The sequence below is a fragment of the Pleurodeles waltl genome, chromosome 11, assembly GCF_031143425.1.
Source record: "Pleurodeles waltl isolate 20211129_DDA chromosome 11, aPleWal1.hap1.20221129, whole genome shotgun sequence".
NCBI classification, from domain to species: Eukaryota; Metazoa; Chordata; class Amphibia; order Caudata; family Salamandridae; genus Pleurodeles; species Pleurodeles waltl.
In genome coordinates this window covers 768,221,377-768,293,465 of record NC_090450.1, presented here as the reverse complement: position 1 = coordinate 768,293,465, position 72,089 = coordinate 768,221,377, and positions in this window count along the sequence as shown.

The window sequence follows — 72,089 nt, the reverse complement described above, 5'->3', positions numbered from 1 at the left end:
CAAAATGCAATCACCTGAGGGGTCTCAAGAGGGACATATTACACAAGCACAGCAGTGATGGTATGTGGTGGTGAACTTACAGAAAAGCCAGTAAATGTCACTCATTTGGGTAGTATGCTTCAGGTGAACCTGTAGAAATCAGGGAGGTGAATTGTGAACAAGAGAAAGCCAACAGAGAAGTACTGATACAGTTGGGAGAAATCAACAACAAATGACTCCAATTTAATCGCAGACTAGCACAAGCTGATCAACATGTTTCGGATCTAGAGGGCTTTCAGAATAGCTCTGAATCCCATATTTCCGAGTGTGAGTGTGAGACGCTGGAAGTTCAGATAAAGCTTCAAGAGATGCAGAATAGGTCCAGATGTTCAAGTGTATGATTCACAGGGATTGCGGATGAGAACTTCTCTATTATGTGGGCCCAACATGTTCCTTTCTCCCAGTCTGCCAATTCCAGATACTCTTGCACATTTCTCATCAATTTTGGAGACTTCTGCCTCAACGAAAGAATGTGATGAGAAGTTATGAAGCAGAAAGGGTTTCGGACTTCAGACAACTTATGATTTAATGTCTTCTCTGATATATCTGTTTCAGCAGCACGTTATCGCTGAGAGTTCAAATCTATGATTGAATTTTTTAAGAAGCAAGCTACCCAATCTGCTTTAGTGCAACAATCCAAGTTAAAGGTTCTCTTCAAAGGACAGTTTCATATACTGGGATCAGTGGATCAAGCCACCACACTCTTACAGTAAACACACAGATACATGCAATCAAAGTGATTGAAGTGTCTTAGCATTTAAGGCTTCAGTTTAGCAGCTTGTCATTCAAGCATTAGTTGTGTTCTAGTACAAAACAGTAGCATGATGATGACATATAAACAGCATTGATAAATTAACCCTCTGCCAACATTCAGTAAATTACAGATTCATTAGACAGTGGCAGCCTTCAGTCAAGGTCAGGTTGTGGGTGCCATTCCAACTCACACTGGAAAAGGTGGGAAGGGAGGGTTGGGTGGTAGGGCAGTCCTTGTGGGAGGATTTAAGGCAGATAAAGTTCTCCAAAGCAACTGCTTGGTGGGAGAGGGGGAGGAAAATGGAGAGGAATGAGGGGGTAGGTCAGAGTGCAAGCACATTATGGGTGAGTGGGGTTCAGGGAGCAAAAAAAAAAAAAAAAATGCAGCAGGTCCTGTAGAATTGTTTAACTTCATTGTCAGGTGGTTAAGATATGCCACCTAGAAAGATGAAAATCATATTCTGTAATGTCAATGGTCTTAATAATATAACTGTCAGAGGATACTGGCATGGTTTAGATCATTAAAAGCAAATGTAATATTTTTTCAGGAAATGCATTTGAAAGACAAGACTTCCCTACCCAGAATGCCTCCCTATATCCAGCATTCTATTTTTACCTCATCACAGGCCTCAATTTGAGTTGTAGTAATTTTGAATACTACAGATCTCCTGTGGGAAATACTCATTATCTTTTGAGACCTTCACGCTAGATGGCTTTGGGTAAAGACTAAAATGCAAAATCAACTGTTAACTTCTTCATGTATTATGGTCCCATAGAAAAGTCCCCCTCAGCCTTAGAAGCTATCCACAATGTTTTTTGGCCACAGAGCACTTAATAATTGTGGGCAATTTCAATCTTCTTCAGAAGATCTCTGATGATTCAACTTGTACCAATCAGGACCAAAACAAACCCAAACTATTAAGATACTACACACTTTAAAGCAAGATTTGGCACTGGTAGACCCATGGCAAACAAAACATCCTTAAGAACATCAATATACTTGTCAATCAGCTTCATGCATAGCTTTTAAGAAATTTCACATACTCTCAGTTGGGTGAATACAGCAATAGCAATTAATGTATTTTCAGACCATTCTGCAATCACATTAGATATTGACTTCCCAGCCCCACAAACTCAGAATTATAGATGGGTTTTTAACAAAACATTATCACAAATGAATCCTGGGTTGAGCTGATGCACCAAACTCTGAAGAAGTTCTTAAATCGGCCTGGGTTTAAACACACTTTATTCAAATGCATAGGCCAATATAATTATTAATAATAGATCAGCAGGGGAGATTATTATTAGACAGGGACCTCGACAAGGGTGTCCCATGTCTCCTATTTTATTCTCCACAACGTTTGTGGCAGAGTACCTCATCCGTAAAACTCTAAATAAAGCCCCTAGGCCCGTATTTATACTTTTTTTGCGCCGCATTTGCGTCGTTTTTTGACGCAAAAACGGCGCAAACTTGCAAAATGCCATTGTATTTTGTAGGTTTGCGTCGTTTTGCGTCAAGAAGCGGTGCAAATGCGGCGCTAAAAAAAGTATAAATACGGGCCCTAATTTCTTATCATGTGAGCTACATTGGCCTTTGCTTTTACATTGGTGGAAGAGCATTATAGTTCTCCCACCATGCCTGGAGCTCGTCTGGGCTAGATTGCTCACTAGAAATTATTGCTCTTCATCAGAAAGTTCTTTTTGACTGGAGATTTTTTCCAAAATTGGTCAAAGAATGAAGTGAAAAATCACTCCTCATGCCTTTGGGGTATTATATGGTATCTTGACCTCTTCTGATAATGTCTCCATTGAACAGAACCAATTTTTTTTGTTGATCCTGGTAAATAAGAAGTGCCTCAAGGCCCAAGTACTGTTTTTATCTACTTTTGAAGCAGGATTTTTTTTTTTTACGTTTTGCCTGCACAGCGTTCACATGCATATCCCACAGCTCACAACGTGGCCACCCTCTCTTGCAGAACTGCATGTGCCTTGCCAGTTTCATGCTGACTCTTCTCTCATTATTATAACTATTATTTTCGTTGTGCTAACACAGTCTGAGTTTAATATGGCTGCCTCTCAGGATGTTGTCTTGCGTGAAAGTACATCTCTGTGAGGTGCACCCATTTCATCGCATAAGCTTAATGCCATCTTTTCTTTTTTGTCATGCTCACACGGACTCCTCAACAGAACAATGAGGCAGACACAGACTGTTCTCACGCTAGTTATTCTTTAAACATCTTTATGACCTGTGTGCATTCCGAATAATGCTTTAAAAATTACTTTTAAACTATTGAAAATAAGAAACATTCATCTTTTTTAAATCAAAAGTAATATTTTGGAACTTATTTAATTGTAAATGCAAAGGAGAGACGTGGCCACCAGGGAATGCTGTTCTCAGGGCACTGCTGAAGACTAGAAAACTAGGATTAACATTTGACGACCTTGGCATTAGTTGGGTCGCTCCGAGGAAACGTCTTCTGCAGTCTGTTCTCCGTGTTTTACATCTCACCTCTTCTTGTACTCTGCAGAGATCTACCTCTTTCGCTTAGGACTAGATTAGCATGTATTCTGAACACTTTTGTGCCCTGCCCCAATGACAGTGACTGTGAGATATTCACCCTGCCTTTTATCATCTGCTCCAGAGCTTTCAAACCTGCTGCATTAGAAACAGCCACCAACAACATGAACTTGCAAAGGTACTTACAGGTGACCCATTTCATTGTGTGGAATATTGCATGTCGTATATTCTTTACTCCTTTTTCAGGTTCTCTTCTTGAGGCAGGGTGAGAGCATTTCACAACTAGTTCATGTGCTTACTCAAGTATGGCATGCATATCAAATGTGCTTGGCTGTTGCATGCTTTTTTTTTCTTTGTCTTACGCCATTTACCTACTCTCCCACATTATATTACCACCAGTTACTGCACAATATATTGGCTTTCTCAATAAACAAGTCATTTTTATGGAGTTTCAGTAACATATTGCACAACTTCTAACTAAGCTAAATCTTACAATAAACAAATCATATTAATCACATAGGCGAAACCTAATGCATTTACCAATGCCTGTTCCTCCATTTCCTTATGTTTTTCTTTTGTTCTTCTGCTCCATTGCATTTTACCACTCTTCTATCTGCCCCTTTCAAAACCCCACGTCTGCTGCGTCAGTGGATCACTTTGCTGACAATGCTCTACCAGTCATGCGTGCATCTTCTTTGGTAGAGCCCTGCACCTCCATCCAGACACAGTTCTACCTATATACCTATTCCCTGAAAAAGCTATGCCAGTGCATGCCCAACTTTACTAGCAGAAGTTTACTAGTTTACATCTATACGGACACATCTTTGATAGGAGCTGTGCACTTCTTCCCAGGTAAAGCTCGCATAGCACAGAGTGTTACATAGTTACACATAAGTACAGAGTTTCGTCAGGAGTCAGAAGTGGCCCGGTCTGTCTTAAAAGGGCCCATCTGCATGGCTTCAACTTTTCAAATCACAGAGGGAAGAAGACATGCCCAGGAGCATGATAGTTGTGCTTGTATTTCTTTGTGTATAAGGGATGTGCTGATTAGCATGTTTGCCACACATGAGCATCAATCACCTGGTTACACAATATTGTTTGGCAAACCTATGTTGACACAATTGTCATTTGATCATTGGACTTTCTTGATATACGTTTTAGGTCTGGCTTTAGCCCCGACCTTTTGATTTTCCTAAAGTATAAGGGTCTCATTTACAAGAATTTAACACATCGGCTCCAATGCATCAGATTTCTTACGCTGCCCTGGGCCCCCCTAACGACACAGTGGTAGCACTGTATTTACTATACAGGGCTCTATGCACACATTTTCCACAGATGCGTCAGAAATTCTGATACATCTGTGGGGCTAAAGACACCCATTGCTGGCTAGCATAAAAGAAATGATGCTTCTCCAGCAATGCATGGAAGGCTCCTGAAATAAGAAAGCCTTGTGTCAGTTTAACGCCTACTCTCAGCAAGCATTACATTTTTGACAAAGAGAAGGTGCAGACTGATGCAGTATCTTGTAGATTTCACCACCCCAGCTCTTCGTGGTCTACTTAGTATGCCTGCTGATTCAAAAAAAGAATGCAACTGTGGCACTAGGAGCTTGTGAATAAGCCCCTAATTATAATATACTTACTTATGGGAGTTTCAGCCACCTCTCTTCACCTGTTGGTCAGCTATTTTGTCATTCTAAATTGTATTCTGCCAACTACAGTTTACAGCATGGGATAATGGATAAGCCTACTTAAGCCTCTGGTTATTGTCACTTTGAGTGCCTGCATTTTGCACTTTTACAAGGTAACATTCACACACAAGGAGTTTCCTTCAGTGCCAGTGTTGCCTTAATTGACAGTGAAACACATTTGAATTGAGCATAGGCCACATTCCACTTTTATCAGTCCCTATTCCCTTCCAATGTTGTTGGAAATTCCTTCTGAAATGGACTGCTACTATCTCACAGCATATCATATGGTGTTCCTGGACTTTGTTTTACCAGTGGTCCTATGATAACTTTTGCCCAGGTCGAAAAGCAAACTTCATAGTGTTTAATTTGCAGCGCACTTTTCGTAGTTTAATTTAAATGTAAGTGGATAGTAATTTGGGCTTTATTAACCAATTTTTTCAACTGTGAGATCTCTTTTCTTCATTCGTTCCATCTTCTTTCTTTCTTACATTTTTGTTTCCTTCATTTTTTGTATTCTTTTCCACTTTTCGTCTTTCCTTCTTTGATTCCTTTCCTTATTTATTTCTTGTTTGTTGTTTCCTTTTTCTTTATTCCTTCTTTTTCTTTTTTTCCTTTTTCTTTCATTCTTTCTTTTATGTTTTATTTTAGTTTTTACCTTCTTTCAGTCTTTCTCTTTTTTCTTTTATGCCTTCTTTCCCTTTCTTTCCTTCTTTCCTTTCATCTTTATTCCTCTTTCTTTCCTTCCTTTTACTCTCTCTTCTTTCCTTCTTTCTATTTTGCCTTCATTCATTCTTTCTCTCCTTCTTTACTTCTTCTTTAACTACTTCCCATTTTCTTTGCTTCTTTCCTTACTTATTACTTTCTTTCCTGTCTTTTTTTTTTGCCTTCATCAACAACTAGCCCCTTGACTGGAAAACATTGACAGATGGATGGCAAACTTCTCCCTAAAACTAAATGGCGACAAAACAAAGCTAACTATTCTGGTGAACAACCCAGTCAGGATGACATTGATAAGCTAGCCAGAATGTCTGGGGGAGACCTCCCATCCCCAATTCACCTATAAAGAATCTAGGAATGTGAAGAAAAAAAATGGCTGCCATCTGCTTCGATCTACTAAGAACTATTCACAAGATCCTTGATCTCATCCTTGAGTATTCTAGAAGAATAGGGGTACAATATATGTCACAAACAAAACTGCAGGTAGTTCAAAATGCAGCCGCTAGAATTCTTCTTAAAACTCCTAAATCTAAACCAGTGAAAGAGGCTATGATAATGTTACATTGGCTGTCCATAAGCTCAAGAATCAAATTTAAATTGCTATGCTTCTCACACAAAGCACTCAATCTCAAGGGCCCCCTTAGATTAGAGGTTTCCTATGCCTCCCGACTAGATCATTACAATCCTCTCAAAGCGATAAACTGAAGATACCAAGAATATGGAGGGCCAGGTCGGGTGGCAGATCATAGGCGTACCTGGCTCCCAAAGTCTGGAATTCAATGTCCCTTGAGTTAAGACATTAGGATGATGAACCAAGATTTAGGAACTTAGGAAGATGCTCAAAGTCTGGCTTTTTCCACAATAAACTTGTAATACCAGTCCGACGTTGCTCCATTCTGTTTAGCTTACTCTCTCACCTAGCACTGGGAAGCCTTAGTGTAGCCATGCACTTTATAAATGCATAAACATAAATATTCAATTTTCTTTCTTTTCTTTCTTTCCTGCGTTTTTCTTTCCTTCTTTCCTTATTTTTTGCTTCCTTTTCCTCTTTTCTTTCTTTCCTCTTTCTCTGTGTTCCTTATTTTTCTTTTTTAGCCTTTCCCTTTTCCATTCCTTTTTCTTCTTTGCCTTCTTCCCTTTTTCTCTTTCTTCTTTTCTTTCTTTTACCTTCTTTCCATCTTTCTTTTTCATTACATTTTGCCTTCTTTCTTTTTCATTCCTTTTTTTTCTTTTCTTCATTTCCATTTCTTTCCTTCTTGCCATTCTATCTTTTTACTTTATTTTTTCTTTTTCCTTGTTCATTCTTTCTTTTGCTCTTTATTCCCTTTTGCCTACTTTCCTTTTTCTTTCCTTCTTTCTTTCTGTATTCTTTCCTTATTCAATACCTTCTTTCCTTCTTTGTTGCCTTAATTCCTTTTGGTTTACTTTCTGTTTTGCATTGTTCTTTCTTGATTTCTTTACTTTTTCATCTTTTTTCATTCTTTATTTCTTGTTGCCTCCTTTCTTATGTACTCTCTTCCTTTGTACCTTCTTTCTTCTCTTCATTCTTTTTTAACTTCTTTCCTTCTTTCATTCCATCTTTCCTTCATTCTCTTTTGCTTTATCCCCTTCTTTCTTTCTCTTTTGCCTTCTTTCCTTTTCTAAGCTACTTTCTTTCTTTTTGTATTCTTTCTTTCTTGTTTTCTTCCCTTTTTCTTTAATTCTGTCTTTTGTATCCCATTTCCTTCTTCCTTCCCTTCTTTCATTTTGCCTTGTTCATTATTTCTACATTTACTCCTTTTTTCTTGCATTCTTTCCCTTTTCCCTCTTTCTCCTTTTAGTCTTCTTTCTTTCTTCCCTTTTCTTTTTCGTTTTCCTTCCTCCTTCCATTCCTTCTCAAAGGTGAGGCTAGCAGCCAATGCCAGACCATTGGCTTATTCAGGGCTGTCTTAGCCAAGACCTTTTGATTTTACTAAAAGTATGTATAACAAAGTTACTTTTCCAGCCATACTTCATCCATTAGTCTGTTATTGTGTCATTCAGATGTTCCTTTCACAAACTCCTTCGTGCATCAAGGGGCAACGTTAGCCCACTTCAGCTATTGACTGACTTTATTATATGTAGGTCACGCTGCCCTTTCACTAGGGTCACATCCACACACAAGTTAGTTCTGTATTTATTACCAGCGTCTTGTAAACATAAGACATAACCCGCAATAAAGAGTGAAATAATTGAAGAGACGGTAAAGTGTGTTCTCTTTTAATGTAACCCTGGCCCCTCTAGGCGATAATAATGGCTACATACGACCTACAGAAATGATTTACGTGACCTACTTGCATGTGCACTTTCTTTTTCCACTATCTGAGACTGAAGAATATACTGGGTTCTTGAGCGATAAGCTACATTCAATTTAGGAGTGGGTTTGAATGTGAAATAGCCATCTTCCAGTAAATGATTACGGTTAATATTAGTTTCAGTTTATGAAGCAATGCAAACTGAGTAAAGTTCATGGCACACAGATGAAGCAGTTGGCAAATACAAAAAATGTTGGTGATGTCGTCAGTATACCGGATAACAGCGTAGATTGCATAAAATGACAAGTACGATCCAGACAAGTTGTAAATCTTGATCTACCCTAGATAATGCCCAGCATTGCTTTTCTACTACGACAAATATGTTTGTACGGCTCTCCTGTCTTTCCACTTTTTCCTTAGATAGGGCAATTACAGTTTCTTCCTACACCGTAGTTGCCTGCTCCGTTTGAATTTTAAAACTGTTTATGTACTGTATTAGCACATGTGATACAATCTAAATCAGTAAAATAATTCTATCACAATAGATATTTTTCCGTTCATTGATCCGTTGCTGTTGTGTTTACATTATTAAACATCAGCATATAAAAGGTCTGTCATGTCGTGACATTAAATTATAATCCTCTTGTGCATGTGACCATGTATATGTACTTATTCCAACAAGTGTTTTAAAATTGCAGATGAAAGTGCGATGAGTTCCAATATCTTGATAACAAGGTACTAGCTGCAGCAACTAGGGGGCATATTTAGAATCCCCTTGTGCCTCCTTACGCCACATTAGAGTCATTTTTTGTTCGCGATTGTGGCGTTAGATAGGCATTTCTGACCCACTTGCATTGCGCCACTTTGTAACCCCTTGCGACACATTATGTCTGTACCAGGCAGAATGTATGCAAGAGGGGTGTTTTAGAGCTGGGAGGCTAGAAAAAATGGCAAATTAAAATTAACAAGATACCACTGCACCATTGTTTGCATCATTTTTAATGCCTGCTCAGAGCAGGCATTAAAATGGCATACCTATTAAATTCAATGGGTCTTCCTGTGCTTTGCTGCACTAGCATCAAACTTTTTGACACTAGTGTAGCAAAGCACCACAACAGCGTCAAAAATGTTGACGCTATTGTGCTAATGACCTCCCTGGTGCACCATATTGTAAATATGGTGCAACCATGGTGACGTTAGGTGCTGGAACGAGGTGCAAGAAAAGTGGTGCCACTTTCTTGTAAATATGCCCCAAAGAATCTTGACTGCTTGGCTAGTAACGCTCTGAAACATGTATGCTCTATGGATCAAAGTCTTGTGAAAGTTCAGTGATTCTCTGGGGCATGTAGTTAGTCTTGACTCAAGTGAGTTCTCATAGTGAAAGCATCGCAACTGCAAAGTGACATCCATAGTCAGCATGCACTGCGGGCCCCCTTGCTGGATCTCTCATGTATTTCTGAAGTCATGTCTTCACAGGTGAGCACAGGCTGTAGATCATGACACTTTTTCTCTGCTCTTTAGGCTAAGTGTGCAGCATTTGGAGTTGTACATTCTACATCCTCTCACTGCTTCACCTAATATCAAATAAACAAACAAACAATACTGAGCACAAATGAAGATTTAAGGGAGCCTCAATTAATTCTGCTCTTGCAGTCCTGCAAGACATCATTTTGCACAACTTAAAGACATTCTCACATGTTTGGGGTTCCAAAATGGTGCATCACTTTTTTCTGCACACAGGGATGTGGGGGCATTGTTTTATTTCATGGCTCTGTGTGGGACTTGTGCAGGGAACAACTAAGGTGCAGATTTAAGAGTCTCTTCCACCATAATCGCCACATTAGCATCTTTTTTTTATGCTTATGTGGTGATATTATGGCGAAAGAAAGCTGCACCAGATTTACAAAGTGGTGCAGTGCATGCATTGTGCCGCTTTGTAACCCCTTGCACCACATCATGCCTGCGCCAAGAATAATATATGTAAGAGGTGCGTTTTCCTATTAGGGGGCCGAAACAATGGTGCAAATAAATCTAAAAGATTTCTTTGCACCATTTTTTGCTGCATTTTTAATGCCTCCTCAAAGCAGGTGTTAAAAGGGGGCACCACATTATTTATAATGGGCCCCTATGTACTGTTCAGGGTAAGCACCAACATTTTGGCACTAACCCTGAACAGTACATCACTAGCGGCAAAAATGTTGATGCTATTTCCCCCTACCCTTAACCATGGTCTGTCATATTTTAAATACGGTGCTCACATGTGGCAGTAGTGGGGCGCTATAGGGCGCAAGGAAAGTGGTGCTGAACTGGGTGCAGTGCCACTTTTCTTAAATCTGCTCCTTAGTGACAGTCATCCCTTGATACATCAGGGTCTGCAACCTTGACCTTTAGAGGGCGAACTTCCAGGTATAGGGCTTCTGATGATAGACTCATCTGATACTCCAATGTCAATAGACTGGTAGTTCCCAGACCTTTGAATGAGGTATGGAAGTGGGATGACCCCTTTAGCGCTCAGTGAAACAGCTAAACGAATAAAAAAATAACCTCAAAACAGAAACTGACTTTCCTAATATTCTTTTGTCTTACAAACATGTAACGCTAGCCATGCTTATCAACCATGTCAAATACAAACCAAAACCAGATAAGACACACTAAAAATATAAGAACCAAATACTTCATCAGAACCTGGAAAATAGTTTGAAAGGCCGTGTTCTTGTCTCCAGATCCAGAATCCGCATTAGAACTATTATGCTACATTACCAACTCACTCAACAAATCGTCCCCTTCTTTGAATAATAAAACAATACTCCACGGTACAATAACCAACAAATAAGAATTACCTGAATTAAAAAGTCACCAGCGTGATGAAGATGGGTCAAGACACTAACAACTGTGGTTACAATTTAGATACGAGGGGCTACCATAAAGAAGGCAACAATTCTAAAGAGGCTGTTAATAATTTTCAACAACTTTATGGCAGCTAACAGCACTGCATTGACCTTATGTCATTCTCAGAAGCAAAAATGTCAACGTTTCAAGAGGCCACAAGGATCATCGTCTTCCCATCTGCATTTCTACTTAATCCTCTGCGAGTTCTTCAAGTCTTATTGTTAGCTCTATTACCATTGGAAGAGAAGAAGAAAATATGTCTTTGGATGCTTGTATTGCAGTTTGTAGGACAAGCATGCATCCCAGTCGTCATCACAGATCACGGATGGGTGTTTAATACATCACTTGTGAAAGTTTCAGTCCCAGAAACAACCATTCAAGCTGTTTACCGCTAAAAAACCCAAATGCACCCACAGGGATTTTGGCCAATTATCACAAGAACTCCAAACTACCTTTATGAGACAAAATCAAGAAAAATAAGTTACAGAGATATTGTAAGAGGTTATAAAACAACTGTAAGAATATGGCTAACACTAGAGAGGAAATATGCACTGCAGTGGCCAAAGATGGACAACTGAACACAATCGTTCTCGAGCTCGTAGCCACAAGTAACACCAATGGTCAGGCAATTCTATTAGACACGGTTTGAGATTGGGTAAAATGCAAAGGGAAAGCAGGAGGCATGACACATTCATTCCTCAGAGATACTAGCCAGCAAAAACAAATTGGGTCATCAATATTCTCTGACCAGAAAGCATTTTATAGTGTGCAGCAAGGCTCAGCACTCTCGCCTTTGCAATTCAACACATGCACCCATATCTTTACCCAGGTCCATGGACGAAGTGGGACAAAAGTTCAAAGGTATGTAGAAGAAACATAGATGAACATTCCTCTTAACCATATGTTTCAATGGAAGATAACGAGAATTCTTTAGAAAATTGGAGTAAAAATGTAGCTCCTTGTTTTTGATGGCAAGGACTATGGACTCTGGAAGTCTATGAAATGACTACAAAACCTGGAAGTCCACCACCAGCATCCAAGAAGTAAAACAAAGTAGGATTGTTTTTGACGTGGAAATACCCTGTATCAATCAAAATCAAACTGAACACAGGGATGGAAGTCACAGCTGCTAACAAATCGTGCCCTTAACCCACTGCAATCATTTATTGCAACTAACAAGATCCTTGGTTGTGGCAAGACTGGATTGGTGTGAGGTGTGTTCCAAAATATTGACTGGAGAAATGCCACATTTGCAATGTTAGGCATTCAGGTGGTCATTCCTAGGTTGGGGTGACCTGACCACCACGAAGGCGGTGGTGTTGTGACCACCACCAGCATGGCAGTGCAGAGCACTATATAACGAGTAAGGGGGTGAACCCAACGCAGCACAGACAGCTGACCGCCAGTACCGCCACTGCCGATGAGCAGCATCCGACGGCGGTAGGCAGCTTCAGACTTGTGGAAACCAATGTCCCGCCCACTACATTCCGAGTCACCATACTGCCAGGATATCTGGTCAGGCTAGCCACACGAAAACCCTGGCAAAAACAGAAAGTACAAAAGGAAACACCCACCTCCAGACACAGAGTTGCGTTCGCAGCCGCCATGGCAAACAAACTGCTAGTCTTCCCAGCGTGGTATCTCGCCATACACCTTCAGGGCCAGTGACAATGTCAAAGGTGACAACCGTAAGTATGCCCAGCACAGAGAGAGGGAAATGGCAGTGATACACTCACACACATAACACACATTCCCTGCACAGACAGCGAAGGCCACACACACAGGCACACACAAAATATGTCAAAGCCAAGTACACACACACAAAGCCAAGCAGATATGTGCCAAATATACCGCACAACGCACACAAACACCACCAACACAGTCATACACATCCATACACAGCATCCCATAACCACACAACGACAACTAGACCACAAATACCTCAACACAGGTATAGACAGGTACTTTGTGAAACACCACACATACATACACACATAACCTGTTTGTAGCAGTGACACACAATCAATAGCAGTGAACACACTTCGAAACAATGACAGAGGGGACACATCACGTGCAACCAGCATACAAGGAAATTAACAGATGCAGCGCCATAAACACGGACGCACACAACAACCCATTCAATCCCACAAGCAAGCAGTCAGACACATAACAACATGCACCTGGACGTTGAAGGGGCATGTCTTGGTTTGGGCTTGGGAGGAGGTACTTTGGCTCTGGGAGGGGTGTATTTATTGCTGGGAGGAGGAGGAGCAGGGGATACACCAGAGGGGGCATCCAAGGATTGGGAGGTAGAAGGGTCTGGGAGGGTCAGGGGGACACGACGTTTAGGGGTAACACGGGGTGGGAGAGGAGTAGGGAAGATGTCAGGGGTGGCAAGGAAGACTTTTGTAGGTATGGTCACTCCTGACATGATGGTGTGCTGTACGTGGATGCTGGAGTGTGCAATGTGTGCATGTCTCGGTGGGTGAATATAGGGTGAGTGAGTGGGTGCTTGTGCATTCACTGGGAGGAGGGGGTAGAGACGCAGGGAGAGGGAATGGGAGATGTGTGAGTGAATGTTGGGGTAGTGTGTACAAGTGAGGTGAATGTGCTGCAGGTGGCAGAGAAGGTAGCTGTGTTGAGTGTGGATGTGGTGTGTGGGGTGGGTGCCTGTGAGTCTGCTTTTGTGGTGTTTGAGGGTATGACAGGAATGCTAGCAGGACCAGTGTGTGATGATGGAGTGCTCGCAGGTGTGAGTGGTGATGTGACTGTAAGAGAGGCAGTGTGGGAAATGTCTGTTGTTGTGTGTGCAGATGTGTGTGTATGCCTGTGTGCTCGTTTGTGGTGCTCATGTCTGTCTTTGCGCACTTTATCTGTTTTAGTGGGTGTATGCTGGTCTGTAGCTGTGCCCTGGACGGGTGTAGGGAGAGGGGTTGTGGATTGGCAACAGGTAGCTAGAGGGGGGAATGGAAGATGAAGAGACATTGGCTGCTGTCAATGAGTAGGCCAGAGCCTAAAACGAGCTCTGTAGGCCAGACAAGGCACAGTGAATGTCTTGCAGGAACGCATTGGACTGCTGCATCTGGGATGCCAGTCCCTGGATGGCATTCACAATGGTTGTCAGCCCTACAGAGATGGATCTCATGAGGTCAATAGCCTCATCATTGAGGGCAGCAGGGCTGACTGGAGCAGGGGCAGAGGTGCCTGCGAAAAAGGCAATGCCCACCCTCCTGGGTGAGCGGGCATGGGCCACTGGTAGGGGAGCTACATGGGCGATGCTGGTAGGGGGGTGGCAGACAAGGATGGTGCTGGGGTGGTCCAGAGGGGGCCACCAGGGAGCTGCCATCAGAGGGGGAATCAGAATCTGATGTGGTGGTTGCTCCAGCCTCCCCCCTAGTGCTCCCCTCACCCTCCGTCCCACTGGTTCCCTCTGTTTCACTGATGACAGCTTCCTGGGTCTGGTGGGCTGCTGCATCCCCACTTGCTGGTGCCCTTTCTCCTTCGCCAGATGATGCTAATGCACACATTGACAGAGGTGGAGAGAGAAGAAGGGTGGGAGAAACAGAAAGTGAGGAAATTGTGATAACCCACACATCCACTTTACGTACAAACAATACATACATTAGCCCCTGAAGGGAAAACAAGAGACTAATTTGAAGTCATGTACAAAACAGTCATGCAAGCGATACCCAAACTAATCAAAGATCACCTCATCCCTGCAGCCTATACACCTGATTGAAAACTCCTACATGCCTGTCAACTGGTTAAATGACTGGTCCAACATTTCAACCCATAAACACACCCAAACACATGTCAATTGTGAGAGGTTCCCAGATTGTTGTTTGTCTCCCTGCATAGATATCACCAAAATGGAGTGATGAGGAATGCACCAGTTTACCGGCCACTCGTAGATCTTGAAACCATGGAAGAGTGCCACATCATTCTGACCTATCGACTGAACCGTTTGTGTATCAGGGAACTGGTCGTCCAGTTGAAGGCAGACCTCCTGCCAGCTCTGAGAAATCCCCATGCCATCCCTCCAACAGTCCAGGTGTTGTCAGTCCTGCATTTTCTGGTGAGTGGCTCTTTTCAGGTGGCTGTGGGACTGGCTGCAGGGATGTCACAGCGCAAGTTCAGTAAGGTGTTGTCCTGGATGCCCTACTCAAGCATGTGAACAGGTACATTAGGTTCCCACTATGTGTAGAGTTGGCCACTGTTAAGGAAGCCTACTACAATATATCAAATGTCCAACATGTAATAGGGGCCATTGATATTGATGGGACTCACTTAGCCTTGGTACCTCCGAGGGCCAATGAACAGGTCTACAGAAAACGGAAGAGTGCATATTTGCTCAATGTACAAGTGGAGTGTCTTGCAGACGAGTACAAAACACATGTAAATGCAAAATTCCCTGGATCAGTACCTGATTCCTATGTCCTGAGGAACAGCAGTGTCACTGTATTGATGTCACAGATACAGGGAGAAAGGGCCTGGCTCATAAGTGTGTATACTGCTCTCCATGTCAGACAATTGTACCACTCCCTACAACGTCTGCACTCTGCCTAACATTGTTACCATAGTCATGTCCACTTTTACACACAGGTGATTCCGGATACCCCAACCTGCCCTGGCTCCTGACACCTGTTAGACGTCCAACTAAAGGAGGGGAGAACAGGTACAATGAGGCACATGGCCAAACAAGGAGAGTGATTGAGAGGACTTTCAGTCTCTTGAAAGCTAGATTTCGTTGCCTCCATGTGTCCGGTGGTGCCCTACAATACGGACCAGTGAAATTCTGCAATATCTTTGTTGCATGCTGCATGGTCCATAATCTGGCCCTCAGAAGGCACATCCCACTGTTGGAAGAGGGGGGCCTTGATGATGGAGCAGTGTTTGGGGCTGGTGACTCTGATGTTGAGGAGCAGGCAGATGAGGATGAGGCACATAGCAACAGGAGTGACCTGATTTGTCACTAATTTCAATGATTAACAGGTATGTGTGATTTGTAGGTCATCTGTACTTGGAATATGTATTGCTAAATTCAGTCTGTACCCAGATTTTGCATGCATCAAGGTGTGTGGGGACTACAGCCTTCCATCTTGGTTTCCAACCCTGAAACGTAGCTGACTTACCATGAGGGGTAGTGGAAATACATTGCTGCTAATGACGTGTGGAATGCTGGTGCCATTACAGAACATCCTTATGGCTGTACCAAAGTTTTTGAGTCCTCAGTCTGCCTGTTTGGGTAAATGTAATGGGGGATTATCAGTCTTGTCCTGCTGTGTAGGCATGTCATGCTGCATTGTCACCTGCTGTGTGGCAACTACCCAATCCTGACTACTCAGGGTCGTGAACAGTAGATGATGTTACCTATATGACATCATTCTTGTCCTACACATGTGTGTGAGTGACAATGCAGGCCCTTACATATGTGGTATCATAACTGTTGGAACAGTCATCCTGTGCTTGTGTTCAACTTCTGTTGATGGATGACTGTGGGTGACATACCTTACAACAGTGTGCCTAATTCCATGTAATTTTCCCTCTTCAGGTCACATCTCTGTTTGCAATTTGCTTACTGAATTGCCTGATGGCTTAGTTGACACTGGATGTTACAACAATATGGATGTACTTACACACCTGCTGGAGTATTGCAATATATCTGTGCCAACATGTGTACATATTCGTTGTTTGTAAACAGAATTGATACTACAAACAATGAAGAGACATGCACCATGACATGCGATAATTGGTGTTTATTTAGTGTGTATCATCACAGTCCAAAGGAGTGGGGTAAAGGTCTAGGCGAAGATCAGAGTGGTTGGTCCAGCTATTTGTTTCACAGGTCCTGTATTCATTTGCCTCAGAATGATGGGAACTTGGTATTGGACAGCCAACAGTCCGTAACAGTAGCATACAAGGGTGACAGTTCAGGAGAGGGATAACTTCCTGGTGGGGGGATTGGTCTTTGCCTCAGGTCCTGCAGGATGTGTGGATGGCTGGCCTCTTTTGCAGGGGGATGCCTCAGCTACAGGGTTAGGGGTGCTGGTGGCCTGTGGGTCCTCCTGTTGGGCCTCCATTCCAGTAGCAGGTGCTAATGTTGAGGGCAGTGATGTTGACTGACTATTGGATGGGGCCTGCTGTTGGGTGGAGGATGTCGCAGGATGCTGTTCAGTTCCTTGAACTCCCCTAATATGGAGAGCATGGTGGCCTTGAGTGCCTACCACTGCTGCATGGCCTCCTACTGGTATACCCCCTGCAGCCTTTGGGTGTCCTTCAAGATAGGCAGTATCTGGCCCATCTTGTCCAGGAATCGCTATTAGGCTCCCAGGACTCTGGAGACAGCCTATTGGCCAGTCGTGTCTTGTACCTGCCTCATCCCTTGGTCCATGATTGCCCTCTCACTGGCCCTTGCACTCTGTGCCTGTGCCCCTGGTGCAGTGTGCCCATTCCCACTGACACCAGAACCGTAATTGTCTTCAGTTTGCACCGTTGACTCCTGCCCCTGTCCTGTGAGGCACACTGATGATTCATGTGACCTTGGGACACAGGTTTGGGAAGGTGTGCTCTGCTGTGCAATGGATGCCACAGGGGAGGTTGTTTCAGTTGTGGGCAGGTGGAGCTGGTGATTGTGGACTGACCACTCATGCCTGATGGGCCAGGCTTCTCGTCCATATCCAGGGGATTCATCTACTATTGGACCTGCTTCCAGGCCTGGGCTTTCTGTCACTGGCCTCCTCTGTTGAGTGGCAGTACTTGGGAAACCCGTGGAATGAGAGGTGTTGTGTCACATGATGGTGTAGAAGTGATACACATGGTTGTATGCCATCATTGACTGGATTTGCAGGGCAGTAATGGCATTGACAGTCTGCTTGTGTTTCCATCAGTGGAATGCTGCAATGGTCCTAGTTTGGGGAATAGTTTATATTTGTCTTGCTACTGTCATTGCCATGTACTGATGTACATTCCAAATACTTTTTAGTGAAGGGCAGTGACATGGTTTAACATGCAAGCGTAGAGATGTGAAGTGGATGCAGCAGTAATGCAAAGGTAGTGAGTGTTGCATTGTGGTGGTTTTAGTACCTGCTGCAGTGTGGAGTATCCATGCACTAGGTGGGCCTGTGAGGGAAATGGTGTCAGTAGGGAGCTGTGGCATGCAAGGGTGGGTATTGGGTCCATGGTGGGTTTGTGCACGTTAGGGTGGTGTGAGGGGGTGAGAGGGTTGTGGGGGTACATGCTATTCATGGGGACATGTTGGCCGGGGTGTGTAGTTGACTAACCAGTGTCCAGTCCACTAGGTGTTCTCGTCAGCCCTTCTGATTGTAGGATGGCCAAGAGTTTCTCCTCCCACAATGATAATTCTGGGCGAGGCAGTGGGGCCCACCATTAGTCCTCATGATGGCGATTTGGTGCCTGGAAGCCACGGCCTGTACTTTCCTCAAAAGGTTGTTCCACCTCTTCCTAATGTCTTCTATTGCCTGTGGATTGTTCCCCACATCGTTCAACCTGATGACTATCCTCTGCCACAAATAGTTTTTCTGGGCAATGGATGTCTGCTGGACTTGTGCTCCAAACAGTAGCGGCTCCACTCTGACAATTTTGTCGACCATTACCCTCAGCTCTTCGTCTGTGAATCGTTTTTTTTTTTGTGGTGCCATGGTGGCTGGGTTGTGGGTAGGTGGTGTGTGTTGTGCAGGCATGCTGAGAGTGTTGTTTATTGGTGTGAGTTTGGATATTGGGATGTGCATGTGGTTTGTGGTGTTTGTGTGCAGTGGTGTGTTGTGTGCTGCGTGTTCAGTGTGATGGTGTCTGGGATATCTAGGTTGCAGTGCCTTCTTCCACTGTACTCTTGCCTCACTCTAACAAAGTTTCTGGTTGCAAATGTTTCTGGGTATGTGTGGGGGTGTGTTTTGTAGTGTTGTGGTCATGTGTGTGTATGTGTATCCAGTGTGGGGTAAGGTTTTTGTCCAATGTGGTGCAGTGTTCTGGTGGAAGTGCATTTTTTCCTGCGGTGGTTCGGACCACCAATGGTGTAGCTCCGTGTTGAGACCACGTGCAGATTTGTGATTTGTAATATTGGCGGACAGGATTTTCTCAGCATGGCGGTGCTGGTAGTGCAGACTCCTCCTTCATGTTGTCATTTTGGCCAACAGTGTCTTTTTTTTAGGTCATTTTTGGGCAGAGTTGTGTTGGTGACTCGTAATGTGGCGGTCTGAAACGATACTCATATAAACCTTATTCATGAAAAGTGAACACTTCACTGGATTGAAGCAGAATACTGAATCATGAACATAAATCATGCTGACAAAATACTCCCAAAAATATATATTTTTTAAACTCTCCACCTCTTCGACTAACAAGGAACCGACAGTAATTTGCTTCACATCAGAGTAAATAAAAATCTGTCAAGAGGCTAAATGATTGATATGAGCCATTGGAGTATGATGTATAAAGCTATGTTCCATGAGTGAATCCTGGAAGAGATCAATCAATAGGTCTAAAGCAGATCCAAGCACTTAGGTCCCTTAACGCCAAATTTCGACAGACATGTTCCAATTGGGGCAGCAGCAGGACTGATTTGCATACTGTGGTCCCTATCCAGAGTGGCACATTGGGTAAAAAGGATTGAATTGAGTGCAGACCATAGTAACAATCAGTATCTGAGACTAATTCAAGAATTACAACTGGCGGAAACAAGTTTATCACACACAGATAGCATTAGTTGACCAGGTATAACCCTCATCCAAGTCCAGACATTATCAAAGATGTGAATGGAAAACTAGGTTAGCAGCCTACAAGACCCAACAATGCTGTTCAGTGTACAGAAAAGTGAAATGCCAATAATGCCCAGGTTCTGGTAGGAATGATTTTCTCACTAAGGCCAGGAGAGATATGACTAGAGAAAAAGGAGTAGGCACATTTCTCACTATCTCGTTAGCAAATACCTCTAGTCAATATTAATCTTATGACCTAAGCATTTAAGGTAAAATTAACATTGCTCAATAAAAATGAAATCCAATTGTGACATAATCTCATCAAAAATACATTAACCCCAAATTGGTGCATTAGAAGCCAATATGATCCTAATTTAGCTCAAAATAAATGTTTGCCTGCATGCCTCTTTTAAGTCACCAGGACATGTTGAAGGCTAGGACCAGAATATATTCAATTCAACAATTTTTTAACAAGGCATATTGCTCATTGGGCCAGATGTCTGCACTATTACAGTTACCTTACAGAATGCAGCATATTGGGTATATTCAATTGTTGGTGTCATTTCGATGTCCTAGTTTAGACCATTTGAGTCCCACTGTAGTAGGGCTGTATTATAGCTACAGGGATGTAGTAATTTCACCAAGAGTAAACAGTGTCTAAAGCCTGTTTAGAATGTCTCACTCAACAGCAGAGATCAACATCCATGGGTCCAAAAGTGGAAAAAAAGGGGTTTTAAAAAGGCAGCTATAAGTTAATAAGTGCACTCAATGCAAGATGCAGAAACACAGATACACATTGACTTGGCCCAGGTAAAATATCTGTTCCACCAGCATAATATTGTTTAGTTTTAATTTTAGGTTGGGCTTGTTCTACAAACTTCCCAAGATTATGCCATTATGCCACGTGGCAAAGCTAGGCCATGTTCATGAAAGTACATTTTGTTGTGGGGTCATGGGAACAATGGGAATGACCGGAATGTGAGCAGCTGTTGTTTGTACCACTTGTGGTTTGTTGCACTATTTTTCAAAGGGAAATGACTCCCCCCATCCAAACTTGGTTCAAGAACATGTTGTGCCAAAATATAGATCTTAATGCTGGGATTTCATTGTGCATAATTTTAAGGTATTTTGCTGAATTGCACATATTTACACTTAATGCAAATTTCTCAATCCCCTACCTTTGATTTGATGGAGATGGGAGGCTGCTAGGCATGGCATCCTTGGTGTGGTTCCCCTAACATTTTGCCCCCAGACTCCCCATTTTTGCTGAATTCACTGTTACTGGCCTTAGGATTCTATGCACTTTAGCACTGCTGACCAGAGCTACAGTGTAGGAGACTGTCTCTCTCAATAGTGTACAAGAATGATGTGCACTGTGTAGAGAATCCAAGCAACCCCAGCTTGGTATCCAGAGGTAACAAGCATTTGCAATGCAATGGGTCTCGCGTTTACTCGAGTTAAAGCTATTAGCTTTGTGAACTCCTAGCCGGACTTTTCTTGCCACATAAACTAAAAAGTAAAACAGTTTAACATAAGTGAGCCGATGGCCACCATGAGAGCAAAGCAAACACACAAAAGGAAACAGAACTTCGCTGAAATGTATTGCTGAAATGAAATGTATTGTGGCGCTTTGAATCGGCTTGCTTATGTCAACTGTTTTACTTTTCATTTTCAATTTATGTGGCAAGAAAAGTCCAGTTGGGAATTTACAATGCTAATAGCTCTAACTCGAGCAAATGCGAGACCCCTTGCATTGCAAATGCTTGTTTTCCCAGGCAGTGCGAATTCTTTACAGTGGGCGGAAGTGTGAAACAGCGGGGAGCCTCAGCTCGAGAAAGTATTGGGGCAATAAAGTTCAGCTCGAAAACCATTTCAGACCAAAGGCCAATGCTGAAAAGCTTTCCTTTTGCTCCAAATGTGCGCACATTTCTGCTTTTATTCTCTGCTGTCCGTGAACGCTTGTTATATCTATGTGAATGTGTGCGCATCTGTCATTGGTGGTTGGTCTGTGTGTGTTTCACATCGCTTTGTCACACAGTCCCCTTTGAGAGTGTTTTAAGTAGCATTAAAGGTGATGATGCACAAAATGACGTTCAGAAAAGCCAAAATGCATTTAGGACCACAAGTCCGTGCCGAACAGGATCCTGTTTCAATTATAACTACAAGCAAAGCCTCACATGAAGCGCTATTCGCAAAGGGAAACATTCTATGAATACAGAGGATGCTTTTATAAATAAATGGAAAACACACTAATTTTATCACAGAATCTCTTTAATTAGTGTGTTGTCTCCAATTTATAAAGGAAAAAACTGAATGTTATTTTCTTTTTTATGACAAGGATGTGTTCAGTTCTCTCAATATCTCCCACACAACTGGATAAAGTGATTTTTTCCACACATGTGCACAAAGGGTGTTACATCGCACACTGAGTACCTTCGGAGGAACCTTTAGAAAACATCTGGGATAGGTTTTTCATGTCAATCCGCAATCACCCACATAAGACACGGAAGATTGTATTTTGAATACTGTGTGCTTGAACATACCAAGATAGACACTGCTGACGCATACCAGTATTAAAGCAATTTTTCACTCTGCAAACTTTACATTAAAAAGTCCTGTAATTATGGTATTATTGGAAGCTACACTGATTCAAAGAGTATTCCGTTGTGCAAACATTTTGCTTTCATTGTAGTACGCTTTTAAATTTAAAATTAACAATTTTTTAAGCACATCTCAAAGGCTCCATTAATAATTCTGTGGCTTCATCAGTTTATCAATGAGGGATACCTTAACCTTCCTAAAAGTCGTGAATATTAGTCACCCTACAGCATTTTCCACCGCTGCTGTATTAATTTCATTGGAAACAAATGCTAGAAAGATTTAAGATTTCTTCCAAGCACTTAATAAAAGAGAGGGCTAGTCTAATGGCGTACTTCAAACACCAAGAACTAAGGCAAGTGCCTGCGCGCGGCACACAGCAGCACACATCACACATCGGCGGGATAGCTACGTCTCGTTCTGAAATAACACAGACCTCTCTCTCCTTCTTTAACGTAAATCAGCGAAAGCCTTGTTAACCCCCAAAAATGTGACTTTCAGCAACAAGAGATGTAATGAGAAAAAAGAAACATGCTGGTGCACAATAAATCCCATAGAATGGAGGCTTCGTTTAAAAAGGGCTGCTAAATACACGCAAACTTGAACAATGCAGGGTAAAGTTCATAATGAATGAATTCCGAAAGCAATTATGTTTGCGGTACTAGGATTTTTTTTAAAACACAGCCCAACGTGTGCATAATGTCACTGTTAAAACGGAACAAAAGCTAACATTCCTAAAACACTAAAACACATGCTTGGTTGATAACAACCTAAACAAGCGAAAGCCTTGTTAACCCCAAAACGTGCACACAGAACATAACAAGTATGTAAAGCGCTCGACTTGTGCCAAGCCAGATCGGGCTCGTAAATTAGAGAAAAAAAAGTCCACGAGCCCGATGGAAAACAGCGAGCCTCGCATGTTTTCTGTACTTGGTCGCTGCGCTCGAGGAGGGCTAGCCACCGGAAAAGGCATGACGTTTGCGTGCCTTGGACTAATGAAAGCAAGCAGATTTTATTAGGGAAGCCCACAAACCTATAACAAACACTGACGTGAAGTTGACAGGGCTCCGAGCCCTTTTCGAAATACAAAAGAGTCTTGCTGCGATACGCATGCGCGAGCGCATGCAACGCAGACTCGACCCTAAAAAGCAGACCATCTAATGCTCTTTTTGTGGTAGTGTGGGTGAGCAGTAAGGCTTATGGAGATGTGAACTTACAGTATCCATAAATGTGGACACATACTCAAAAGAATAACTTGTGACCAATTTACGAACATACTTCATATTTTTATAATATTTTTAGGACCAAGATCATCAAAATCGGGTAAGTACTTTTAAAGTTATGATTTTTAAGTTTTAGCAAAAATAGATTTTTTGTGCGAAATAGCACACCATAGGAATCAATGAGAACATTTTCAAAAATGCAAATAAAATTAGGCAGTGTTCTCACAAGTGCCTCCTTCTGTTTTAGGTCGAGGTCATCAGAAATCCTGTGGGTCGGCCGGAGAAGTTTGATTGGTTCCTGGTTCGAGAGGAAGCAGCGCCTGAAAGTCATGGAGCTGGTGCAGAGCGGAGAAGGAGGCCCCTTGGAAACACACTGCACAGGTGGACTTGAAGGTAAGTCTGGTGGGGCCCCTTGGACTGTAGAGGTCTCAAGGGGTTAGGGGCCCCTTGAACACAGCTTGTTTTCCGATGCAGGGGCCTGGGAGGCCGTGTGCGGTGCTGATAGGTCAGCCAAGGATCGTGCATCAAGGAGACTCTGGAACCAGGTGCAGATCATTTTGAGGGTCATCGCAGGTCAGCAGGTCCACTCTGGGGGTGCTTTTTGGGTTTCCTGAAGACCCTTTACTGGTGCTTGTTTCTGGTCCTCAGAACGTCTGGAGTGGACTTTTCTTCTGATGTTCGGGGTCCAGTGCCACCGACTACGGCACAACTCAGTCACTGGAGGTTATAGAGCCACCAAACTTGGCCCACTGGCAGGGTTTGTCCTCTGGATCCATTGGGTGGAATTTGGTCAGGCGGCTCTATTCAGTTCATTGGTCAGTGGCCGGTCAGTGAACTGGACTGTACTGGTTTCTTGCCTGCCAGGTACAGAGAGTGATGCCTTCACTCAGAGACAGGTTCTTGGTGATTTTAAAAGGTTGGAGGTCCCCTGGGTTTTCTTAGAGTCTGCCCAATGTCCAGTCTACCTCTCAGCAGCAATTGTCCTGTCCTGAGTGCAACAGACAGGGTATGGCACATTTTTCATCATGCAGCAGGATCCCGTTCTTCTTTGTCATTAGTCTTGTGTCCATTAAATCTGATCTGCAAGTCTAGGGATGCCCAATAAATACTGCATTTAATGGCCGTTAAGGGGAGTACCTGGTATTGGCCAATGGGAAGTGGTTTCATCCCTAACCCTGATAGATAGACTATTTTCCTGCTATCCAAGATGGGAGAAAGTTAAATGGAGTAGTCACGTTGCCTGACACAATGGGGGAGGGGGTGCAAGCTGAGGGGGACCACTCCACACAGGAAAGGCTTTGTGTTCTGGTTCCTGAGAGTAGAGGCTCTCACCCCAGGAATCCAGGCGTGTGTCTGGTGGTGGCAGGCTGTTTAAAACAATCAGCAACCATGCCAGGGCTGTTTTACAAGGGGCACCTCTAAGTGGACCTCTAGCTATGTTATAATAAATCTAACACTGGTATCAGTGTCGGTGTTTTATTCTGAGTTGTTTGATTTCAAACAACCCAGTACTAAGGGAGGCCATCATGTAGCTGGGGAACTCATAATTACCATTGTCAAGCACATGCATTTGCTATGGCTTCCCTGTACACTTACTATGTCTTAAGGTTTTAGAAAGACACAATAGGGGCATATTTCCTAATGCAAACATATGCCCTCACATGCATTATAGTGCACCCTGCCTTAGGGCTGTTAGACCTGTCAGAGGGGTGACTTACCTATAGTGCATGCAGTCTTAGTGGACAGGGCACTCTTGGTGAGTGGCATGTCGGGTTTGCAACTTTTAAATACACCTTGTCATGCACTTGCTGGTGTGTGGCCGCTCAGAGTGGCACAATTGGTGCTGCAGCTGTAGGGGCCTTCTTCAGTACCCATGCCCTAGGTACCAAGGGTGACATTTACTAAGGACTTGCAAGAGTGACTGTAGTGCTTATATATAGTACAATTTTGGAAAAAGAGATCTGGCCCTGGGGACCTGTTTACCAGGGGCCCAGGGCACTTACAGTTTGAAACAACATAATTTTCCAGGCAAAAAGGTGGGGGGCTACCTAGTCAAAAGAGGCCTATTATCACAAAAAAGGCTTGTGCTCTTTCCCTACGAACATTGCAGCATTTGGATCTACCGAAATGCCATATTTTGACTTACACCTCTCTGTGTCTAGGGCTTGTAAATGAAATGCTACCAGTGCACCTGCAGCTTTACTTGTGCCACCCACTTAAGTAGCCCTTTAAACATGTCTCAGACTTGCCACTGCAAAGCATGTGTGGTACAGTTATAAACCATCATGTCGACCTGGCCCTTTGGGGAAGGCCCAAGCCTTCCTTTTTAATAAATATGAGTCACCTCTAAGTAGGCCCTACACCTCCCCAAGTGTAGAGTGCAGTGTATTTAAAAATGTGGACATGTACTTTTACGTTTTTCATGTCCTGGTAGTGAAGAACACTTAAAATGTTTGATTTGTATTACAAGGCCTATCTATACAATAGGGTAACATTGGAGTGCCTTATAACCTTTCATAAGTATACTTTACAATTGGGAGGAGATGGATTTTCCAAGTTTGGTGTCTCTAAACTCACAATTTAAAATCAGAACAAGGTGGAATTTTCTTACTTTAGCCTTTTGTTGCCTGCTGCCTGTCTCTGTTCACATGTCTGGGGCGTGGTGACAGCCGGGCTTCGTGTATTTTTCCTAGACAGCCACACATAATGAGAGCTTAGGCGGGACCTGATGGGCCTTGATGGGCAATTATGGGCAGGAAAGGAGGGAGGAGCTGGGCATAGGCTAACTTACATCTGAATAGGCTGTGTCCTATTTACACACAAAGAGCTGCATAAGCCCCTGTAGTGAGTCTGGAGCCAGGTGAGGAAGGGAAGGGACTCTGTGTTCTTCAAAGCCATGTCTGTGAAGTCTCCCACACTTCAAAGGCCCAGTGGACTATAAATACTGGACCCTGACACCACCACTTTAGTTCACTTTTCCATCTGTGGATACACTGCCAGGAAGTAGGACTGTCACTCTGCTGGACTGCTACTCTGCTGGCATCCTGCTTTGCAGTGCTGACCTTCTGCCCTGTTGCCTGGGAGTGAGAAGGGTTCTGGGCTGCATCTGTGCATCAGGAAATTACACTAGGCTGGTTAACGGCATTTCTTTTTCCTCTAACCTGCCTAGCATCATATTTTGAGGGAAAACTCCCTTCCCCTGTACCGCCACTCCCACCCCCACCTGGCTAACATAATTTTATCTGATGTTAGCCCAACCAGTTTGCCGGCTTGTGGGATTCCATAAATTTGGCACCCAGGTGGTGCTCAGGAATGGCGCATGCCAGCGCTATACTTTTTGACGCAAAACTGCCTTTGCACAGTTTTTGCATCAAAAAGTATAAATATGGGCCCAAGTTCTATTTTTCTTCGATTTTTCTGACCTAGTGTGGGTTCCTTTTGTGTGGTGTTTTACTCATTGAAGTGTTGCACAAATACTTTACACAATGCTTTCAAGTTAAGCCTGGCACGTCTGAAAGCAAAAGAGATGCACACTGGCTAAAGAAAGGTATAGGGTAACACAATTAAAAAAGCAGAAAAACTATGTTTTGGGAATAAGAGTGAGAAATGACATGTATGTGAGGGATGAAGACTGTATATACACATATGAGTATAGAGGAATAAACACAAGCATTGTGTTGAGAGAAGAGCAACTGTAAAATGTTTGTGGTTTGTGATTAAAATGTCACAAATATGTCTAAATAACGTTAAAAGCTCAACATTTCTTTTCTGTTGCAATATTATTTTCTCCACCTGAAAATACAGATGCATTTTATCAATCTGCTTTTGCCTTTAGAATGCATTACCTCCGCTGGATCTAGAATATGTATTGCACTAGTGCTAGGGAGATTGCAGTGTCCAAATTGGGATTATGCATACTTGTGCAAAGGAAGCTGCTGACCCATGGGATTGTGCTCAGTAGTCGTCAGCAGCTGTTATGTTAAGGGCTAAAGTCCTACAAGATGGTTGCAGCTAGCCGTCAGATTTCATTTAGGAAAGACTGTTTGCATTGCAATTTGAAACTGTGTATTTATACAGTCAGTTAAAGTGACTTTGCAAATGCAACGTTCTTTTAAAATCAGGCTATCAGTGGGAAGAAAGAAGCAATTGGCATTGTTCACTGGCTCCGGTAAAGAATGAGAGGAAGTGGCTGCTCGAAGAAGTCACAAGAATGGAGATTGGAATGGAAAGAAGGCTGTTGACACATACTGTACGAATACAGGATGTGGCAAAGAACAATAAAAACTTTTTAGGTTCACAAAGATTGGTCACACCCACAGATTTGTGAGCTTTCTTAAACTTCTTATCTACCCCCATCTCATCTTGCAAACAATTGGAAATATTGGCCCTCATGACAACATGGGCGGTAAATGCCGCTTACCGTCGTGCAGAAGACCGCCAACACACCGCTGCGGCGGTGGAATTCCTCTACAGCTATCACAACCCACAGCACGGAATCCGCCATAATACAGACACCCACACAAGTCCGCCACACCAAAGGTCAGTGATAAACTGGCGAAAACAAAACCTCCGCCAACAGGAAAACGCCCACACTTTCCCAAGACCCACGAATCCACGCGGCGGTCTTTCAACCGCGGTATTCCATTGGCGGTATATACCGCCGTGCTCAAAATACACACACATTTACAAAACACTACCACATTGGACAAATCGAAATACACACACCTGATACACATACACACACCACTCCCACACACCCAATCCAATATAAAACACAAGCCCACATCACCCACAAACCTCTACTACCACAAATTCAGAAAGAAGGCCAGAGAGAGACACCACCACAAACAACACTAGCATCCACAGACACACAACATCATCACTCACACAACATCCATGCACCACAAACAACACACAACACATCTCCTCACACATCACAACACACACCACCTCACACATCACCCACACCACATCATGGCACCACAACGACACCCCAGGTTCTCTGAGGAGGAGCTCAGGGTCATGGTGGAGGAAATCATCTGGGTAGAGGCACAGCTATTCGGATCACAGGTGCAGCACACCTCCATTGCAAGGAAGATGAAGCTATGGCGCAGAATCGTCAACAGGGTCAATGCAGTGTGACAGCATCTAAGAACACGGGATGACATCAGGAAGAGGTGGAACGACCTACGGGGGAAGGTGCGTTCAGTGGGCTCAAGACACCAGATTGCAGTACAGAGGACTGGCGGTGGACCCCCACCTCCTCCCCCACAACTAACACCATGGGAGGAGCAAGTTTTGGCAATACTGCATCCTGAGGGCCTCGCAGGAGTAGCAGGAGGAATGAACTCTGGTAAGTCATATCTTTACTATTATATCCCCCACCCTACCTTCATGCCCTCACCCCCATCACTCCAACACCTCACATATGTCTCACTATCACAACCCACCCATCCCAACTCCTAGCCCTGCATGCAACACCAAAGCAGGGACACCCATCACCAAAGCATGTCCACTACAGATACCCACACAGACCCCAAACCAAATATCACACAATGACCTAGACAAGAATGCAAGCACTGGAGTACAGGGTCACTCACCCATTGCACACGATGGCGCACACAGATGCAATAATCATGCCTTTACACCCCTGCAAGACCCTTACCCAACGTCACCGGACAGGAGGTTCCAGACGTATCCAGTCCCCCCACAGAAGAGGCCCACAGTGATGACAGCATCTCTCCACAACTGGATCAAGATGACCAGCCCGGCCCATCTGGGACCTCGGGACAGTCAGTTCCCCTGACACTGGCACAAGCCACCACAGAGACTCCCCCCTCAGGAAACACCAGCACAGCACCCACCCAGCGGGCCCATCCCTCTGGCCCCATGACACGTCAAGCAGCAGGGTGTCCACCACTACAGGAACCCAGGCAATCCCACCACCCCAAGAAAATCAGGGACCTGGGGGCAGTGTCAGTGGGCACACGGTTCAGGGGACAGAGAAACAGGAAAACAGGGGAACTGGGAGGACCGCTGTGTGACAGGGGGAGGAAAGGCCCAGGAAACCCACTCTCCACGAGGCCCTCTCCAACATCATGGGAGTGTACCATCATTCCCAGGAGACGATGGCAACGGTACTGGCCAACTTTCAGGAGACCCAGCGGCTGCAAGAGGAACACTATCTGGGGATCAGGGAAGAACTGAAGTCCATTAACACCACCCTGGTCACCATTGTAGGGGTGCTGAAGGACCTTGCCATCACCAGAAGGGACACTGTGGCACAACAAGGGGCCCCTGACACTAGCCTGGATGATGAACATCCCTCCATCTCCACTGGCGCTAGTGGACAAGAGGCACCGCCACAGGACCACGACACCAGCACCCCACCCCCTGCAGATGGAGAGCCACCCCGCTATCGGTCCCTGAGATCCAGGAACAATACAGAGAATATTGCCAAGAACCCTGCCAGGAAATGAGACCCCACTGAATGTCACCCTTCTGTCCCACTTTGTCACCCTGTTCATCCTTAAACTGCCCTTGCTCCACTTCCTATGCCCCTTTGGACAATGCATCTGTGAAACAAATAGACTGTACTCCGCCATGGACATTTCTCCACCATCCTGCAGCCCATTTTACAACCCCCTCCACTTATTTGCACAGAAATAAACACACATCAATCACAAAACAATCTGGAGTCAGTCTTTGCTTTCACTAATATGTAATTGCAATAACTATGGAATATAGCAATGTCAAATTAATTGTTCACATACTGATGAAACACAGCTGTAGGGCTGGAGGAAATATAGCAGAGGGCACAAAGTGGGACCCACATCTGTTAAATGGTAAGGCAAAGTGACAAGTCAGGGTCCATACACTGGGTGAAAATGACAGACTTCTGATAGCTCAAACAATAATATGAGATGTGTGAGGCAGTGACATCTTCTTACCTGTGTCTCACTGGAAGTATTGCTGGATATCATTGTTTCTGTTGTCAATATCCTCTTGTTCTGCCTCCTCTTCTTCACTGTCCACAGGCTCCACAGCTACCACAAGACCTCCAGCTGGACCATCCTCCTGCAGAAAAGTCACCTATTGTCACAAAGCCAGGTTGTGCAGCATACAGCAGGCCACGATGATCTGGCACACCTTCTTTGCTGGGTAGTAGAGAGAATCACCTGTCATATGGAGGCACCAGAACCTGGCCTTCAGGAGGCCGAAGGTCCGTTCAATCACTCTCCTAGTTCGCCCATGTGCCTCGTTGTAGCGTTCCTCTGCCCTTGTCCTGGGATTTCTCACTGGGGTCAGTAGCCATGACAGGTTGCGGTACCCCGAGTCACCTGCAAATTTCGAGGAACAACTGTTAGACACACACTAACAGGTAGGGACAACCCCATACCCAGACGCCTATTCACACTGTATAGGGTCCTTGTCCTCATCTATTAGCCACACGCGGTGCCTCTGGAGTTGCCCCATCACATAAGGGATGCTGCTATTCCTCAGAATGTAAGCGTCATGCACTGAGCCAGGAAATTTGGCATTCACATGGGAGATGTACTGGTCGGCCAAACACACCATCTGCACATTCATCGAATGATAGCTTTTCCAGTTTCTGTACACCTGTTCACTCCTGCGTGGGGGTACCAAGGCCACATGTGTCCCATCAATGGCACCTATGATGTTGGGGATATATCCCAGGGCATAGAAGTCACCTTTCACTGTAGGCAAATCCTCCACCTGAGGGAAAACGATGTAGCTGCGCATGTGTTTCAGAAGGGCAGACTACACTCTGGACAGCACGTTAGAGAACATTGGCTGGGACATCCCTGATGCAATGGCCACTGTTGTTTGAGAAGACCCACTTGCCAGGAAATGGAGGACTGACAGGACCTGCACTAGAGGGGGTATCCCTGTGGGATGGCGGATAGCTGACATCAGGTCTGGCTCCAACTGGGCACACATTTCATGGATTGTTGCACAATCAAGTCTGTATGTGACTATTACGTGTCTCTCTTCCATTGTTGACAGGTCCACCAGCGGTCTGTACACCGGAGGATGCCGCCATCTCATCACCTGCCCCAGCGGACGTGCCATATGGATGAGAACAGCGAGAAGAGAGCCAGCCTACACTGAGGTATCCCAAAATGTCATTTGCACACATTTATTAATCCGCAATGTGCCTGTTACTGTGTGTATGCAAGGCCTAGATAGGTGTGACGCAGTTATTATTAATGCCATGTGGCCCCCTGAAATGGCGGTTACCTGACCTATAAGATGGGACAAGGGGATATGAGGTAACTGCGCTGGTGTTGCAATCCTGCATTGGTTAACATTGGGCCCTATGGGTCCAAGGAGCCAATGACGATGTACGCCGGCGGTGACGGTACGCACAGCCGCGGACGTGACCGCCATTTTCTGTCTGTTCACTCACTTGATACCTGACCTTCAACAGGAGAGGACCTACACTGCAAGTGCTGCTGTGACCTCAGTCTGGAAGCAACGATGGGTCATGTGTCTGGGGAAAGGGCCCTTGCCTTCACTTCGGAGGAGTTGGAGAAATGAGTGGATGGGGTCCTCACCCAGTACACACAACTGTACGGTCCTCCAGACAGATGAGTACACTGTGAGCATGCTGCATGGGCAATGCCTGTTTGGAGTGGTGTGGATGGAAGATACATGGGGGGGGACTGAGGCCTGCATGAGCGGACGGTGAGTGTATGTGTGTCAGGGCAGGGGTGAGAACGTGGGCCAATGAGTATGACCGTCCAGACGGGTAAAGATCTTCCTTTTCCCCTGTACTATTACTCTAGGTCAGCGCCCACCAGAAGAAGCCAAGGACGTCCGGCCCCTGGGGGTCCACCACAGATGGAGCACCCACTGCTGTAAAAGATGGGAGGACATTCGCTGCTGGAGCAAGAAGATGGTGGCGGCCCAGCTGGGGATGGCCTCCCAATGTGGGAGGGGTGCCCGTCACACCATGACCCCCCTGATGTTCCGGATCCTGGCGGTGGTGTGTCCGGAGTTTGATGGGCGCTTGAAGGCATCACAGAAGCCACAAGGGGGTGAGTACAGACACATTCATCTGACTCTGTGCGCATTACGAGGTGTCTGGGTGGGGAAGGTGGGCAGAGGGTTCCCCTAGGAGAAAAGACTATCGAGGGTCCCTGGTATAATGCGTAGCCCATCCAGGGAAATACTTGAACACAAGAAAAGAAAATGAGCTACAGCTATTATTCGCTGTTGTTTACAATGTAAAACAACCAAACAATCAAGATAAATATAATACAAAAAAAGATATTTATTCCATATGTATGTACAACAACAAAACAACAATAATCCAAGTACAATATATAAATATTTACATGTTCAAAGGGAAAGATACACACACTGATATATAGTGAGTAAACCTTGCGACAAAGGGGGAGGAATTGTCCTCCTGGATATGGACCAGTATAAACATAAGATCAGACTTATGTTAGGTGTACCGGAGCATTACAGTAAAGCCAACAGTGGCTGGCAAAGGGAAGTGAAAAAGATAATTCAGGAAGTCAGCTTGAAAGCATATAACGATGGATTGATTTGTGAAAAAGAATATATATACCTGAATCCTATGACTACTAGAGTGCCCATTTTATATGGTCTTCCGAAAGTTCATAAAAGTGAAACGGATCCTCCGTTTCGACCCATGGTGTCCACTGTAGGGTCTGTTATGGAACCATTGTCAAAATATGTGGAAACATTTCTTAAAACAAGAGTAGTACAACTTCCTGCATATGTTAAAGATACAGGACATATTATTTCAATCTTGGAAGGGGCCAGTTTCAATCCAGACAATGAGTTTCTGGTTACTATGGATATTGAGGCCCTATATACAAATATTCCCCAACATGAAGCCTGGCAGGCGGTTCGACAAATTTTCAATAAGGAAGGCATGACGGACCACTTGCTGTTTGTTCTTGACTGCCTTAAGATTGTATTGGAAAGTATTTTTTTTTAATTTGATGGAGAGATTTATCAGCAGAAGAAGGGAGTCAGCATGGGAGCAGCTTGTGCTCCAAGTGTTGCTAATATTTATGTAGGCCTATTTGAACAGACTCATATATACAATGAAATTGCCCCTTTTTATGAGAATATCAGACTTTGGTCGAGGTATATAGATGATGTCTTTTTTATCTGGTCAGGATATGAAGAACAACTAGAAGAGTTCTGTATATGGGTTAATTTATGTGATACAAATCTTAAATTTTCCATTCAAAAAAGTAGGGACAGAATTGAATTCCTAGACATTTGGATAAAAAGCCGGAACTCTCAGCTAGAGGTATCACTATATACAAAACCCACAGCAAAGAATACCATTTTGCACTTTGATAGTTACCACCCTAGAAGTCAGAAACAGGGGGTTCCCTTCAGTCAGTTTCTGCGTATCCGTAGAAACTGTACGGAATTGAGTGATTGCAACATACATGCAGATGTGCTTCAAGAAAAGCTTCTCCTGAGGGGGTACCCTAAGAGATTGATCGAAGATTCGTACAAACAGGCAAAATACTACGATAGAGAAAGTATGTTCCAACAATGCATAAAAGAACCTAAGCAACAATTAGTTTGTGTCATTCAACATTCAAACATGAATGACAGGATCAGGAGAATAATCAATAACAATTGGCAAATTCTAAATAGTGATCAAACTCTCAAACCATTAGAGAGACCTCTTTTGGCGTTAAAAAAAAACAGAACATCCGCAATAAATTAGTTAAGACAGCTCTACCTAGAGAAAAATAATTTTGTCAAAAGTCTATTACTGGTACTGTCCCAGTTTTGGGAAATCACCGGTGTGGAACCTGTAAAATATGCCCCAAGGCTATTGTCAGTGATTTATTGGTATGGGGACATAAGAAATACAAACTGTGTGACATGACTAATTGTAGAACCTCTAATTGTGTGTACCTGATTATCTGTGCCTGCTTAGTGGGATATGTGGGAGAAACTGGACGTGAAATCAGAGTACGAATCTCAGAACATCTATCGAGTATTCGAAACAAAAGAGAGGGAGCTCCCCTGGTGCAACACTGGTTGGAGGAAAAACATGAGCTTGATGATCTGACGTGGACGATCTTGGAAAGATCAAGGACGTTCCAGGCAAAACAATGGAAGATATAAGGAAGAAGCGGGAAGTGTTTTAGATTTTTACTCTGGACACACATGATAAAGGCCTCAATGAGTGTATACCTTGGGAGAATGTTTTAATCTGAATTCCCCTAGATATGGGTTCTCTTGTGTAGAGATGGATGGTTCTTTTTCCTTTTCTGGGCAGTATTTGCTTTTTTTTTATCTGTCTTATACATAAATAGAGAGATCTTGGTCCTTCTAGGACAAGAGCAAGGTATGATGTAGATATATACTCTTGTTAGGACCCCCTATGGATGTGGTGTTATTAATTATTATAGGAGCCTCTGTTTCTTTGTATTTAATTTTATTTCATATTTCTTATTTTTTATTCTTTATTTTGTAGTTTCTACGTTGTATTTTTATTGTGGTTGTGGTCTCTCTTTTATTAGTTGGCTACATTTAAGACTCCTTTAAGGTGGCCGATTGCATCTTTTGACGGTTTGTTTCTTGGAAACTGGATTATTTCGTTTCGGTATGGTTCTTTTTTCAATCAGTAGGCCGTATGTAAGATCATTTCAAGATGGCCGACGCTATTTTTCTGATCCTGTTCCAGATTGAAATTGCGCGATTTCGTTAGACGTCTCGCGGTTTTTACTGCGTCTGGGAACTGAATGTCTGACTTTAAAAGGGAGAATGCTGTGTTTTGCAATCTTTTATCGGGCGTCCTCGTGTAACATTCGCCATTGAAAAATCGGTGCATTAGAAGGTATGGTGTCTCCATTTTAAGGATTATAGTTTTTTCCTCTGAACGAGGGGCTTTTGAGTATACGTTTTTTTTTCTCTTGTATATATTGAGGAACTTTACCCTTTAGTCTTGAACTTAGGGGAATGGTGAAAGCTTAAGTAAGAGTCTTCTTAATATATCTGAGTCGCGTCCTGTAGGTCTAGAGATAAGGGACTTTAATCAAGTTCTTAAAATGAGAGACAGGAGAGAATATTCGAGGGAGGGGACCCCTATCTTGGTTATATTTTTGATCTGCTCTCTCCCTGTCCCTTTTCATATATAGATGGAAGATTGATGGAAGCTGTGAATATTTTTCCCCTAGAAATCCGGTTATTTTGAAGACTATTATGGTATGTGAAGAAATAAGTTATTGTCCCTAGAGGTAAAGGGTTGGTCTCTTAGACGCATGTATTTCTTGCTTTTATTGATTTAAGGCTCTCTGTTTTGTAATAGAGATGGATCTGTGAGTCTGGCTGCATGCCTGTATAAGGAGCCCCGTGTGACCAGAAGTTGAAGCTAGAGAATCATTTTTTCTGTGTTCTCTCTATTAGGGAACGCATCAGCATTGTCATGGTATTTAATATTGTTAATATATCTATTGTGGAGAGTAGCCTGGGTAAATCACGTATATTTGATGGTGTCTTTTGCATGTATTGGGTTTGTTTATTTTTTTGCACTGTTTTGTGGCTTTGGACTTCTTTGGTGGCTATTCTATTTGTTTTCTTGGTCACTTTTCATTTATCTTGTCACTGGGTTTTTGTATTTATGCACTTTAGATCTTTTATGATGAGAATTTGACTGTGGTATAAAATAGGTGGTTAGCGGAATCTCAAGGAATTGTATTAAATATATATTATTATGGTATTCCTTATTGTTATTTTCTACATTTATTAGATTTGATTCAGATGGGAAAGACCAGAATTTATAAGATCTGCGATATCAGTCACCGAATATTAAAAAGGAATTGCCCTGATGAAGGCGGTTCTACAAATCGGAGTTTTGCCGCCGAAACGTGCGTAGGCTCAGTTCCTACAGTTGTTAGAATGGAATAGGAAATTCTAGGGTCCAAGTAATTTTCTCCTATGAATTAGGTGGAGACGTGATCCTGTTCTAAGTTATTATATGTTACAACTGTGAATGTTATTAAGGCTTTAAAGTAGTGCCATAGAGATAGTATATATTCAATTTGTATTTTATTGTACTTTGTACAGTTTGGACTTTTTGTTTTTCTTCTTTTTATGTTATGTTTCTATTATCTTTTGTGTCTTGTCTTGTATAACACTTTGGCGGTCATTCTGACCCTGGCGGGGACCGCGGATGCACCGCCAACAGGCTGGCGGTGCATCCATGGGCATTCTGTACCGCCGCGGTCAGAAACGGGAAACCGGCGGTGTCCCGCCGGTTTCCTGCTGCCCTAGGGAATCCTCCATGGCGGCGCTGCAGGCAGCGGTGCCATGGGGATTCCGACCCCCTTACCGCCAGCCTGGTTCAGGCGGTTTTGACCGCCAGAACCTGGCTGGCGGTAACGGGTGTCATGGGGCCCCTGGGGGACCCTGCAGTGCCCATGCCAATGGCATGGGCACTGCAGGGGCCCCCTAACAGGGCCCCACCAAGATTTTCAGTGTCTGCAACTGCACCCGTCGCACCCCTTCCACTCCGCCGGCTCCATTCGGAGCCGGCATCCTCATGGAAGGGGTTTTCCCGCTGGGCTGGCGGGCGGCCTTCTGGCGGTCGCCCGCCAGCCCAGCGGGAAACTCAGAATTACCGCGGTGGTCTTTTGACCGCGCAGCGGTATTCTGACGGCGGGACTTTGGCGGGCGGCCTCCGCCGCCCGCCAAAGTCAGAATGACCGCCTTTGTCTTTGTCTACTCACTATATATCAGTGTATGTGTCTTTCCCTTTGAACATGTAAATATTTATATATTGTACTTGGATTATTGTTGTTTTGTTGTTGTACATACATATGGAATAAATATAATTTTTTAAATTATATTTATCTTGATTGTTTGGTTGTTTTACATTGTAAACAACAGCGAATATTAGCTGTAGCTCATTTTCTTTTCTTGTGTTCAGAGGGTTCCCCTAGGCCAGGATGAGCTTGGTAGGCAAGGTCCCTTGAGAGGAAGGTTCAGTGGAACCCCAACCCTACTAGTGATTAGTGCCTTATACACCTAGTCAGGCTCCTGTGACTTCCATGTGTGCAGCAATGAGGCTTAGGCCTTGTACTCCATGGGCATGTGAATAATCTAGGAACAATAAGTGCATGGCATAGTGCAGAGGGCTGATACGTCAGTAGTGTCTGCCAACGGTAGTGGTGTTGCATGCACTGAACATGTCTTTTTTCTGTCTTCCCCCCCTTTTTGTGGTCTCCCTGTTCTTGTGTGCAATAGCATCATCAGGCGGAGGAGCAGTGGCACCGGAGCAGGAGGGAGCTGCATCCCACTTGGCCCTGGAGGGCAAAGCAACAGAGTCAGAAGCCACCAATGGGACGGAGGGCGAGGGGAGCTCCAGGGTGGGGACACGAGGTGACAGCAGTGACAGCGACTCCTCCTCTGATGGGAGCACCCTTGCGGTGGCGGGCCCTTCTGTGCCCCCCTCATCAACAGGTACAGCCGCCAGCCCCTACCAGCAATGCCCTCCCAGGAGCCCCTCAGTGTGTGTCCCGTGCCCGCTCACACAGGAGGGTGGGCATCTCCTTCGCCCCAGGCACCTCAGGCTCTGCCCCAGTCAGCCCTGCTGCCCTCAGTGAGGAGGCTATTGACCTCCTGAGATCCCTCACTGTTAGGCAGTCTACCATTCTGAATCCCATCCAGGGTGTTGAGAGGCATTTTCAACAAACAAATGCATACCTGGAGGGCATTCATTCTGGCCAGACAGCCCAACAGAGAGCTCTGGCCTCAGCACTGATGACAGCTATTGTCCCTGTGTCCAGCCTCCCCCCTCCAACTTCCTCCACCCAGACCCAATCCCCTGTACCTCAGCCTATCCCAAGCACACCATCAGACATGCATGCACACACCTCAACACACAAGGGTGGCTCTGGAAAACATAAGCACCACACATCTCACAGGCACTCACACAAGCATCATACCCATGCAGACATACCAACATCCACTGCCTTCACTGTGTCCCCCTCCTCCACGTCTCCCCCTCCCTCCCAGTCTCGTCTCCACTCACACCTGCATGCACTACATCTTCAGCCACTACCTCCATCACCAGCTCGCCCATCACCACACACCGCTCACGTGCAATCACCACCCCCACTACCATTCACACATCCCTTGTGTCCTCTCCCAGTGTGTCAGTGAGCCCTCCTCCCAAAGTACACAAACGCAGGCACACACCCACCCAATAGCCATCCACCTCACAACAGCCTCCAGCCCATGCACCTTCACCCAAATTCAGCAGACGTGCACCTCCTACAACCACTACCTCTTCCTCCACTCCCAAACCCCCTCCATCTACCCATCCCAGTGTGTCTAAAAACTTTTCCTGGCTAATATTGACCTCTTCACTACACCTCCCCGCCGTCTGTCCCCTAGGGCCAGGCTTTCCAGGTCCCAACCCAGCACACCAGCAACCACATCCCCAGGCACAGTGGTGCCAGCAACTGCGGGCTATTGGAGTGTGCCATCCATCAATGCTGCCAGTGTGCCACGGAGTGAGGGCAAGGACATTCCGCCACCTGCCAAGCTAAAAAAGTTGCCCACATCCCTGAGGGAGAAGCTGAAAACACCTGCCACTAATGGGTTAGGGAAAACGAAAGGGGATAGTGGTAAGACAGCTGCGACATCATCAAAGGTGGGGAAGGGCCAGAAACTGAAGGGCAGGTCAGGAGAGGGAATGGTGGCACCGACTGGGGGACCAGTGTCACACCTTCTTTCCACGTCGACGCCAACATGTACGGCGGAGAAGACCGCCACCTGCACCACCACCTGCACCACCGCCACAGAGCCTGCCACCAGCACCGCCGCCACAGAGCTCGCCGCCAGCACCGCTGCCACAGAGCCCGCAACCAGCACCGCCGCCACAGAGCCCACAACCACTACCGCCGCCACAGAGCACGCCAGCAGCACTGCCGCCACAGAGCCCGCCGCCAGCACCTCTGCCACAGAGCCCGCAAACAGCACCGCTGCCACAGAGCCTGCCGCCAGCACCGCTGCCACAGAGCCCGTAACCAGCACCGGCGCAACTGACACCGCCGCAAGCACCGGCAACGGCCCCACGACATCCTGAGCCAGTGGCACCACCACAGACATGGCTGCCATGCCCAGTATTCAGTCGTCCGAGGCTGGTGGTGAGCTCCAGGAGCCTGGGCAGCTTCCATGAAGCATCACTTCCATTGGAGAAAGGCATCCACTACCTCAGTCCTTGGCAGGATGAAGCACTCTGGGCACAAAGCCCCCTTCAGAACCAGTGGAGACTGTTATCCACTTGAGAGACTGTGGCTTTGTACTTCCCAGGATAAAGCAGTGGCAACCCACCCACTGAAAAGACTTTTGAGGCTGTGGCTTTGCACTCCCCAGGATAAAGCAGAGGGCAACCCACACACTGAAAAGCCTTGTGAGAGTGTGGCTTTGCACTCCCCAGGATAAAGCAGTGGGCAACCCACCCACTGAATAGACTTGTGAGACTGTAGCTTAGCACTCCCCAGGATACATCAATGGGATGGAGCCACCTCATAGAGCAGTGGCGTCGTGCGTTCATCAGGCTGAGGTGCCCTCCCTCCCCCTGAGGTGCCTGTTTCATTTTGATCTGTTGCCCCTGCAGTGTTCTCTGCGTTTCCAGTCAGGTATCATGTGTGGGCTTCGCCCATGCATTTTGGGCCCAGTGGTCCACGGACAATGATTGGTGCACTATCCGGACTTGGAGTTTTAACTACTGGATTTTTATTGATTACAATCGTTCAACTCATTTCCTTTTATCCATGCTTTCTTCCGGGGTTTGTAAATATATTGTTGCTGCATGTATTTGTGTGTATGCTGTTGTGGGTGAGGGTGGGGGTGTTGCGTGCTGCATGTGTGTGTCACTCTCTTTTCCCTCCCCTGTGTTGTAGGTGCAGTACTCACCGTGGTCACCGCCGCCGTCGTTGGAGCTCCTGATAGAGGAGCAGGAAGACCATCGCCGGCAGGATCTGCAGCTCTGGCTCCATGGTGTCCTGGTTCCTCATGGGGTGTGGAGAGGTGAGTGATTTTTCCTTCTGTGTGCTGTTTCTGCTGTGTTTTTATTCGCATTGGCTCCGCCCAGGAAAAGGTGGCGGATTGCCGGGTTGTGATAGGGTGGGCGGTAAATTGTCTTCCGCCTGCCTGTTGGTGGTTACCGCCGCGCTGTTTGGGTGTACCGTCGTGGCGGTCGGGGTGTTAAAGTGGCTGTCTATGTTGGCGGTTTCCACCATGGTCATGATTCAATTTTTTTGTTCTGCCGGCCTATTGGCGGTATTACCGGCGCTTTCACACCGACCGCCAGGGTTGAAATGAGGGCCATAATCTTCCCAACGGCAGGAATAGATTCCATTCCAGTGGTGGGTAGCAATGGAGCCGGAGTTCCAGATTTCAGAAACAGCAGGATTGAGGTACAGTGCAATTTTTTCTAAAGTAAAGTTTTCCAATACGGGAGTTTCCAAGCTAAAGATACCAGAGACAAAATAAGGTGCACTGCATTGTGTTCTGCTCAGAGAGCTCCCTTGTACCCTAGGGTGCAGGATTATTCTGCACCCCTGTATGGCTAGGATGCTTGGACAGTTACTGGTAAATGTTAGCACAAAGTTAAAGCTAATTCCCCAACAGAAAAAGCACCCAAGGTTTTCTTTTAAAGGTATGAGGCCGCCGTGTCTCATATTCATCAAGTTGTCATTTTGTGAAGTTTATTAAGTTATTTGGAAGAAGTGTAAAAAAGGCAAAGGTTTTTAAATGTTGCAGAGAAAGGAATCTTGCAAAAGTAGGCTTTATAGAAAAGAAATCCACTGCAAAAACTTACAGGTAGTATTATTTTTACCAGTTACTAATCCTTGTCTCCCTCTCAACATTTCTAATTTGCAACAACTGCAAAACTTTGCACATCTTTAAGTAGCTGCTGCTGTCCATATTTTCCTGTCTAGCGCCAGCTGTCATGCAACTGCCAAACTGAGCCTCTTATATTGACCTTTCTGGTGGCAAACAAGGAGCTGCCGATGCACTCTTTTCAGTTTTTTTGTTTTGATCTACAATTCTTCACGAAAAGAATGGGTTTACGAGATTAAATGTCACGATAAGACTAGCACTGATTTTACTTATCATTTGAATCAGTAGTTTCAAGGGTGTGTGGGAGAAATACAAGGGTGTCGCGGTTTTATATTGAAACATTTTTGTTACTATAAGAATTAGCTACCCTCCAACGACTATACAGAATGCAATCATAATATGCATGAGTCACTCACACGATTGTTGCCCTCGAAAGAGCGAAAGCCTAAAAACACCCACGCATGCTGCTGGCAGATCTACTCAAGCACAAATAATTGGCAAACACTTACTCACTAATTAACTCGGCGTCTCCACAGAGAGAGGTGAAAGCCTATAAGGTGTCCTTTTATTTCTAAACAAACTAGACGTTTTGTATTCATTTATGTGTATAAGTGTACTGACTTCTTTTCTTCTATATAGGCATTTCAAAATAATTGTATTTCCCCACCTGCACAAGACACAAAATACAACTGTGGTTACACCCAGCGCTGACCCATGACCCAATTTTGAGAATGATCTTTTGTGACCCACCAAACTTTAATGGACATAAGGCAGGCGTTTTCTCAATCAAACTAAAGGGTTGTGTGGTAGCACTGTCATGTACAGACAGCACATTTCTATGGGAAGCCACTCATGTCAAAGTTACAGCTCCCCATATTACGCCTCCTGAAATGCATAGCATGCTGTAAAATGGATTTGACACAGGCCAAAAAAAATGTAATATTTGTCAAAATAAATATGGTACCTGGCAGAGTGAACCTGACCTGAACTAAAACAAATTGAAACCTAGCACTGTGAACATGCTACTTAGTGAAAAATATGAATAACACATTTTGTGAATTGAATGAGAGAGATACTGAAATACATGTCAATCTTACTGAAATAAATATGGCCCTCACTGTAAACAATAAAGCAACATTGAAATGAATACGACAGATTGAAATGAACATAAGGTACTGAAATTATTAGATTATATCATGCATATTGAAATTAATATAACATACACTGAAATGACAATTACACATGGTGCAATGAATATGAATTGCGTTGAAATTAATATTACTCAAATTGCAATGGATACGAGATAGGCAGAAATGAATAGGAGATGAATGTAAAATGAATATGGCTTGTGCTGAAATTAATATAAGCCCCACTGAATTGAATTTGACATGCCTTCAAATGAGTATGACCAAGGTTGAAATTCATGACATTTGTCAAAATGAATATGTCATGCATTCAAATTAATACGATACATTTTCAAATGAATATGATATCTGTCAAAATGTATGGATTGCTCCTTAAAATTAATATAATAAGTGTTAATATGCATATGACATTAATTAAAATAAGTATAGCATTGATTGAAAGGAATATGACACATGCTAAGATGAATATGGCATGCACTGAAATTAATATGGGCCTCAATGAATTTAATTCAACATGCCTTAAACTGAATATGAGCAATGCTTAAATTAAAATGTAGCTTGTCAAGATGAGTATGGTATGCTTTGAAATCAATATGATACACATAAAAAAGAATATTGCATATTTTGAAATTAATATGGCTTATGTTTAAATGGATATGACCCATGTTAAAACGATTATGACAGGTATTAAGGTGACTATGACATCCATGGAAATAATTATGACATTCAATGAAAGGAATATGACATGTTAAGATAAATATCAACCACTTCGAAATGAATATGACGGCTGGTGAAATTAATATGGCCCACATCAAAATTAGTATGACATTCTTTAACATAAATATGACACTTTTAAAAATGAATATGAAACAATGTGAAATAAATGCAGCAATCTTTGAAATGAATAAAGCACATATTGAAATGATCACAAGCAATGTTTAAATTAATATGACCCTGTTTAAATTAACATGGCTTTCATAGAACTTAGTTGATTTGCTTTAAAATAAATACCACATATTGAAATTAATATTTTGTATTCTGAAAGGATATGCTATGGACAAAAAATAATTAATTAACATTAATACACCACACATTTAACATAATATAGAACAAGGAACCAGACGTTACTACCATACATCCATTACATGCATCTATTTACAATGCAGGTAAGTGTTTCTAGAGTTGTCACACAGTACTTCATCACACTGGCAAGTATTTTTGTAAATAGTATTTTTTGTGTGTGTGCATAGAGTTGAAGGGAGCAAGGATCATTTTAGAGAATAAAGGAGGGTAGAAGTAAAGGGATGTAGGGATAATTTTTTAGTTTAGAGGTGAGTACAGGTAAAAGGTAACGTTGATTTTAGGGTTAAGGAAGTGGGTAAAGGAAAAGGGAGGTAAGGAATATAAAAAGGGGGGTTCCCTCTTAAAAAATAAAAAGAATCACACAAACAAATATATGTATATATATATATATATATATATATATATATATATACATACATATATAAATTCAGTGAAAACAAAGGTTACAGGGACGTTATAGTTATGTTGATGTTTTACCTGTACAAAACCATCGAAATTCAGCACTTATAGTTTTACTCATAGTTATACTTATGTTAACAAACTATAAATCATTGTGTTGCTTGAAAAGTCAGTGGCCTTAGACTTAGGTTTGCAGTTTCCATATATGTTGGTGATCTTGTTTTGAACAAAGTTTGCAACGTTTTTGCAGAGTTCCTATGAGGGGGTAATGTTATTTGTTGTGGCAGAGGGTTGGATAATTCTTTGATGATGCTGAAGAGTTCTTTGTTGCTATTGTAGCTTTATTCGATGTGTGAGTCTAAGGCCTTTTTCTTCGATTCACTCAACTGTCTGTGGCAGAGGTTGAGGGCTGTCTTGTTGGTCATGTCCTTGCTAGTGCATCATCTCCTTTCCAGTTGTTTACAGTGTTGTATAGGGATTCCTTCTGTGTACCAACTAGCCTGCTTGGTAGGCCTTCTGTAGGTGTTATTGCTGATGAAAATTATGCTGTCAGTGCAGTTGGTGATCCAGTTGTTGATGTTTCTGACATTCTGATCTACTTTGCTGAAGGAGTTGGTGTGGGTGGTGTTCAAGGCGTTGATCCATGTGCCCCTTTGAGACTTTGCCCCAGCTGGGTGGGGTCATTAGGCAGGCTGGGAGCAGAGGTCTGTGAGCTGGTGATGTTGAAGTGAACAATGGAGTGGTTGGTGTAGGAGAGTTCTGTGGGGTGGCTGTACCCAATGTGGTTGCTGGAGGTGAAAATGGGGGTCTAGTGTGTGGCATGTGCTGTGCTTCAGGTCCTGGATGAGTTGGGTAAGTCTGATGATGTTAATGCTGTCAAGGAGGTTGGTAGTGTTCATATCATTGTGGTTATCGAGATGGAAGTTGAGGACACCCAGGAAAGTGCAATTGTTGGAGTCTATGGCAAGGGGGGCTGATGAAGTCAGCAATGAAGTTGCAGAAGGCTGGATGTGGTCCTGGAGGATGGTAACATAGGTATAAATGGCAAAATAATGCAGTATTACTAGCACAACATGTGCTGTATTATGCTACATGATTCGCCTTTTCTTGCTGCATAATTTAGAAAACCCAGCTGCACAATTTGGCCCTCCTCTGCTGAATAATTCCAGCAGCCCTGTGAATAATATATCACCAGTCCAGCAATGTCCCCTTTTTCCCAGAAATCCTTCTCACACATCATGATGGAACCGCCAAATCACAGTACCATTGATCACAAATGGAATGGGGCCATAAGAGTGCTTAAGATACCAATACATTGAGACTTCTTGTCCAGGAACTAGCCTGTATACACATTTCTGTCATTCACCCCACCCCCATTCTGCATGTTTGGCCCAAGCTTTAACCTGGATTTGATGCTATTGATATCATGAGTGAACAGATATTCCTGCAATGGGCCCAAGATATTCCTGGGCCACAGAGCTTGGGGAATGGTGGAATTGTAGAATTCTAGTTGGTTTATTGCAGTATATCATATCATACACCCAAGTATTCACTGTGAGTATGCGATCCTGTGCCACACATGACACATGCCTCTCCACATCGTTTACTCATCGTGAAGACCCTCTTACTCCTCAACCCTCTCATCAGTCCTTATCCATTACTCATCACACCTCACTCCTAATTTTCTTTTCATTCTTCAACCCTTCGCTTCTTCTTCACTCTTAATTCTTTAGTCTTCTATCACTCTTATGGCCTGGTTAACATTTTTGGTGTATAGGGAGCAGTGGTACCTGTCAATGCTTGAAATGTCTGCCCGGCCAACGAATATTTCAAAACTTGCCAGTGGGCACCTCCATCACCCTGGTGGAGGACAGGCTGATCGACAAAATATAAATGAGGCTCTAAATGCCCTACCTCCTCCTTTATCCTCACTTCTCATTCCTAACCAGCCATCAGCCATCCTTTATTCCCCATACATTAGTCATCTCTCACTTTAGATTTTTAATAATCACTTCACATTCCTCACTCTGCATCACTCAATCTACTTATGTTTCATCCCTTACCCCTCAGTTGTCCCTCGACACCCCTCCTCCCTTATTCCAACCCTTTATCTCCCACTCTTTTCTACTCACTCTACATCTCTTATTTGTCACACTTTATTCCACACCTCTCCCTATTCTTTTCCTCATCCCTCACAGCTAATACCTCCCTCTCTGAGAAATAAGTGAAATTGGTCATGATACTAGCTTAAAATGTATATCACACTGCCCAGTTTAGGAAATGCTGCCTCAGTTCTCATTCCTCACTCATACCCTATTGACCTCACTCTTTCTTTGCTTCTCATCCTTTTTTAATCAACCATCATTCCTCATTATCATCTGTCACTTTGCAATGCTTAGCCCTGATATCTAACTCCTCATCTTTCATTTCTCATTTGTCATCTCTAATCCTTCACTGTTAATCGTTCCTTCTTCCTGTCTCACTCTTTAACCCTCACTTCTCATCCTTTCTCACACCCCTCACTTGCCTTCTCTCCTCCCTTTCTTCTGGTTCTCACCACTCAAACCTCATTCCTTATTCCTCTCACCTAATCATTCATTATCTCACCCACTTTCCTCACTCTTCTTCCCTCATTCCACACTCTTCACCGCTGATTTCTTACCAACATCCCTCATCTATCACTGCTCACTCCCCCTCACTTCAGCAGTGAAAAGGGACCTGTATGAATGATGTTTCCTAAAATGTCCACCTCCCAGACCATACTAAAATACCCTCATCCCTCCCTCCCCATGGCACAGATCTCAATCTTCACATTTTATTTCTCACTCATCACTCCTCACTGTTCCCTCATGCTACATTCCTCACTAAAGCCTTGCCAATCAACCTTCAATCCTCACACTTAATTTCTCATTCCTTAGTTCTCATCTCACTCCTTATCCATTAGTCCCCATTCTTCATCCTTCAAATGTGCAGTATCTAATACCTTTTAAGACATGCTCATTAGTAACACATCATCCCTCAGTCCCCACCTGTTATTCTTCAGCCCTCATCCCTTATCCCTTATCTGTCATTCCTCACTCCTCAAGCCTCATATGCCACTCTCATTCCTCATAACCCATCTTTCATTTCTCACCTCCAATTTCCTTTATCCTCTTGACTCTCTGATCACTGCTCATTTATCAAACCTCCCTCCCTAACCCTAGTTCCCCACTTGTCACCCCTCCATTCTTATTTATCCATAATAATTCCTCACCCCATATCATTTATATCATCATCTTCAACTCTCACACCTCATTGATCACTCTTCATCTTTAATTCCTCATCTCTCACACCACATTGTTTTCATTTTCAATTCTCTTTTGGTTACTCCTTACTTTAGATGTCCCATCCCTCAATCTTCATCTCCCATTTCTCAATTCTTATCTTTCCTCATTCTTCTTCATTCCTTGCTGTCTGTCCATAACCCCTCATTTCTCAATTTTCACTTCTCATTTTCATTCTGCATCCTTCACTTATCATCTTTCCTTCGTCATACCCCATCGCTCATGCCTCAGTCCTTACTTCTCCTGCCATATTAATTTCCCCTCACTTTTCACATTTTTCACTGCTTGGGCCTCAACCCTCGGTCATCATTCTCACACCTTATTCTTTACACATATTTGCTCACTGCTTGCCCTACACTTCTCCTCTCTTACTGTTCATCTTTCACTCCCCTCTCATTACCCCTTGGCCCTCAATCACATTTCAAACCTCTGTTTTAATCTCTGACTCATCATTTCTCACTCTTTAACTGTCATCCCTTACTCCTCATTCCTGCCTCCACTTCCCTCACCCTTCATCGTTGGTTTGGTTTTTCCTCACTTCCCATCATTCACTACACATCTCTTGCTTTTCGTACCTCATGCAGCACTCCTCATCTGTTACTACTAACTCTCCATGCCTTACTCTCTGGACAGTTCTAATATGAATGAAACATGTGTCAGGGGTTTCTTTTATTCATTCCATGTTGACTTGGATGATATTTTTCCAATTCAAAGCTGTGATACAGTGTCTTGAGTGGTATAAGGTGTTTGTTATTTTTAGCTCAACATGGATGGCACTATCTAAACCTATACTTTGCTGTAAAAATGGCAAAAGACCTTGTCACTTTCTTTCCTCCGTTTACCTTTATCCACCCCTAAACTCAAAAAATATCCCTATCTCCCTTTACCCCTACCCACTTTCAAACCCTAAATCATCCTTACCTTCCTTCACTTTTGTACGCACATAAAACATTATGGGGGTCATTACAACCCTGGCGGACGGTGTTAAAGGTGCGGTAATACCGCAAACAGGCCGGCGGACAAAAAAAGGGAATCATGACCCTGGCGGAAATCGCCAACAAAGACAGCCACTTTAACACACCACCCACCACGGCGGTACAGACAAGCAGCGCGGCGGTTACCGCCAACAGACAGGCGAGAGACAATGTACCGCACACACTATTACAACCCGCCAATCCGCCACCTTTTCCGGGGCGGATGCACCGCAGATAAAAACGCGGCGGAAACAGCTTTTGCTATGGGAAAACGCTCACCTCAACACATCCCACGAGGAAGGAGGACACCATGGAGCCCGAATTACAAATCCTACCTGCCCTTGTTTTTCTGCTCCTTTACGACCAACAGCTACGTAGGCGCAGAAGATACCAGTGAGTACTGCACCTACGACACGGGGGAGGCAAAAGTTAGGGGGACACCCACCAAACACCCCCACCCTCGCATATCACAACATACACACCAATGCAGTCAAAAAAATTACAGTAACAACCCACAATCCCCCCGCAAGAATGCAAAGACAATGCGAAAATCGGGCAAACATTGTAATGTGCCAATATACATGTCATACAAAAATATACAGATATACATATCTCAAAATCACTCTTATTTACACATACAATCCGAGAAGTAGTGCAGATATGTACACAACAATGTCCGTGCACCAACAGTCCAAAAAAGCATGGGCGAGGCCCACAATAGATACCTGACCAAAATCGGAGAGAACGCTGCCGGGCATCAGATAGAAACACTACAGGCACCTCGGGGGGAGGGGAAGTGGGGGCACCTCAGCCAGATGAATGCGAAGCCAGATCCACAACGGGGCTCCATGCCCATTGATGTATCCTGGGGAGTGCAAAGCCACAGTCTCTCAAGTCACTACAGTGGGTGGTTTGCCCACTGTTCCATCCTGGGGAGTGCAAAGCCACAGTCTCTCAAGTCACTACAGTGGGTGGTTTGCCCACTGTGCCATCCTGGGGAGTGCAAAGCCACAGTCTCTCAAGTAGATGCAGGTCTCCACTGGTTCTGGAGGGGGACTGGTGCCCAGACTGGATGAGTCTCCACGTGAAAGTACCTGTCCTGTCACTGTCCCAGCTGCACATGGGACAAAGATGCCTGATGTGGCGGTCCATTCATTCCTAGACGGTGCATGCCCTGTTCAGCGGTGCTTTGCCATGGCGTTTCAGGACTGTTCAGCGGTGCTTTGCCATGGCGGTCTTTGCCCTGTTCTGCGGTGCTTTGCCATGGCGTTTCAGGACTGTTCAGCGGTGCTTTGCCATGGCGGTCTTTGCCCTGTTCAGCGGTGCTTTGTCATGGCGTTTCAGGACTGTTCAGCAGTGCTTTGCCGTGGCGGTCTTTGCCCTGTTCAGCGGTGCTTTGCCATGACGGTCTTTGTCCTGTTCAGCGGTGCTTTGACATGGCATTTCAGGACTGTTCAGCGGTGCTTTGCCATGGCGGTCTTTGCCCTGTTAAGCGGTGCTTTGACATGGCGTTTCAGGACTGTTCAGCGGTGCTTTGCCATGGCGGTCTTTGCCCTGTTCAGCGGTGCTTTGCAATGGCGGTCTTTGCCCTGTTCAGCGGTGCTTTGACATGGCGTTTCAGGACTGTTCAGCGGTGCTTTGACATGGGGGTCTTTGCCCTGTTCATCGGTGCTTTGACATGGCGTTTCAGGACTTTTCAGAGGTGCTTTGCCATGGCGGTCTTTGCCCTGTTCAGCGGTGCTTTGCCATGGCGGTCTTTGCCCTGTTCAGCAGTGCTTTGAAATGGCGGTCTTTGCCCTGTTCAGTGGTGCTTTGACATGGCGTTTCAGGACTGTTCAGCGGTGCTTTGCCATGGCGGTCTTTGCCCTGTTCAGCGGTCCTTTACATGTTGTTTAAGGACTGTTCAGCGGTGCTTTGCCATGGCGGTCTGTGCCCTGTTCAGCGGTGCTTTGACATGGCGTTTCAGGACTGTTCAGCGGTGCTTTGCCATGGCGGTCTTTGCCCTGTTCAACGGTGCTTTGACATGGCGTTTCAGGACTGTTCAGCGGTGCTTTGCCATGGCGGTCTTTGCCCTGTTCAGCGGTGCTTTGCCATGGCGGTCTTTGCCCTGTTCAGCAGTGCTTTGACATGGCGGTCTTTGCCCTGTTCAGCTGTGCTTTGACATGGCGTTTCAGGACTGTTCAGCGGTGCTTTGCCATGGCGGTCTTTGCCCTGTTCAGCGGTGCTTTGACATGGCGTTTCAGGACTGTTCAGCATTGCTTTGCCATGGCGGTTCTGATACGGACATTGGTGTGTGGCATGACGATCTCTACACTGGGCATTGGTGTGTGGCATAACGATCTCTACAATGGGCATTGGTGTGTGGCATAACGTTCCATCATTGCCCAGCGGGGCTGTGGCATCCTGGGCCCTCCTGGGCAATGACTCCGGCGGTGGTCTGCTGACCTGTGACGATACTTGTGCCCTCCTGGGCTGTGACTCTGCCAGTGGTCTCTGGACCAGTGACGATACTTGGGCCCTCCTGGGCTGTGACTTTGGCGGTGGTCTCTGGACCAGTGACGATACTTGGGCCCTCCTGTGCTGTGACTCTGGCGGTGGTCTCTGGACCAGTGACGATACATGTGCCCTCCTGGGCTGTGACTCTGGCGGTGGTCTCCTGACCTGTGACAATACTTGTGCCCTCCTGGGCTGTGACTCTGGCGGTGGTCTCTGGACCAGTGACGATACTTGTGCCCTCCTGGGCTGTAACTCTGGCGGTGGTCTCTGGACCAGTGACGATACTTGGGCCCTCCTGGGCTGTGACTCTGGCGGTGGTCTCTGGACCAGTGACGATACTTGTGCCCTCCTGGGCTGTGACTCTGGCGGTGGTCTCTGGACCAGTGACAATACTTGTGTCCTTCCGGGCTATGACTCCGGCGGTGGTCTCTGGACCGGTGACGATACTTGTGCCCTCCTGGGCTGTGACTCTGGCAGTGGTCCCTGGACCAGTGACAATACTTGTGCACTCCTGGGCTGTGAGTCTGGCGGTGGTCTCTGGACCAGTGACGACGGTGCTGGCAGTTGTGTCTGGAAGGCCGGATATGATGGCGCACTTCTCCGCCGTGACACTCACAACAGGCTGGGCAGACTTCCTCTGGACCTTCCCCACCTTTGCTGGAGTTACAGCTGACTCACCAATCGCCTTCGATCCCATGTCACTTGTTGTCCCACCAGGAGTCTTAAGACGGTCCCGTCGTCCACTCTCCATTTTCAGAGCCTTTACAGGGGGTGGGCTGCCACTGCCTTGGCTCCGGGTCCTACTGCCTGCCCTGGTGGCCGGTGCACTACAAAAGCCTGGAACACGCACCACTGGTACTGGAGGCTTTTTGGCTGAGGCGCTACGACGGGACTGATGAATTGGAGGGGGGTTGGGGGCAAAAAGGTCAATTTGACAGAGGGACAGTTTCTGACGAACACTGGGATGGGTAGCTGGAGGGGGTCTGGGAGTGGAGGAAGAGGAGGTGGTTGTAGGAGGTGTCACTTTAGGTGTTTTTGGTGCAGGTGTAGGTACTGGAGGCTGTCATGAGGTGGATGGATGTTGGGTGAGTGATTGCCGGCGTTTGGGTACTTTGGGAGGGGGCGTCACAGACACATTGGGAGAGGACACAGGGGACGTGTGAATGGCAGTGGAGGTGGTGAGTGCAGGTGAGCGGCTTGTGGTGCTGGGTGTCCTGGTGCGAGTCCTAGTGCCTGTAGATGTGGTGCATGCAGGTGTGTGTGTAGACGAGACTGGGAGGGAGGAGGGAGAAGAGGAGGAGGGGGACACAGTGGAGACAGTGGATGTTGCTGTGTCTGAGGCTTGCGTGAGTGCCTGTGGTGTGTGTGGTGCCTATGTTTGCTTGAGCTACTTGTGTGTGTTGACTTGTGTGCATGCTGGTCTGTAGGTGTGCTTGGGATGGGCTGGGGTACAGGAGATTGGGTCTGGGTGGAGGAAGTTGGAGGGGGAAGGCTAGACACAGGGACAATGGCTGCCATCAGTGATGAGGCCAGAGATTGCAGGGTTCGCTGAAGAACAGCCTCACCAGAATGAATGCCCTCCAGGAATGCATTACCGTGTTGCAACTCCCTTTCTACACCCTGGATGGCATTCACAATGGTAGACTGCCTAACAGTGAGTGACCTGAGGAGGTCAATGGCCTCTTCACTGAGGGCAGCAGGGGTGACTGGGGCAGGGCCTGAGGTGCCTGGGGCAAAGGTGATGCCCACCCTCCTGGGTGAGCGGGCACGGGGCGAACGCTGAGGGGCTGCTGGGAGGGCGGTGCTGTTAGGGGGGGTGGCGGCTGTACCTGTATAAGTGGGGCGCACAGGTGGTGCGGCTACCACAGGGGAGCTCCCATCGGCGGACGATTCCGCATCGCTGGTTGGTGATCCGGTGGCCAACGTGAAGCTCCCCTCGCCCTCCGTCCCACTGGTGCATTCAGAGTCTGTGGTGTGGCCCTCCATGGCCATGTGGGATGCAGCTCCCTCGTGCTCCGGTGCCACTGTACCTCCGCCTGATGATGCTGATGTACAAAAGGACAGGGAGAGCAGGAAAAGGGGGGGAGACAGAACAAAGAGAGTTTTAGTGCATGGCATGCCGCTACCGTTGGCGGACAAGACAGACGCAGCAGCCCCCTGCATTATGCCGTTCTCCTGACCTCTGCAAATGCAATTTCTGGGACATGGCCTACATGGCAATGGTGGGAATCTGCGCACATGGATGCCACAGGGGCAACTATACCTCAACTTGGCACTCTGCTGAGGTGGGGTTGAGTGCCACATGGCCTACATAATGGAGGGGCCTTGCCTACCTAACTCGCCCTGGCCTAGGGACACCCTCCTCCCCCACCCAGACCCCTCTACTGCACGCAAAGTCCTCTGAATGAGGTTGTACTCACCCCCTTGTGTCTGCTGTGATGTCCTCAAGCACCCATCCAATTCCGGGTAGGCCACCGCCAGGATCCGGAACATCAGGGGGGTCATGGTGCGACGGACACCCCTCCCACGTTGGGAGGCCATCCCCAGCTGAGCCTCCGCCGTCTTCTTGCTGCAGCGGCGAATGTCCTCCCATCTCTTACGGCAGTAGGTGCCCCATCTCTGGTGGGCCCCCAGGGTCCGGACCTCTTTGACGATGGCACGCCAAATGTCCCTCTTCTGGTGGGCGCTGACCTACATGACATGCACAAGGAAAGAGGAGCAGTCATTACCAACTGCACCATTAATGTGAGTGGCCCCCTCCCTACTCTGGCCCTGTGGCCCATTCATTCCCATGCATAACTGTTCTATGTACTCTGCCCCCTTCCCTCTTCCACCCAGCCCTCTCCACCCAGGCCTAGCCCATACAACGTGCTCCCTGTGTACTAACCTGTTGGTCTGGAGGACCGTAGAGTAGCGTGTACTGGGGGAGGACCCCATCCACAAGTTTCTCCAACTCCTGTGCAGTGAAGGCATGGGCCCTTTCCCCAGACGCAGCAGCCATCGTCGCTTCCAGACCGAGGTCACAGCAGCACTAGCAGTGTAGGTCCTCTCCTGTCGAAGGTCAGGTATCTAGTGAGTGAACAGATAGAAAATGGCAGTGACGTCCGCGGCGGTGACGTCCACGGCGGTGTGCATCATCACCGCCAGCGCACCTGTTCATTGGCTCCTGGGACCCATAGGGTCCAATGTTAACCAATGCAGCATTGCGCTGCGGTCTACGACCGCCTACCGCAACGGTGTGCAACGCCAGCGCAGTTACCCACAATCCCATTGTCCCAGTTTAGAGGTCAGGCAGCCACCATTTCAGGGGCCCACATGGCTTCATTTACTACTGCGTCACGCATAGCTAGGCCTATACTCAACACACATACAGGAAGGCTTTTTTGTCTGGTGTAGTCTTGTGTGTAACTGTGGGTACATACCTGGAGGAATAGTGACTGGTTCTTCGCTGTTGTCCTTCTTAGGCACCGTCAGCTGGGACATATGAGAAGATGGCGGAATCCTCCGGTGTACCGACCGCTGGTGGACCTGTTGACAATGGAAGAAAGACATATCATCGTCACCTACCGGTTTGACCGTGCCACAATCCAGGAAATATGTACCCAGTTGGAGCCAGACCTTATGTCACCAATCCGCCATCCGACTGGAATCCCCCCTGACGTGCAGGTGCTGTCAGTGCTCCATTTCCTTGCAAGTGGGTCATTTCAGACAACAGTGGCCATGGCATCAGGGATGTCCCAACCTATGTTTTCCAACGTACTGTCCAGAGTGTTGTCTGCCCTGCTGAAACACGGTAGGAGATACATCATTTTCCTTGAGGTTGAGGATTTGCCTACAGTGAAAGGTGACTTCTATGCCCTTGGACATATCCCCAACATCATAGGTGCCATTGATGGGACCCATGTAGCTCTGGTCCCCCCCGCAGGAGTGAACAGGTGTACAGAAACCGGAAGAGTTATCATTCCATGAATGTCCAGATGGTCTGTTTGGCAGACCAGTACATCTCGCAGGTAAATGCAATGTTCCCTGGCTCAGTGCATGACGCCCACATCCTGCGGAATAGCAGCATCCCTGATATGATGGGTCAACTCCAGAGGCACCGTGTATGGCTATTGGGGGACTCTGGTTACCCCAACCTTTCGTGGCTATTGACCCCAGTGATGAATCCCAGGACCAGGTCAGAGGAACGGTACAATGATGCCCATGGGCGAACTAGGAGGGTAATCGAACGCACCTTCGGCCTTCTTAAGGCCAGGTTCAGGTGCCTCCATATGATAGGTGGATCCCTATTCTACTCACCGAAGAAGGTGTGCGACATCATCATCGCCTGCTCCATGCCCCATAATTTGGCATTGCGACGCCAGGTGCCTTTTCTGCAGGAGGATGATCCAGATGATGGTGTTGTGGCAGCTGTGGAGCCTGTGGAGCCAGTGGACAGTGATGAGGATGAAGCCGAGGATGAAGAAAACGACAACAGGGAGTCAGTCATACAGCAATATTTCCAGTGACACACAGGTGAGAACATTTTCTGGTTTAACATTACATTAACTTTCACACGTCTACCTCTATCCTGTACCGACATTTCACTCACTATTTGTTAATTGAGTTGTACCCTTCCATTTCAGTTTCACAAGTGTGGTAACCTACGGGTCAACTGCTTGCATCCTTCAAGGGCTTTTGATGTGTGACATTGGTATGTTAGCCTTACAATGGGTAACCCATTATGACACTGTAATTGATAATACAAAGTTCCAAATCATAGACTGACTAAAGATTTTTTTGGCTTTCAAGGGTGTTTATTTAAGTGCTAAAAAAATCAAGGAAGGTTGTAAAATGGTGATGGTGGAGGAATGTCCATGGCAGAGTCCAGTCTATGCGTCTCACAGGTGCACTGCCCATCTGGGCATTGGAAGTGGAGCTGGGGCAGTTCCAATCTGGACAGATTGACAAAGTGGGACAGTGGGGGGACAATCAGGGTGGTCTTATTTCCTGGCGGGGGTCTTGCCATCTTGCTCTGTCCTGCTCCGGGATCTCAGGGACCGCTTGCGTGGTGGTTGTCCGTCTGCAGGGGATGGGGTGCTGGTGTGGTGGTCCTGTGGCGGGGCGTCCTGTCCACTAGCGCCGGCGGAGGTGGTGGGCAGTTGTTCGTCCTGGCTACTGTCAGGGGCCCTTTGGAGTGCCACGGTGTCCCTCAAGGTCTTTTGAATGTCCGTCAGCACCCCTACGATGGTGCCCAGGGCGGAGCTAATGGTCCTGAGCTCCTCCCTGAACCCCAAATAGAGTTCGTCCTGCAGACGCAGGGTCTCCTGCAACGTGTCCAGGACCGTGGCCATCGCCTCCTGGGAGTGGTGGTATGCTCCCATGATGGAGGATAGGGCCTCGTGGAGAGTTGGTTCCCTTGGCCTGTCCTCCCTCTGTCGCACAGCAGCCCTCCCAGTTCCCCGGTGTTCCTGTGCCTCTGTCCCCTGGACCGTGTGCCCACTACCACTGCCCCCAGGTCCCTGTTGTTGTTGTTGTGGTGGGTTAGCCTGGGTGCCCTGTAGTGGTGGACACACCGCTGATTGACCTGTCCTGGGTAGGGAGGTTTGGGCCCGCTGGGTTGGTGCTGTGCTGGTGTTACCAGAGGGTGGCAGCTCGGTGTTGGGCTGTGGCTGGGCAAGGGGAACCGACTGTCCTGAGGCCCACGATGGTCCGGGCTGGTCATCAGGATCCAGTGGGGCAGAGCTGCTGTCGTCACTGTGGGCCTCTTCTGGGGGTGGAGTGGTGTTGTCTGGACCCTCTGGTGTGGTGACGTTCCTTCGGGTTCCTGCAGGGGTATAAGCACATGATTATTGCATCTGTGTGTGTAATGGTGTGCAATGGTTGGGTGTGCGTGATCCCAAGTGCAGGCATTCCTGTGTGGGGGCTTGTGTGGTGATGGTTGGGGGGGTGTTCTGGGTATGTGCAGTGGGCATGCTTTAGTGAGGGGTGTCCATGCTTAGTTGTGTCATGCAGGGCTTGGTGTTGGGATGGGTGCTTGGTGTCATGGGTAGATTGGTGAGGATTTGGGGTGATAGGGGAGGGTGTGAGGGTGGGGGTGTGTGATAGCATGCAGGTAGGGTGGGGGATGTGATAGTTAAGATTTGACTTACCAGTGTCCCATCCGCCACCGACTCCTGCGAGGCCCTCAGGATGCAAGATGGTCAGGACTTGCTCCTCCCATGTTGTTAGTTGTGGGGGAGGAGGTGGGGGTCCTCCGCCAGTCCGCTGCACCGCGATGTTGTGCCTGGAGACCGTTGAACGTACCTTCACCCGTAGGTCGTTCTACCTCTTCCTGACGTCCTCCCTATTTCTTGGGTGCTGTCCCACGGCGTTGACCCTGTCCACTATTCTGCGCCATAGCTCCATCTTCCTGGCTATTGATGTGTGCTGTACCTGTGAGCCAAATAGCTGTGGCTCTACCCGTACGATTTCCTCCACCATGACCCTGAGCTCCTCCTCGGAGAAGCGGGGGTGTCTTTGGCGTGACATGGGGTGTTATGTGTGATGTGTGGGGTGGTGTATGTGTTGATGAGTGTGGTGAGTGTAGTGGTATGTGGTGTTTTGTGCGTGGATGTTATGTGGGTGATGGTGTTGTGTGCCTCTGTGTGATGGGGTTGTCAATAGCTGTGCTGTCCCTCTGGCCTTCTCTCAGAATTTCTGGTTGTAGGGGTTTGTGTGTGATATGGGTGTGTATTTTATATTGTGTTGGGTGTGTGGGAGTGGTGTGTGTATGTGTATCAGGTGTGTGTATTTTGAATTGTCCAATGTGGCGGTGTTTTGTATATGTGTGTGTATTTTGAGTGCGGCAGTGTGTACCGCCAATTGAATACCGTGGAGGTGGAGGTTTTGTTTCTGCCAGTTTATCGCTGACCTTTGGTGTGGCGGTGTTGTGTGGGTGTCTGAATTTCGGCGGATTCCGTGTTGTGTGTCATAATAGCTGTGGCGGTCTACCGCGGCGGTGTATTGGTGGTCTTCTGCACGGCAGTAAGCGCCTTATACCACCAATGTTGTAATGACCCCCTATGTTATTTACCAAAATACTTACCTGCGTGATAAAGTACTGTAGAGATGGCACTGCACAGATGTAGAAATACTTACCTGTGTTGTAAATAAATGCATGCAATGGATAAAGGCTGGTTCCTTGTTTTATATTCTGTTAATTGAGTGGCATAGTCATTTAAGTTAATTCATTTTAGTCTATGTCTTATCCTTTCCGAATATATAATATTCATTTCGATATGTAATATTAATTTTAAAGCAAATCAGCATAAGATAAATGCAAGCAATAGCCCTTTAAACAGAAGTCATATTTATTTAACACGTCTTGTGTTCATTTCAATATGTGTTTTATTAATTTCAAAGCATGCTACATTTATCTCACGTAGTTTCATATTCATTTAAAAAAGTGTCATATTCATGTTAATGAATGTCATATTAATTTTTGATGTGGGCCATATTAATTTTACCAGGTGTCATATTAATTTCAGAGTGGTTCATACTCTTCGTAACGTGTCATATTCCTTTCAATGGATGTCAAATTCACCTTAACACCTGTCAAAGTAATTTTAACATGGGTCATATCCATTTAAACATATGTCATATTAATTGCAACACATACAATATTCATTTGGATGTGGATCATATTAATTTCAAAGCATAACATATTAGTCTGAAACGTTTCATTTTAATTTCTGTGTTGGTGATATTCATTTTAAGGCATATTGAATTAATTTTAATGAAGCTTATATTAATTTCATTGCATGTCATATTAATTTTAGCATGTGTCATGTTGCTTTCATTAGATGTCTCATTCATATTAGCACATCATATTAAATTTAATATGATATATATACTTTCCAACACATATCATAATCATGTCAATGTGTATCATATTACTTCGATACAAGCCATATTAATTTTGATAAATGTCCTTTTCATTTAAATGTTGCTTGTATTCATTTTAAAACATGTCAAAATAATTTCAATGATATTCATATTCATTTCAGTTAATCTCATACCCAATTTAACATGTGTTGTATTCCTTTAAATCAATGCTATATTTATTTGAATTTATGTCACATTCATTGTAACACTTGTTATATTACTTTTAAGACTCCACCTATCCATTTTAACAGACATCATGTTCACTGAAAATGTATCATATTAATTTTAATTATTGACATATTCATTTTTACAAATGTCATGAGAATTTCAGCTTTGACAATGTTCATTTGAAGGCATGTCAAATTCAATTCATTGTGGATTATATTAATTTCAGCAGAAGCATATTCATTTTAAATGATCTTTCTGTGTATCTCATACTCTTTGCAATCTGGGTAATATTAATTTCAATGCAATTCTTATTCATTGCAACATGTGTAATGTTCACTTCTGTGTATGTAATATTATTTACATTGTGCGATACATTATTTTCAGAATATAATATGTTCATTTCAGTACCTTATTTTCATTTCAATCTGTCATATTAATTTCAATGTATGTTAAATTTCTCTTTCTCATTCTTTTTAATGAATATTTTATTAGTTTCAGTGTTTTCTATATTGTTAACAGTGAGGGCAATATTTATTCTAGTATGATTGATATATATTTCAGTATATCTCCTATTCAAGTTGGAGGGTGTGTTATTCATATTAATCACTAAGTAGCATCTCCACTCTGCTAGGTTTCATATTTGTTTGGGTTCAAGGCAGAATCACCCTGCCAGGTATTATATTTATTTTGGCACTTATTACATTAATTCTGGTGTGTGCCATATTCATTTTGCAGTGCTCTATGCATTTCAGCAGGAGTCCTATATGGGGAGTGTAATATTGACATGAAAGGCTTCCCATACATTTTCAACTAAATCTGCACACACATACTGTTTTACTGATAAAACTATATTGCAAACAAATGGTAATGTGTGGAAATTGGGTTTCACTGATTATATTTATCATGTGTACATCACCATGTAAAATGTCTTGATATGTTTTGATCATATTTATTTTTAGTTTCCATTACACTTCAGATTTACGGAAAAATGTGCTTAATTTTCCCTTTCCTTACTGCTGAGTGTAAACAGTTGTTTTTTACAGGAATTTTTATTTTGTTGTGTCTCAATATATGTTTTTAACACTCCCTCTACCTGAGCATTGGGTTCACAAAAATCACTTTACTTTTAGTTTCCTCTGAATGCAAAGTGGGAGGAGTTTGTAAACACAAATCCCCATGTTAAAAAAAAACATTAGCAGCAATTTGTTCAAAGATATCAAATGTAACAAGAGAAATACAGAATGTAAAGGCATCTTAATTATTGTTTGGACTTTGACGACCCACCAAAAATCAGCTCAAAGCCTACCAGTGGGTTGCAACCCACAGTTTGGGAAACACTGCACTAGACAGTAATAATGCATAGATAACATAAATGAAATATTATAATAGAGAATGCTCCCACCACTTTCCATTATGTTTCAAATAGGTATCATATAAAATTTTACAAAGCCTAGCAGAAAATGTTACATAACCAGAAATTGATTGGTAGTCTTATCCTATCATTGATTTATATACCTATGTCCTAAAACGTTAAAAACTGCACAGCAATCATCAATGGGAGGGAAACGGTTATATGGTCATGATCCATGATCAATCTATGGGATTCCTCCCCATAATTATGTCTAGGAGGACTATGTCAAACTGTCATCAATATAGGATATGTGCAGGAGAAAATGTGTTCGTGAACTCTTACATTCTTCGGTATGATTTGTAAAGACCAATTCAAGTGACAACCATGAACATGTAAGCAGGCTAGATCTCTATAACTTATTAAACACTGAAATGTAATCTGCACTTCTCCATTCTGTGCCAACACCGTTTTTAACTTTCTATTATTAGTTCTCTCACAGTACAATCATGGGGGCATATTTACACAGATGTGGCGCAGCGCAGCACTGCTCCAAATCTGGTAGCGCCGTGCTGCATCACTTCTGAAACACAGGAATAAGCCCCAGTGTTCCCGTAGTGCTGGTGGTAAATTTAGCTGCCAACACAGGCATTCTTGCACCATAGTGCAAGGGTGTCTGTTTTGAAGAAAATTATTGTTAATGTGCAGGAAGGTGTCAATTCCTGCACATAAACAATCTACAGTGGCAATTTGGCACTTCTTTATGTGATGCAGAATGTAGGACACATAGAAGTAGCAAATCATCATTCTTGAATGATTATGTATGTGCAGGAAGAAACACTTTCCTGCACATAAACAATCATTCATAGCATGTTGCCCTTTCTATGTGTGCTGCAGATTGCAAACCAAAACAAAGAGAAAATAATGTATTTCTCCTTGTTGTGCCGTTAGTTTTTGGTGCTGCCACAGATTTACGAATTCTTGTGAATCCTGGGTAGCATCAACAGCAATGGGTGTTGTGGTGGAACGCCTACAGACACACCATTTGCATGTCCCTCTGCCAAAGAAAACTGCTTTGAAGAGTGCCCATGTTTACATGAGGGCATTAAGCCACAAAAAATCGCTTAACGCCGCCTTGAAAATATGGTACAGGGCACATCGCCACCAGAGTGTCACTAAAAGTGATGCTTCAGAGGCTCTAGGGGCATGTATATATGCCCTGAAAGTGCTCCCTGAAGATCTAGAAGCCCCTGACCATTCTAACTTTAAGCGCATCAAGAGGTTATATATCCAGACTGCTACCAAGGCATATACCTAAAGGTATGAGTAAGAAAAGCATAAAATATTCTAAAACACATAGGAAATACTGTTGTTTGAAAGGAGCTAGAACTCAAAAAAATGTGAATGCTTCAATAACCTCTGAATGTCAATCTTGGTAAGTGTCTTCTAATGACTTCATTTGAAAAAAAAACATAATGGGTATCATTGATACTGCCATAGATGTTGCACTGGCTTGCACCTCCTGTCTCAAGTCAGTCAATAGGAAGCAAATCGATGATGCTCTGTGCTTCACTGCAACAGGGTGTTGGATTGATATTAAGTGTCAATGCAACCACATCCGATTTGTTTTGGAATCAGTATGAATCTTGCAATATAAGTGTTTGTGCACGTGTCACAATTACCAATGCTGTTGCAGCAGCAGTATTTGTTTAATGCAAAAGGTCCAACTTCTGACAACTCAGCACAATTATGAATGAGGTCACTGGCCACATTACACAAACTGCCCTAGAGCGCAATGATGTGTGTGCCTGCTTTGTGTGTTCTCAGAGCACTTTGTATTACAGAATGAGCTACAGACACTTGTGTGGCACCTTCTGTAATACTGACAACATTGGTGAACATGTAGCACCAGCACTATCTCGACAAGATATTATTCATTTGCATGTGGGCATGGCCCCATGCAATTGAGGGAACATCTCTGCTTCTGCGCCAAACAATTTATTATGAATGTGGGAGACAAGGGAAAGAGGTAATCAGGAGGCACACTGACCACAAAAATGTGACACCCTGTCAGTGTGTCCACCAATGGCAGTTCTCTGGGGTGAAAACGTGGGGTCCCATGGATCCTCCACACATCCCCTGCAGATAGGTGCCGCCATTTTCTGCACCCGTCAACTGAGAGATCTCTGTCCCCTCTGTAAAGTGCAGTGGGTGATTGAAGTGTTGTGCTCTTCCTAATATGGCAATGAGACCTGTGTGTTTAGGGTTCCAACACCACTGAGTGTGGGAAACTGAGTCAAAACCATACCTTTTGAAACTGTCAGCCTGACTCCTAGACACGACAGCTCCTAACACGAACGTTGAAAGGGAGAGGTGATTTGTGGCAACCTAAACCTGACACTCTGATTTCTCAGGAAAGTCATGGAAAGAGAACATACTCCTTTCGCTCATTTAACCAGTGACTCATACATGCCAAGGCAGGACATGAGATGCAAACTGGATTTCAATGCATTTATTGAAGCATTTGCATCCTAGTTTAGAAAGTATGAGCTGCTAAAATAAAGCAAATGAAACATAGTGTGATAATAAACATTACAACCAGTGTAATGAGGATAAACAGCCCCACCATCTTGGCTTAGAGATTTCTTCCTGAACCCTATGTTTAAATCTGAGAGCATAGTGGTTGTAACCCTTCTGCCTGTCCTGATCTAAGGGAGTAACCCTAACCTCATACCTGAATAGGATGTCAAGGGTCTGCCTTTTATCTTGAGGGCAATCCTCTTGGGAAGCTGAAGATTCAGCACCAGGATCAGCAAAGCTGTCTTTGGTGTGCTGTGCGAAACAAGGCGTTCTTGACTGTAATGCTCTTTGCCTCCCTTAAACCTATTTGTTATTTACATAATAACCCATACTTTGTTCTAAGAACAGGCCTAATGTACTGATTAAAAAATAGGGACAATCTTCTGGGCTCCTGGAGTGACAATACAAGTTAGCATATCAAGTACCGTACATGACTCAGAGGGCACCCTGTGCAAATGGCTGATAAAATGTTCAGCCTGAACAACTCTGGGGGTGATTCTGACCCCGGCGGTCATGGACCGCCGGGGCCAGGGTTGGCGGGAGCACCGCCAACAGGCTGGCGGTGCCCCGCAGGGCATTCTGACCGCGGCGGTTTGGCCGCGGTCAGAAGTGGAAAACCGGCGGTCTCCCGCCGGTTTTCCGCTGCCCAAAAGAATCCGCCATGGCGGCGCAGCTTGCTGCGCCGCCATGGGGATTCTGACAGCCCATACCGCCGTCCTGTTCCTGGCGGTTCGCCCGCCAGGAACAGGATGGCGGTATGGGTTGTCATGGGGCCCCTGGGGGCCCCTGCAGTGCCCATGCCAATGGCATGGGCACTGCAGGGGCCCCCGTAAGAGGGCCCCAAAAAGAATTTCAGTGTCTGCTTTGCAGACACTGAAATTCGCGACGGGTGCAACTGCACCCGTCGCACCTTCCCACTCCGCCGGCTCAATTCTGAGCCGGCGTCCTCGTGGGAAGGGTGTTTTGCACTGGGCTGGCGGGCGGCCTTTTGGCGGTCGCCCGCCAGCCCAGTGCAAAACCCAAAATACCCTCAGCGGTCTTTCGACCGCGGAGCGGTATTTTGGAGGGGGGAACTCTGGCGGGCGGCCTCCGCCGCCCGTCAGAGTCAGAATGACCCCCTCTGTCTTCTTTGAAAAAGGCAGCTGATTAAAATATAAAACCAATGAGCTAAAAGCTGGCTTCGCAAAAAAAAAAAAAAATGCATATAAATGTAAAAAGCACAGATTGCAGGTCTAATGCTAAACTAAAGATGCCCAACTGTTAGAAATTGATCAAACTAAACTTAGAGGCAATATGTTAAGTATTTATGCAGCACACAAACAGAAAGATAGTGAAAGCACAATGCAATAAAATTCCCAAACCAATTTTAGAAAACACAGAACATTTTAATAAAATATCAGACACCAAAACCATCAAAATCCAGTTAGTAGAACCAGAATTTGGAATTTCTAAAGTTTAGGATTTAAAATAGCAGGTCACCAGTTTTGGAAAATTCCCTCCTGGGTACATTGAGCACCACAACCAAAGGTTCCGAAGTCGATGGAGACCACTTGGGAGTTCAGGACTCACTCGGGCTGGTTCCAGGTGTGTGTTCAAGATGGTGGGAGCCAGTTATGACTTTGAGGTTCTAAAAAGGAGGCCACCAAAACTAGCTTCTGGAGTCACTTTTGAAGTCCTGCGTACAGGTGAAGATGCAGGGCTCCACAACAGGGCTAGCCTCTGAAAGGCTCAAGGCATGCTCCAGGCAGCAAAACAGTCCTTCTAGGTAGAGCACCAGTCTAACAGAGTGCACAATAGGTCACATCATCAGGCAGTCCTTTGGGAGTATTTCCACAGATCCAGTAGTACTTGAAGTGTAGGTCTGCAAGCCTTATTTTATACACTGGTGCCCTGTTCCTGGAAGTTGGAAGAAGTTCCCAGAAGGGTTCTTTGACGTTCCAAGAGTTTCCTGCCTCTCCTGCCCTAGCTGCTAACTGGCTATCCTAACAATACAGTGTCATTAAGCCTATTGCGTTGTGGCAACGGCAAGCCTTTTCAGGTTCAATTGATGCTGTGCTTAGCTTCACCCCTCCCATCAAGTCAGTTAATGGCCCATTCAGGCTCTGCATACCCCTCTATTGTCTATCTTTCTGGGGTGAATTCAAAAAGTCCTAACTGTCAGTTATACCCAGTATTGTAATTCAAGGCAGTTTGAAGGCACAGAGGGCTAAGGGCAGGTAAATGCCAACTTTCTGAAAGTGGCAGTTTTAAAACTTGTAATGATAAATCCAACTTTACCATTAAGAAGAGTTTATCATTAAAAGTTCATAGACACCAGACATGATATAGCTACCACCTCTGGTTTAGGAATCACAGCTTATTACATATAATAAGGAACCCCAATGCTATCCTATGGGAGGGAAAGGCCTCAGAGGAATGAAAAAAATCACAGGAATGAAACAAAATCACATTCAGGAGTTTTACACTACTAGGACATGTAAAACTAAAACGTACATGACCTACCTTTTAATTACACATCCCCCTGCCTTATGGGCTCCCTATGGCTAACCTTAGGGGTGACTTATTTGTAATCAAAGGGGAGTTTAAGCCTTGGCAAGATGTTTTAAATGCCAAATCAACATGGCAGTGTGACACTGCCTTCAGGCTGCAATGGGAGACCTGGGACATGTTTTAAAGTGATTTTTGAGTGGGTAGCACAATAAGTGCTTCAGACCTACCGGTAGCATTGAAGTTACAGGACCAGAGTATGTGGTATACCACTATACAAGGGACTTACATGTAAACTAAACATTCCAAACAGGTATATGACAATCAAACCATTTCATTTTGAGGGAGTAAGAACAATCACTATAGCTCTGGTTAGAAGTGGTAAAGAGCACAGCATCCTGAGGCCACCAATAAAAAATTCCAGCAAGAAGTAGGCGGTAGAAGGCAAAAGGTTTCAGGTGACCCTGTAGAGAGTGCCATTTCCAAAACCAACCGAGGTTCTAAAGGGGTCTTACAACGCTATCCCCTTGCCGGAACAGGAGTCCAGAGTATTGTAATTAAAAAACTAATATTAACACTCACAACATCTACAAAATATGTAAAAACTTTCAGTTAAGAAAAGGACTAAAACTATAAACCTAAAACCAAAACGTAAAAGGATGTCCATGTCAACAAGCAGAACAAGCTAAAGCAAAAGGACAAATTGAAACATTTCATTGTTTGAAAAAAAAATAGTGCAATTATAAGTCATCAGAATCCCGCATGAGGCCATCAAACATTGTAATAGAGATGGAATCCAGAATTGACGCCAATATGGCAGGCGGTAAAACCCCAAAAGTCTCACTTAAAAGTCTGAAGGAGCACAAATGATCTCTAGCCTCAGTCATAGCCACATCCAATGAGGCAGCATCCCATGCTGTGCTAGTTTGGGCATGGGAGCCAAAGTGACTAGATCCATCAATGCTAGCTCATGTGAGGTGTCATAAAGCAGCCACAATCTCATGGTACAACTCTGGCAATGAACCCTCATTGAGAATATCAACAGATGTATGTCCACAGAAAGTACTTGTTGCTAGACAAGACACACTTCCAGTGTATGTTCAAAAGAGCACCTTCCCGTTTTGCAGTGCCTTAGATAATAAAAAAAAGTTTATGTGGGAGCTGCACCGAAATGTGGCAGAGTAGCATGTATATTGTGTTAAAAAAGGAAAATAGGACATATCCCTGTTTGAAAACTAGGGGGCGGTAGAAAAACTGACTTGCTCCTGAGAATCAAGAATGGAAAATACATACATGCCTGCCTTCCACATGGATCTTCCTATTGTGAGAGCAGATGCAGCACTGGCAAGAAATGTGCTTCTAATTGAGACTGGAAGCCACACAACAGGAGCTACACAAAGGGCACAATGATTTACCCCAAAAGGTGAAACAACCAACCATCAAAACCACCTCTTGGGCCCAGACGAATGACAGCCCGGCAATACTGGGTGATGAGGAGAGCAGGCTACCCATGGTACTTGCTCTTCCATTTTGGCCCACTTGCCATGCCCCTCTGCTGAGATTTCAGGCACACCTGTATACACAGGCTACAGAGAAAAGTAATTGTCCTGTATAAGAGGTGTTCCACCTGGTATTCTGCAAGTTGTCCCCACCCAAAGAAGCCAGTGTTTAAGCTCCAGGAGCCTGTACTCACCCACACCAAAGCCACTTCCTGCTTGCAGGGTTGAGGTTGTCAGCCCCCAAGTGTGTTCTCTGCATTTGTCTTCAATAGATGTACTTACTAGAGTACAGGGTGGCAGGTCTCTTCAAGGGGGCAAACTGCTTGACCCTCTCTACCTGCACAGAAGTGTTGAATTACTGACCCGTGAAGAGACACAAAATGACCTTGCACCGTAGACATATCCACCCCAGAATTCACTAGGGAGCCACTGAAGGCACCACAACTGCCTCCCTAGTTTCACTTCCTCTAATGCTGCTTGCAGAGCCTGTTCTCCTTACTGCTTCTACTAGGTTGTACTGGTTTGCATCAGCTGCATTTGCTTCCATGAATACAGAATACAGCCGCACCTGAAGTGCCCACCTCTTAGATGTATTGGTGGTTTGTCCACAGGAGTAGCATCACAAATGACAAAGCAGGAAGAGTAAGACCTAGCCCAGCTGATGAGCCTGCACTATCAAGGCCTCAACAAGGTAGATATGAAACCTACAAACTGTATTCTTGAAGGCATTTGGGGGAAGAGTTTGGCATCCAAGACTACTTATTTTCCCAAATCTCCTCCTGAAAACCTGTTAAATCTGTCCCTTTACATTTTGTGTACCAGTCTTTTGGAAGGAATAAAGATGGTTCTCCAGTCTCTTCTGAAATAAGAGCTACTTACGGCTTTTCATGTTGTTCTTATCTTGTCACATTTGCTGTGTATTCAAAGACAGAGGTCAAATGTCGGGCTCTATCTACCAAATGAGCTTACAGTTTACTTTCCTTTCTCTGACTTCAAAGTGAGAGGCTTTATCTGATAATCTAGGGTTGTAAATGGAAAGGCTTGCTCGAGCACACAACAAAATTTAACTGTTTGTAAATGTACTGTGCAAACAATTCGGAATATATCCAAATTATGAAAGCGCAAATGAAGCAAATTATTTTGTAATTCTGAAATGTGTGATTGAAGCATACTTCAATAAAATCAAAACAAATCAATACACTAGGTGATGCCATTTACCCACATCATCATTTTTGCACTGTACATTTGTATCAGTAAAACTGTATGTCTGTTCAAATGCAGTGGCCATTTCAATTGAAAATGTGTTGTCTTTCATTAATGGCAGTGCACTACCACACCATGCATACTGAACTCCATTCCATGCCACTCCATTTTATACTACTGATGGGGGGTGTTGTGATACTTACCTTTGTGCTTTCCTGGTAACCCCAGTGACCCTCTACACACTTCACTTACCTGGGTGGGGGTGACACTCTCACATTCCAATTGTTTAGTATATGGTGTGTGTCCCCCATTAGGTCCACTTTTCTCTATTGTGTTTTAAACTATTTGTACTGTTTTCTAACTATTCGTATGCCTATTTCTGACATCTAGTGTACATATCTTGTGTATTACTTACCTCTTAAGGGAGTATTGCCTCTATAGTAATTTCAGTGTTGTGTTACCATAATAAAGTACTTTTATTTTTGTAACACTAAGCGTATTCTTTCATGTTTGTAAGTGCTGTGTGGCTACAGTGGTATTTCATGAGCTTTGCATGTCTTCTATTTCATGAGCTTTGCATGTCTTCTAGATAAGCCTCGGCTGCTCCTCGACAGCTACCTCTGGAGTGCGTGGATTCTAGACACTGCCTACATTTCACTAATAGGTGATACCCGCACCTGGTATAGGGTGTAAGTACCTTAAGTACCACCACACACCAGGCCAAGCTCCATACCCCCCTTAAACTTTTTGCCCCCATTTTTCAGTTTTTGCTTTTGTTTTCCAGACTCTGATGGTACCCCGGATACTGCTAATCAGTCCCAGGACCTGTGTTCTGTGTAAAATTAGTATGCAGATTATAATTGGTCAATTACCTGTTATAGTGTACGGCATGTAGGTTTAGGGACCCCAGCATAGATGTTACACCCATAGGTGCACTGCTGAGGTGTCCATGGTCATTTTAAATGCAGGCCTGCCTTGCTGGCTGCTTTTAAATTAAAGTTATATACACATTTGACTTTGGAATCAAAAGTACTTCCAAAGTCTTAAACTACATTATTTTTACATATGCCACCCCTAAGGTGTGCCCTAAGTGTCCCTAGGGTTGGGTGCCATGTAACTATAAGCAGGGACCTTATACAAATAGTTTTATAAAACATGGTGAAGTAAAATAGCCTCATTTGTTTCTCCCTCACTGTAGTGAATGGCCTCTATAGGCTGAAATGGGGAGACTTTGTTTTAATTAATGTATTCCTCATAAGAGACAGACACCTTAAGGTTGGTATAAAATTAATTCTTATAATCAATCCCACAACTTGTCATTTTTGGATTTAATATAACTAGTTCAGTTAAAGATTTTTAAAACTTTTGTTGTCATCTTCAGTTCTATATTGCCCTTCTCTGATTGGCCATCCTCCGGCAGCCTGGTCAGGCTGCCTTGATGAGGTGTGAAGTGGCCTGGGTTGAACGGAAAGGATGTGCTTGGGAAAGAAGATCTGCCTCAGCAGATGTTGAAACAGGATTGGAGGACAGCACCCAAACTGGTTTTCAAAGGCAGGGATGCACATTTGGAGTAGCTCAAGACCTCCCCCATTTCTAGCACACCAGGCATTATGTGCCCTCATGATTAGAAATGGAGAGGGCAGGAGAGGTGTGTGTTTAGGAGTTTTAGCCATATCAGTGGGTGGGTTCAGCCAGATCTAACCTTCAAAAAGCAGTTTCAGCCATATTGGATTTTTGAAGAATGTTGCTCCCTGGGATAGAGTTTTGCAAAACTTCCCAGGAAATTGTCATCCAAGGGGGAAGTGTCTTGCCTATGATTGGACAGTCTTTTCATCCCAGGAGCAAGGATACATTTTGCAGAGCTTCACCTACACCTCAGATCCCTACAGGGAATAACATAAGAAGAAGAAGTACTGCCCTGCTGGACCCCTGACCTTTACCTAAACACTGTACTTTGAAGGACTGCATCAGCTGCACACTTGGGCTTCACCATTAAAAGTACTTTTCCTGGCTTCAACTCATTCAAGAAGGGGCTCCCTGCTTGCTACAGATGAAAAATAGCTAACCGGAGTACCCTGCATCAAATACTGAAGAAACTGACCAGCTGACCACTGTCCAGTGGTCATTTTGGAGTTTGCAACAGGTGCATTCTGGGAGTTGGGAGCTCAAGGAGCGACTCAGACCTTCTGGAAGCTTGGGGTGAGCTGTGGACTCCTAAAGGACCTCCAAAGACCTTCCTGAAGAAGATCCAGAAGATTGGAGAACTTTTGGAAAAAAGCTCCATAAAGCGACCAAATTGCCGTCCAGAGTCAAGCCAGCTTACGTTGACCATGACCCAGCGTGCCTTGAACGTTCGTTCCGCTGAAAAGCTCCAGAGCCCCAGAGTTCCAGGATTTCACCAGGGGGTCCTCGAAAGGCAATCTGACGAAGTTGATTCAAAATCGGCTTGCTGTGGATGGTCGTCCGATGTCAGAGAGAAAAAGCTTTGGCCCAGATGAAGATTTTCTTTCCAAAAAAATCATCTAAATCCGAATGTAGAAATCTTCAATGAGGTCTCCTGCGATGCATATCCGAAGAGGGTTCCTAGGAGGTCAGACCGGAATGGTGAATTTGTCCTGCTGAAGAAAATCTTCAAGAAGACGACTAAGTCCAAAGGTAAACTTTTGAGCGAGACCTCCCGCTTGCTGTAGCCAACAGGGCTCCATATCAGTTGACCTGAAACTTTGACTTTGCCCTGGTCGAGGTGCGACCAGATGACCAGATTGGCCCTTTTTGTTTCTATATGCTAGAAAACATTAATGCTTTGAAAATGTATATCTCAGGGTCTCCTTATCCGACTTTATCAGTTTTGGTTTCATTTTAAAGACAAATAAATAGGGCCTGATTATGACCGTGGTGGAGGTGATTACTCCGTCACAAATGTGATAGATATCCCTCCCGCCATATTACAAGTTCCATTCTATCCTATGGAACTTGTAATATGGCGGACAGTTTAACCATCACGTTTATGATGGAATAATCTCCTTCGCCAAGGTTGTAATTATTCCCATGTTCTATTTTAATAAATCGGTGTTGGATTTTTATTGTGTTTTGTGTTTTACTTATTTGCTGTTTTGGTGACTTTTAAATGCTTTACACACGTCTCCTAAGTTAAGCCTTGTCTCTCGTTGCCAAGCTACCAAGGGTGGATCTGGGTTAAATTTATTGAGACGTAAAAGACCTAAGTGGAGGTTAGTGGCCTATTGATAAGTGTAGATACTTTCCTGCCCTTACCAGTAATCCACTTTTCAATACCTACTCTACACCGTGCAACACTTTGCCACAACACTTTTACTCCACTTTCTGCTACTAACGTTTAGCATGCTGAACAGCAGCCACACAGGTTTATGACATGGGAATACATTGGGAAATCCATTAGCGCTTGCTTGGGGAGGACCTATTGCCTTTGTCAATGCTTGGTTAATTCAGCCGTAGCTAATGCCATTGTTTCTGTTAATCAGCCATTGTGAGTGAGTCTTGCACTGTTTCATGATTTATATCTACTCATGTGTGCAATGTTTAAAATGTCTGCCTGCACCTTTTTGTCGCTTACTAATGCTTGATACCCTTTTCTCTAAATGTCAATATATATGTATATTTTTTGCTTCGTTAATGCCTCTTTGAGATGGCTTTTTTATTATTTGAAAACTATCTTTGTTGATCGTGTATGAATTGTGTATATCTGTACCATTGGATTTCACTCCCCAAATGAGAAAGCTCCTGTAATGTTTGAGATAGTAGTGTTAAAAGTCATACATTTTTGGTCAAAATAACACTCCAGAAAACTGGCTAAAGTTTATGTAGAAAGGCACCAGTCTTGGAATGAATGTTACTCATACTATTGAGGTCTAGTGAGGGAGGCTACTAAGGATATAAGGCAGATAGATCAATTGTTTGTTTCATGTGGTTTGAGAAGTAAAAAACAGAAAATAGCAAGATTGATTGGGGCATGTATTGCTACAGCACAGATATTGATGAATAGGCCACTGAAAAGGAGGGTCAGGGCATATTTGACTACAGCCAAGGCAACATCAAAGGCTTACTTTGCATGAATATTTTTGGAAGATATTTGTAAAGCAACAACATGGAAAACAACACATCACATGCTTTTGTAAAGAAAGACTCTTCCCTCCTCTT